We start from the raw sequence: 72,089 nt of genomic DNA on the forward strand, positions 1-72,089 counted from the left end.
CTATTTTTTGGAGGCTGGTTAAATGCCTGTTTATGACGACTCCATCTGCTGTTAAAATTATTCGATCAGATCAGTTCTCCAAAAGACAATCTCAATTGATCCAAGATGAGTTTATCAGGCCAGACAATGTGTTTTCACTTTCTGAGATTTGAACCTTTCTATCCTCACGTTTACTACAGAGGATCTTGCTGTTAAATGGAGATGATACAGTCATGGGCTGCAGCTCTAAACAAACCTTCCTGTGCAACCCCCCTGCAACCAACAGCTATCAGAGATGGTCCCATTGCCCAAACTCCCTTTACAAAGCAAACCTGCTCACATGTCTAGCGCAGCCACAGTCATTCCTCGATAAATTGAATAGCAGTTGGTCGAGCTGCTTTCCTGCATCTAAACTAGTTATCCAGCGCCTTGCCACAAAGTTACTCAGATGACCAACCTGTTGTGGCATCTGATCGAATTGTGATGCACTGTGTGACTGTGAGGCTTCCCCTGTGATGTTATGGTTTGACCTGTCCAATCAAAGGGTCATAACTGGATGTAACCGTGTTTGGTAAAAAAAATTGACTTCATTCAGGTAACCATCACACGATGTGTAGAATGACAGGTTTCCATGTGATAAAGGCTCAGGGAACATGGCCTCATGGCGATGAGATTGTTTGCCTTTCAATTATGCCAAGCATTTGAATACATTTACAGCCAGGTCAATGGGCCAGTCAGCCCTTGACACAATCCAACACTACATCAGACCAATAACAATATCATAATGAGAAGATCTGTTTTTGGTGTTCGGACTCAGTGTTCAATATTGTCCAAGACATTGGGAAAACTAAAAATGGGACACCTACAAGAACAGTACCATCTGTGTAAAGAAGTGACGTTTTAATCTGGTTTAAGGGTATTGTTTGAGATGAACACCTTGAAAGTGGCCATAATAATACATTGAGTGGTCAAGAAGGCATATGGCATGTTTGTCTTTATTGGTCAGGGCATTGCATACAAGAGTCAGGGTGTCATGTTGTATTTTTATAAGATTTTGGTGAGGCCACACTTAGAATATTGAATTCCATTCTGATCAGCACTTAACAGGAAGGATGTGGAGGCTTAGGAGAGGGTGCAGAAGAGGTTTACCAGGATACTGTCTGGGTTCGAGGGTATGAGCTATAAGGGGAAACTAGAAAAGCTTGGGTTGTTTTCTCTGGAGCAGCAGAGGCTGAGGGGAGATTTGGCCTAAGTCTATAAAATTGTGGGCTGTACAGTTAGAGTTGACAGAATTTTTTTCCCAGACTTGAAATGTCTAATACTGGGGGGGGGGGGTGGGGGGGGGGGGGGGGCATGTATTTAAGGTGAGAGAGGGAAAGTTCAAAAGAGATGTGAGGAGCAGGTGTTTTGCCCAGAGAGTGGGAGGAGTGTGGAACGCACTGCTGGGAGTAGTGTAGGCAGATGTGGTGGGGGGGTTTAAAGGGTTTTTACATAAACACATGAATCTGCAAAGAATAGAGGAATATGGATAAAGAGCAGGCAGTAGGGATTAGTTCAATTTGACATTATGTTTGGCACAACACCGTTCCTGTGCTATACTATTCTATGTTCCGACATTGAACGAGACACGGGCCAGATCTTCTGTTTTTCTTGAAACAATCCCATGGGATCTTTCTGTGTTTATCAGAGCAGGAAGACAAAGGACTGGTGCGATGATACTTGTGTCTGTTTCAGCTGAACTGAAACTTACAAAGTCAGCCAACTCAGAAAGAAAATTTCTGAATTTACCAGCAGTCTGAGGGTTAACTCAGTTTGAGTTTACTTATCATATACTCATTGCCGACTGTCCAATGCTAATTGGTGATGGAGCACAAAGAGCAAGTTGTTGTTAAAACTATTTTTCTGTTCTCACTGGAGAGTGCAGCTATAAAAACATGGTGGTGGGAAATTGTCAATTTAATGAGATAGCAGCCAATTACATGAGCTGAAAATGCTCATTAAATTCATTCAATTATTCATATTGATAAGTTGACAAGCTGGCAGTCTAAGCCGTTGGACTATTGTCTCCTGCCTCGTTACTAAGTATGTATCTTGTGAAAATAGAATGTTTAAACACAAAACAAATATGTACTGAGAACTAACACGGGACTCTGGTTCTTTAACTATATTTTCCGACATGTTCCCTCTTATGTTTCCCGTTTCTCCCTCTGTCCCACATGAAAGGGTCTGATGGTGGGGAGAGGGGAGTGTCATAGTGATCGCACTTCCATTGATAAACCCACCCTTTAACGTGGACAGTGTTATTGTAAACTCGGAATCCTTCCATCTGAACCAATCTTTATTCTTGCTTCACAATGTGAACCCCTCAGATGCTCCTTTGGAAGGGGATTGGTGATTGTGATGGAAGGATCTGGCAGGGTGGGGACAGCAATGGTTAAGGTGAGACAGAGGTAGCAGTCCTTATTCTCTTGGTCCTGAGCTCTCAGCCCAGATCTGGAATCTGACAATTTGTTACGTTTAACGTCTGCCCATTGCCAGGTATGCCCACTTTGAAATAGTTCTGCTCTTCTCTCCAATGGGATTCTGGCTTGTTCACATTTATTACTATCTATCTCTCTCCTAACTTTGGATAAATTTCCAAAATTCATTGTCACAGCTAAACCACCCTCTTCAGTGACTATCTCAGGCTCTGCCCTACTCCACAACTGAAATGTCATCCTTTCTATTTTGAGCCTATCCAGAATTATCGGTATTCTGCAGAGATACAACACTCCTCAGACAGCTGCTCTTGTTACACCCTGGGATCTACACTCAGTGCCATGCACCATCACCTGCAACACTCTCAATGTCTCTCTCTATGTGTGCACTGCCTCAAGCTGTTTCAAAACAGACCCAGTCACCAATTCCATTTCATTTTTTATCCCATTTGATGCTTTAACTTTTTTTCTTCCTTTCAGGTGTTAAGGAATACAAGCTCCAAAAACAGCAACTTCTCAAGAAGAGTCAAACCAGACTGGAAATGTTAACTCTGTTTCTCTCTCCACAGATATTGCCAGACCTATTGTATTTCTCCAACACTCTCTGTGTGTTAGTTTCAGATTCCTGGCATTTGCAGGAGTTTGCTTTGATTTGTTTGTTATCAGTTGAATTTAATGAATTGTTCCTACATGCCAGATTTAAAGTTGAGAGTGTGGTGCTGGAAAAGTGCGGTAGGTCAAGCAGCATCCGAGGAGTAGGAGAATTGACGTGAGCCCTTCATCAGGAATGAGGCTTGTGGGCCGGGGGGGGGACTGAGAGATAAATTGAAGGCCGGTGGGGTTGGGGGTGGGCGAAGGTAGCTAGGAATGCAATAGGTAGATGAAGGTATGGGAGAAGATGATTGGTCGGAGAAGAAGGTGGAGTGGACAGATGAGAAAGATGATGGACAGGTCAAGAGGGCAGTGCCAAGATGGAGGCTTGGGACTGGGATAATGTGGGGGGAGGGGAAATGAAGAAACTGGTGACATTGACATAGATCCCATTGGGTTGGAGGGTCCCAAGGCAGAAGATGAGGTGTTCTTCCTCCAGGTGTCGGGTGGTTAGGGTTTGGCAATGGAGGAGGCCCAGGACTTGTATGTCCTTGGTGGAGTGGGAGGGGGGAGTTAAAGTGTTCACACCTATTGCTTTTGCATGAACTGGTCAGAGTGTGTAACACACAAGGAAGCCATGAAGAAGGGTCACCAGGGATCAGGAACCTGCAGATGTGTATCTGTCCTAAACAGTAAATGGGTCAACGTGTCATCTTGTCTCCCCTTAAAAGCCTTGACATTGCTGGGGCTTTGCAGTCCCCACCCTCACAGTTTGAGACATTGCCCCCTTCCAGATCCTGCTCTGGGTCACTGTCATTGTCCTCCCCACGGTGCAGTTGCAAATTTCAAAGTTCCACCTTTATATGTCAGCGAGGCCCCTGTAAATCCAAATCCAAGTCTGGTCATACACTGTTCCCAGAAGCCAGTGTGATGCTGTCATTTTCGAACCCCTCCTGCATGACCCCATTCCCATCCAGGCTTTACCATATTCACCCCACCCCCCTCATATGTACAGCTGCCCTCCTCCTTTACATCCATCAGTCCCTCATCCCCTCAAGATGGCCTCCTTCTGTGCTGTGTCATTTCTACAGTTAGATGGACCCCTGAACTAAGTGCCGTCCAACCAAATGCCTGATTGTAGTCAAATCCCCTGAACTGATACTGGAGGCTGCCAGAACTTCCTGACTGATGGGTATCTCCATGGACCTCACTGGGGACCACTGCCCTTAGACTTCTGAGTTCTAGCGGTTTGCTTGAAGCATGTGCAGTGTGCTTCCCCCATTCGCTGCTGGCTTACAGTGCAGGTGTCAGGCTGATGCTCCAATGCACCAGGGTGGGAATTCGGGCACCTGGAATGAAGACTGCTGACCAGCTCCTTGCTCAGTGACTGGGCTCAAAGGCAAGACAGGGATGTTGTGAGCAAGCAGCTAGACATTAAGTGAGTGAGCACGAAGAGAGCCAGCGAGCAACCCTGAGCTGTAGCCTGGTCCAATCTGACACCTGGATCTCCCTGTGTGCAAGGTGCCCTTGTAGTGGCAGTTCAATGCCAACTGCTGGTGTGTCCCAAAGTGCAGCTTTAAAGTACAGAAGGTTCCTGTAAGTGGATAGGAAAGGTGCCATGAGGGTTCTCTAAGACTGATGGGGTCAGATACTGGCTTCATGAGCATGGATTGCTGACATGGTTGGTGCCCTGGAATGTGTTCTGAGACGTTGTTGATGAGTGTCCAAGACTGATGCTCAGAGGAGCACGGGGTGAGCTGGTGTCTCCAGGTGCCCGCTCCGACTTCCATGTCGGGAACATTCACTCCCTAGTTTCCTCACGCTGGTGAAACTCAGCAGGTTAAGCAGCAGTTGTGGAGAGCGAAAGGGTGTTAATCTTTTGAGTTCAGTGATCCTTCTTCAGAACTGTAGAATAACTCTGAACTTGTTTTAATAGATGCATTTAAAGCTGATTCATTGCCTTTTAATTTCAAGTTCCCAAAGAAACTTTCAGTTTAATTACAGGATAAGCAATTCACCGTTGGGACTGATCCTCAAGCCAAACATCCAGAGACTGCTTCACTCACTCCATATGTGTGTACAGGTGTTATGACCTTGTACCAGTTGAAGGAGTTACACTCTGACCTCCGATTCCATTGTCTTCCTTTATTCTAACAGCAAGAGCAGTATCACCAGCCGAGTTTGTGGAATTAGCAGCATCAATCATAAAACCACCTTGCTCAAGACTCCTGAGCACATTAAGCTTATCTTTTCAATTAATGACCTTCTTCTTAGCAGTTGGGGGAGTTGGAGTGAGCCATTGCTTAGATATGACAAGCATTAATTTTATCCAGGTCACTTACACTTAGCATAGCAGCATTTTCAATGGTTGTTAAATGAAATTCAAAGAGATTGAAAGTAATGCACATTTTCCCCCTTGAATATGTTTGAACAACATTGTCACTGAATACAATACAGTTGGCGCACACATGATAATCACTTACCAATGCCGTTTTTGACTCATATAGAGACTGAATACAGATTACTGGTAATTGATTAACTGACTGATTTATTATTGGCACCTGTACTTCGATACAGTGAAAAGTGTTGTTTTGTGTGCTGTACAGGCAGATCATACCATACAAAGTGCATCAGAGTAAAAGACCAGAGTGCAGAATGCAGTGTGACAACCACAGAGAGGTCTGTTCAAAGTCTGATAACAACTGGGAAGGAGCTTCTCTTGAATCTGTTCATATGTGTATGCAGACTTTTATATCTTCTGCCCAATGAAAGAGGGTGGAAAAGAGTATAACTGGGGTGGGAGGGGTGCTAATTATGTTTGCTTTCTCAAGACAGTGGGAAGTGTAGATGGAGTCAATGGATGGAAAGCTGGTTGGTGTAGTGGACTCGACATGTTCACATCCCTTTGTGGTTTCTTACAGACTTGGGAAGAGCAGTTGCCAAACCACGCTGTGAATCGGCCAGATGGAATGCTTGCTCTGGTGTATCTAGAAACATTGGTGGCACCTGGGTCTCCGGCGCTGTGAGGCAGCAGTGCTAACCACTGTGCCACCGTGCTGCCTCACAGCGCCGGAGACCCAGGTTCAATTCCCACCTCGGGCGACTGACTGTGTGGAGTTTGCACGTTCTCCCCGTGTCTGCGTGGGTTTCCTCCGGGTGCTCCGGTTTCCTCCCACAGTCACAAAGATGTGCGGGTCAGGTGAATTGGCCATGCTAAATTGCCCGTAGTGTTAGGTAAGGGGTAAATGTAGGGGTATGGGTGGGTTGCGCTTCGGCGGGTCGGTGTGGACTTGTTGGGCCGAAGGGCCTGTTTCCACACTGTAAAGTAATCTAATCTAATCTAATCTAAGCCCTTGTGGATATGCTGAATTGCTTTAGCCTCCTGAGGAAGTAGCGATGTTGTTGCACTTTCTTGATCATCGTGTTGACATGGACGAACCAAGACAGATTGTTGGTGATCATCACTCCCAGGAACTTGACTCTCTCAACCATCTCCACCTCAGCACCATTCATACAGACAGGGACATGGCCTCCACTCTGCTTCCTGAAGTCAATGACCAGCTCCTTCATTTTGGTGACATTGGTGGAGAGATTGTTGTCTTTACACAATGCTGCTAAGCATGGTGGCTCAGTGGTTAGCACTGCTGCCTCACTGTGCCAGGGACCAGGGTTCAGTTCCAGCCTCGGGTGACTGTCTGTGTCGAGTTTACACATTGTCCATGTCTGTGCAGGTTTCCTCCAAGTGGTCTGGTTTTCTCCCACAATCCAAAGATGTGCAGGTTAGGTGAATTGGCCATGGAAAATTTCCCATAGTGTTCAGGGCTGTGCAGGTTAGGTCCATTGGTCAGGGGGAAATGTAGAGTAATAGGGTAGGGGAATGGATCTGGGTGGGATACTCTTTGGAGGGTCGGTGCGGACTTGTTGGGCAGAAGGGCCTGTTTCCACACTGTACAGATTCTATTCTATTCCAGCTGTTTCCTATATTCTGTCTGGTCATTGTTTGAGATCCAAGTTACAACAGTGGTGTCATCAGCAAACTTGTCAATGGAGTTGGGATGGAATTTGGCCACATAGTCGTGAGTGTATAAGGAGTGCAGGAGGGGGCTGAGTACTCAGCCTTGTCAGGCACCGGTGTGGAGGATTATGGTGGAGGAGGTGATGTCACCTATCCTTATTGATTACGGTCTAAGGGTCAGAAAGTCAAGGATCCTGTGACAGAGGGCACAGTTGAGACCTAGGTCTTGCAGTTTAGTGATGGGTTTGCATGGAGTTATGGTGCTGATGGCTGAACTGTAGTCAAAAGGAGGAGTCTGTCGTAAGTGTCCTTGTGGTCCAGATTTTTCAGGGATGAGTGTAGGGACAGGAAGACGGTCTGTGCTGTGGACCTGTTGCTCTGGGAGGTGAATCACAAAGAATCATGGCAGGCTGGGAGACTGATATTGATATGAGCCCTGACTAACCTCACAAAGCATTTGATCATTATGGTGGTCAGAGCCACAGGGCAGTAGTCATTGAGGCAGGCTGCATGGCTTTGCTTTGGTACCAGGATGCCGGTGATCTTCTTGAAGCAGGTGGGGACTTCAGGTCATAGTAAGGAGAGGTTAAAGATGTCAGTGAATACTCCCAGCTGGTCTGCACAGGATCTGTGTGTATGGCTGGGGCCAGACGCTTTCCATGGATTCATTATCAAGAAGGTCGAGCTAACGCCTGCAGTGGTGACCTTGGGTACAGGTGCAGCTGAGGCTGTTGGGATAGGTGACATCATTTCACTACCTCTTCAGAGCAAGTGTATGATGCTCATCAGGTAAAGGTGTACTGCTGCCTGAAATTCTGTTCGACTTTGCTGTGTATCCTGCTTTGTGGTGGTAAGCCTTGCTACAAACGATAGATGTCCGTGTGGTTGGATTGGGTCTCAAGTTTAGTTTGGTGTTGTCTCTCAGTATCTCTGAAGGCCTTACGGAAGTCATAACTGGAGGTCCTGGACAGGTCAGAGTCACCTGACTTGTACGCCTCAGACCTGGACTTCAGTAAGGAGTGAATCTCTCTGTTCATTCATAGTTTCTGGTTCAGAAACATTCAAATTAACTTCTTCGGCAAATAATCTGTGACGATAGTGACATACACATTTTGGTTGGCTGCTGAGCTCTTAATTCTGGAGCAGTCCGCTGACTCTAAGTCGTCCTGCAGAAGCCCTTCTGCTGCCTCAGACCAACATGGCACTACTTCCTGTACAGGGTCCTCATGCTTCAATTTCTATGTATAGGCCAAGAGGAGGAGCACAGCGCTGTGATCTGATTTCCAAAATATGGATGGGGGATGGAGCAGTTGTATAGCAATGGTCAAGGATGTTCGGACCTCCCGTGGGACAGGAGATGCATTGATGCACTTTGGTAGCGCGTTGTTGAAGTTGGTCGGATTGAAGTCACTGGCTACGATGAACAAGGCCTCAGGGTATTCTATCTCAAGGCCAGTTGCAGCATTGTATACATCATCAAGTGTATTCTTCACTTCCGCATGGGGTGGGATGTAGACTGCTGTCAGGATAGTGAAGGTGAACTTGTGCAGTAGATAGTAGGGATGGCACATTACTGTAAGATACTCAAGGTCTGGGGAGCAGTAAGTCACCAGGATCGCCATGCCTGAGAGCCAGGGGCTGTGATTAGGAGATAGATCCCACCACCCCATGCCTTACCTGAGGTCACCGAGCAGCCCATTGGGTGAACTGAGAAACCCTCAGGTTGTAAAAGGCACAGTCAGAAAGGAGCCCTGTCTCTATAAAACAGAGCATACAGCAGTCTCTCACTTCCCTTAGGAAGGAGAATCTAGCTTTAAGTCCATCCATTTTATTCTCAATGTCTTGGACATTTGCCCGGAGTGTGCTGGGGAAGGGGGCTTGAAACCCTGACATTTTAGTCTCACCTGACACCTGGCATTTTTCCCTTGTTTTTTGGGTAGGTGACTGCTCATTGTCAATCCCAGGTGCTGGTGAGGAAAGTCTGCTGCTCCTGAAGTTACATGTGTGTGTACGATGGATCCTGATCAGGGCCTCAAGCCTCCTGATGAAGGACTTATGCCCGAAACGTCAATTCTCCTGCTCCTTGGACGCTGCCTGACTGGCTGTGCTTTTCAAGCACCACATTCTATGGACTCTGATCTCCAGCATCTGCAGTCCTCACTTTCTCCTGGAGGATTTTGTGGTTGGCTCAGTGGAGCCTCCTCGATGTCGGGTCACCGTGGGTTCAGGCCTTGTTCCTGCGCTGGTTGGGCCTCGGTTCTGGGTTTCCACGATGTAAGAGAAGTGGGGCCTGTGAGAGGCCAGAAGCCCTTTGGGCCTGCAGTTTCAGTGTGGCAAGGTAAGCACGTGCATCTGATGGGGTGCTGGACGCTAGAGGCATTCACGAGTGCAGTAATAGAGAGGGGGGAGCATTGTAGTCGATCTGGTTGGGCCTTCTCGATGTCAGGTCACCGTGGGGTCAGGTGTTGTTCCTGTGCTGGTCGGGCCTTGATTCCAGGGTTCCATGAGGAGGTCAGGCCTACGCTTCCAGTGTCAGTAGTCGAGCCTCATTGGTTGTAGAATCTTTGAAACTGAGAACATTTAAGAGGACATTGTTGTTAATCTGATGGATGTAGAATTGAGGTTTCAAAGAACAAAATGACTCAAAGACATGTGAGAGTAAGATCTACCACAATCAGTTCACAAAACGTCACCACGCTCCGGCACCATCTTGAATCCATCTTGGCCGTGTTATTTACCTAAGTTCCCTAGTTTTAACCTTGTTTTAAAATGAAAGCTGATTGGAATGCGGTCTAACTGGGGATATTTTATTGATATACTCATCCACTTCACTTGTGCGCCACTTGCGTACACGAGAGAGAGAGAGAAGTGTGTTCGCAAGAGTCATGTAAGCTGAGTAGCCGGCATGTTCACATTAGGGGACGTGGATCTGAGGCTTAAGGCCAGAAGACATAGGGGCAGAAGAAAGCATTCAGATCATGATAACCCTCAACTCCTCTTTGTGCCTTTTCCCCACAGCCCTTGATGCCCTTACTGTTTATAAATCTCTCTATCCTTGCCTTGAATATACTTAAACGGCCAGCGTTGACAATCTCCAATGGTGCTAAGTAAGTGAGGTGAAATGAAACATTTGAATATTTGCTTTCATTCCTGATTAGTAGAGACCATTGTTGTGTGAATGATGGGTTAGTGGTGAATTGTCAGTCGCTGAAACTAGAAGTGCAGTTGATGGGAAATGGCATTTGAAGGTCCATACACTGATCTTAATCGTTTGTGTGAGACCATTGAAGATATTGCACAACTGCGTTGAGGCCCTTGAGGCTGGACAGATGATACTACTTCTGGCTTGTTCCTGCTGACTTTTCACTATATCTTTGAAGTGCCTCCTGCCCCCCTGAAGATTTTGCGTACCTCTCCCTCCATGCCCCTTCTCTGCCAGGTTTTGAATATCTGTAAACACACAAGGTTTAGGATTTCTTATGCTCTATCTACGGTGAGTCATCAGTGATATCATAGAATTGTTGAATCCCTACAATGTGGAAGCAGGCCATTCAGCCCATTGGGTCAACACCAACCCTTCGGAGAACCGTCCCAGCCTCACCCCATCCCCTGTATTGGCTAATCCATCTAACCTACACATCCCTGGACGCTGTGGGCAATTTAACATGACCAGTCCAACTAACTTGCACATCTTTAGACTGTGGGAGGAAACGACAGCACCTGGAGGAAACCCACACAGACATACCATTTACAAAGATTCCCAGTCACTGCTCATTAAAATAGGAAAATGTCAAGTCTAGTAGAATGCAGTTGAGAAAGTTACCACAGCAATAACTGGAGTGCTTGTTCATTGCCAGAGAGCAGCTGACCAGAAGTAAATAGCGTTAGAGTAAACATTTTCCCTCCACTTAAGTTGCTCAACCTCACTTAACCAAGCTGGGATACTGGACAAACTTGGACTGCCAATTCTAGGGATGCCAGACCAGCTCTGGATTTACTCAGGAGCTGGATGAAATTTGCCGTTCTGCCCTGAGTAAGCCAATGACATTTTAAGAATACAAGGTATGTGTTCAAACTGTCAACCTTTCTGAACATTACGCAGGAGAAAGTGAGGACTGCAGATGCTGGAGGTCAGAGCTTAAAAATGTGTTGCTGGAAAAGCGCAGCAGGTCAGGCAGCATCAAAGGAGAAGGAGAATCGACGTTTTGGGCATAAGCCCTCCTTCAGGATTTCCTGAAGAAGGGCTTATGCCCGAAACGTCAATTCTCCTTCTCCTTGAACATTACGCAGTCCTATTATATAAGGCTTAGCTCATTAGAAAGAAGTAATGTATATTATTCAGAGATTGATTAGATTAGATTCCCTACAGTGCGGAAACAGGCCCTTCGGCCCAACCAGTCCACACTGACCCTCCAAAGAGTAACCCACCCAGATCCATTTCCCTCTGAATGATGCACCTAACACTATGGGCAATTTAGCATGGCCAGTTCACCTGGCCTGCATACCTTTGGACCGTGGGAGGAAATGGTCAAAAAGCAATTGTTTTTCATTCAATCTATTTAGAATTTGGGATTTAGAGGTTTCAATTATTTTCAATTAACTGAGGGAAATGGTCAATGTACAGCAGCAAGATGAGGATATATACTCTTCAGTGTTGTTCCTACTGTTAAACTTGGAGGGTAGGTCTTACTACTTTGAAATTTTAAGCTGCTCTGCCACAAGTTAGGATGGTTCAGTGGTTAGGACTTCTGCCTCACAGAGCTAGGACCTGATACAATTCCACTCATGGGTAATGTCTGTGTGGAGTTTGTACATTCTTTCTGCATCTGTGTGGGTTCCCTCCACAGTTAAAAGATGTCGCAGTGAGGTGGATTAGTCACGCTAGATTGTCCCACAGTGTATTGGGATATGTAAGCTCAGTGGACTAGCCATGGGAAATGCAGGGTTATGGGGATAGGGTAAGGGGCTGTGTCTGGGTGGGTTGCTGTTTGGAGGGTCGGTGCACGGCTGAATGACCTCATTCTGCACTATAAGGTTCACAGTGAATAGAGCTTAAGGCAATCCTTCGTATGCTGACATAGCATCTTATAAGCCAACATAGCATCTCGTTGGTTTTCACACTATTATGATTCTTATTATTGTACATTTGTGCGTTTAATCACATTCACTTCTACATCATCTCCCTCCAAGTCTCTGACTTCAGAAGTTCAAGTGATCAGAAGTTCACTATTCTGCCAGAACATGTTCCCTTTGCACCTGGACGATTAGCAGTTCTGTGAGTTGAAGACTGTTGACCCTGATTCTTCTAAAAATATGAGATCTGAAACTCCCTGTAAACTGGAGGAGCTTCATCCTTCTGGAGCAAATTACTGCTCCTTAGTAATGTCTGGAGGAACTTTAATCTCATGGTTTTCCTTCACAGTGGGATTGATGTGATGAGACAGGCAATGTCTCCCCTGCTGTATCCTGAATCATTGAACATTGATCATCCCTTCTCTATAGTGGATTCCATAGAGTTATATGTGCCACATCTTTAATCTTTGTCAACTAATTTTATTCTAACCTGCCCATCGATCAGTGCTGTATCCTGTCAACTCTTTACTTCAACCTGATTGGACATCGATATTTACCCTCAGCAATGGTACCATTGGAGTAGACAATGAGAATTGACTTCAGTTCTGTATTTAAGGATTGCTTCTTGCTTGATATCATCTCTGTCAGTGTTAGTGAGGATTCTACTCGTGAAGATGAGGAAAGTACATTCCCTGTTTGAACTTGTCACATCTGAACCACCTCAGCATTTAACAGCACACTTTTCCATCCTATTTGTTCACTAAGCTGTGTTACACTCCGAGTTACATGAGTTAAAAGTGTGTTTTTCTGTTTCAAAAATATACTTTATTCATAAAAAAACTTTTTTTGTGTACACAAAATCAAAAGTGCACTTTGGTTTTGTACATTAACACTACAAGGAAACAAACATTGGAGTTTGACTCTGTCCAAACACCCAAAGGCATTTCTTACTGTATAAGACAAAAAAAATGTTAATTCACTCAAACCAGGTTTACTACACACTGGCTATTTTGTGTTTCCTCACAAGCTTTGTTGATTCTTTCAGGCTGTACACTTGTCAGCGTTGATACCAGTGAAGAACATTTCTGCCAATCAGCATCGTCAGTGTTGATAACAGTGAAAAACATTTCTGCCAATCAGCATTCTCAGACGCTTCCATCTTGCCTATTGTATGAAACAAATTTCTTATGACAACATATCCAATCACAATGAACTCTGTAGTCTGTTTTGGTTTTGCCTGGAGTCTAGGGAGATTTATAAAATCTCCTGGTCCTTCCTTGACTAGTTGTCACGCATTTGGTTATTCCTTTAGTCACTGTTCCATGACTGACTGCTCCGAAAGCAATTGTTTCTTGTCTTTGACTAGTTAAAGGTAGAACTGGACCAGCCGTTTCCTGTGGGAATAACTTAAGTCTCTCTTCTTCTGTGGACTGTGTACTTTTAACCTCTTTATATGAATAACTCTCTAGTTACTTATTTTTCTGTGACAATACCCTATTTAAGTACAATTTCTGAAACGACTAACCGGATTATGGGTTAAGCATTCTCCTTTCATCGTTGGGAATTGTCTCTACCTATGAAGCTCTTTGCTCAAAAGCACTGACAAGGACCTTCACTGCCAGGCTCCTGTCCTACTCGTTATTTCTTTCTCACATCTGCCTTTTTTTTTTGCATCTTGAGCTAAGCAGAATCCTTTCAGTTTGTCGGTCCCAGGATTGATCTTCCCCTGTTACAATTGAACTGTGCTGCTTCCAGACATGTTGTGCATGTTGTATGAACGGCTTTCTCTGGAATCAAACCTTTTTTTAATAAACTGTAATGAATTTGACAAAAAAATCATCAATAATTCTGACAACTTTGCCTCTTATCATTCTGACCTTAAACCACTAAATTATTTATGGATTAAAATTATTTATGGATTTTCTTGGATGTGGGCCTCTTCTATTAAGTATTGCTCCATAAAGAATTTTATTTGTTCTGATGTTAAAGTAATTGTCAAAGGCTTTCTGTTCTTTTTCAAAACTTTTGATTCTCTTGCTTTTTCTATGCCTTCGAGAGCTATAATATCATATCTACATTTACAATTTATGCAAAAGTGCATTTACTTGTTCAGCTTTTGATGTAGCGTTAATTTGGAAGATATTCTATGTTTTAGGAATTTTTTTCTCCAAGATGTTTAATTTCTCTTTCTTTTGGCCCATCTCCAAAATTGAATATTCCTTGTAATATTATCTTTAATGATGTGACTTTCTATTATGATTAATTTATTTGCTTAGAGAGGTTTTATTTTACAGTAATAGTAGTGGTGCTGGTCTTTATTGCTATGCTGTTGTGGTTTTCCACAGTTTACAGACAAAATGGAAGGTTCCTGCCCCCTTGCAGCTAAAATGGAAGATTCCCACCATTTGTTCACAACTTCCATGAGTATATCTCACTCCTTCAAGTTTTAACCAAATGATTTTTGCTTCATTAACAATTTTATTGGATGAATCCCCTGCCTGAAGCTGTACTGAATGATTTCTATTTTAATCACAGTCTCACCGAGTGACTCCCACTGCTTGTAACTTTAATAAATAAATCCTGCTACTTTCACTTCTTTTTACCATATTATTTACACTGACTGAGGCTTTAGTGGATGACTCCATTTCATTTACAATTTTTGCTGGACAATTTGCAGTCTCCATGAATTAAATAAATGCTACCTGCCTTTTTGTGTGGATTTCCTTGAAGGATTGCCCACCTTCACTTCTGTTTTATTAGAGTCTCATAATTTTCTTTCTTCATTGAGCCAAGCCTAGTTAGGTTTCTAATCTGCCTATTATCACTTTGATACTGACTTTTCCACATCTGTGACTTCAGTCTGAGTGACATCTCGATTTCCCCCACTGTAGCCATGCGTTGTAATGCAATAGCAGCAATCCTTGATTTGGGGCTGTAGTATTTTCCTTATATTTCACTTTACAACTGTGTGATGCTGTGCTTTTAAAAAAAAAAGTAGCTTTCCCTTGATCATCAAGGATTTTAGCTTTACTCATGGGTCTCTAGTTATGCATTCACTCTGAATTTGAACCTCAAATTGCAATATGACTTACAGACCTCTACCACATGTTGCAATCTGTATTGGTTTTGGAGTTAATAATAATCTTTCTCTAGAGAGTAAATAGATCTCATAAAATACAGGGAGAACTAACCATTTTGATACAGAACTGGCTTGAATTTTGAAGACAGAGGGTGGTGATGGAGGGTTACTTTTCAGACTGGAGGCCTGTGACCAGTGGAGTGCCACAAGGATCAATTCTGGGTCCACTAGTTTGCATTATTTACATAAATGATTCGGATGTAAAGATAGGAGGTATAGTTAGTAAGTTTGCAGATGATATCAAAATTGGAGGTGTAGTGGACAGCGAAGAAGGTTACCTCAGAGTACAATGGGATCTTGATCAGAAGGGCCAACGGGCTGAGGAGTGGCAGAAGGAGTTTAATTTAGATAAATGTGAGGTGCTGCATTTTGGGAAAGCAAATCTTAGCAGGACTTATACATTTAATGGTAAGGTCCTAGACAGTTATGCTGAACAAAGAGACCTTGGAGTGCAGGTTCATAGCTCCTTGAAAGTAGAGTCACAGGTAGATAGGATAGTGAAGAAGGTGTTTGGTATGCTTCCTTTTATTGGTCAGAGTATTGAGTACAGGAGGTAAAAATAATGACTGCCGATGCTGGAAACCAGATTCTGGATTAGTGGTGCTGGAAGAGCACAGCAGTTCAGGCAGCATCCAAGGAGCAGTGAAATCGACGTTTTGGGTAAAAGCCCTCCATCAGGAATAAAGGCAGTGAGCCTGAAACGTGGAGAGATAAGCTAGAGGAGGGTGGGGGTGGGGAGAAAGTAGCATCTTGTAGAGAGAGGAGGAAAACTTCTTAAAGGCAGGCAACCTGAGTTTGGGGGTCATGTTGTAGCTGTACAGGACATTGGTCCGGCCACTTTTGGAGTAATGTGTGCAATTCTGGTCTCCTTCCTATTGGAAGGATGTTGTGAAACTTAAAAGTGTTCAGAAAACAGTTACAAGGTTGGAGAGTGGGCAAAGAAATGGCAGGTGGAATATAATGTGGGAAAATTTGAGGTTATGCACTTTGGTAGACTACTTTCCAAACAGGACAAGGTTTCTGAAATCTGAAGCACAAGAGAACTTACGAGTCCTAGTTCAGAATTCTCTTCAGGTTAACATGCAAGTTCAGTTGGCAGTTAGGAAGGCAAATGCAATGTCAGTGTTCATTTCTGGAGGGCTGGAATAAAAAAACAGGGATGTACTGGTTAAGGGGTGAATATTGATCAGGACACTATACGTAACTCACATGATCTCTTTCAAAATAGCATCATGGGATCTTTGACCTCAGTTAATCCTTATCTCTACAGGGAATTGAACCACTCCTGAAAGACCCTAAAAGGGTCAATGTGGAGAGATGTTCCCTTTTATGGGAGAATCTAGAACTAGGAACCATTGTTTCAAAATCAAGGCTTTCCCATTCAAAACCGAGAGTAGGTGAAATGATTTCTTTCAGGGGATCATGAGTCTTTCAAATTTTTTTCCCTGAAAAGTCAGAGTGGAAAGAAAGTCCTTGAATATTTTTCAGACAAAGGTAGGTGTACTCGTGTTAAGGAAGGGGATGGAAGTTATCAAGGGTAGGCAGGAATGTCATTTTTCAAGTTATAATTAGATTAACCATGAAAGGAGAAGGAAGTTAAGTGCTTTACACACACTCCTGATTTGGAAGCTCATATCAGTTTCAACAATTGTCTCTGTACCATTCTGCTCAATGAATAAACATTCATACATTATATTAAAGTGTAAATATTTACAAATTTCATCCCTCAGCTATCAATTTTGCAATTGATTAAGACAAAGTTACTTTCCCTGCACACCCACTCTCTTCAAGATGGCTCCCCCTTTCCACAAGTGTTCGGTGCTTTGGTGTAAATTAAAGGAATGAAGATGGGGAGAAGAGAATGACTGAACAGCTGTAACTGTATGACCAGCAGGAGAGTAAACTCACCATATTCAGGAAAGGAAGCACGATCTGGACCTTTGGGAATGAAATGGGCACTCTTTCAACTGGCGTATTAAATTGGGAATGTACAGCAATGGTAACAATTTGAGATATTGTCAGTGGCAGGTGCTAAAAGCAACTACCACACTAACTGCAGACAACAAACAGAAATGACTGAATCATTACTGTGTATTGTAACAATATAAAGGAAGGAAAAGCCCATTTTCTAACCCCTTTGAGATTTCTGATGCTGTAATTTAAAATATTGAGCTGCCTCAACCATGGGACAATTACACATAAGGAGGCCAGTTGGTCCATTGTGCCTGTGTTAGCTCTCTCTGGTCTCACTATTACCATTGTGTCCTTGTAGCTCTTTCTCTTCCTGTGATCATCCAACTCTCTTTGTAAAGCCTGATTGAATCTGTATCCACATACACTCAAGTTGGGTATTCTACAGGCTAACCACTCTTTGTGCAAAAAAGTGTTCTTCCTTAAATTACCATTGCTTCTTTTTCCAGTCACCTTTATTTGGTGTCGCCTGATACTCAACCTTTTCTCTCTATCTTGCTCCCTCAAGGCTTTGAACACTTCTAAAAAGTCTTTCCATCTGGCCTACTTGAATAAGATTCTCATGAATCTTTGTTTGTCTCTCTTCACAGTCTTACACTTTTCCTACAGTAAAGAACCTTGAATTGGACACAATGCTTCATTTAAGACTAAACATGTGTTTTGAAGTTCATCACAATGTCCTAGCTTTTTTACTCTGTGCTTTCAGAAAAAAACACTAAGATTCAGCTTAATCACTTTTTGTGCACATTTAATGACAACTGCTCATAAACCCCTCAATCTCTGTTCCCATATCCACCCTAGAATTGCACCCTTTATTTCCCACTTGGTTCCTTCACCACCTGCCACAGATTCAGTCAGGCAGCTATATCCTCTCGGACTCGATCAGTTCAGTCAGGTTTCTCTGTCCTTTAGGATTCTATTAGTTCAGTCAGTTACGGTTCAGTCAGTTGAACCATTCGTCATGATACACATTGACATTCATCACCTATAGTACATTACTCACCACCACTCTCAATCCTTCCTCCGAGTGGAGTTCAACTTGGATCATCAGCCAAAGGCTTCATGACAATCAGCAGGAGATTTTCTTACCTGTGTTTGACCTGATGCTATGAGGCTTCATGATTGTCAGACAGGGATGGTGAGGTGGTTGCATGGGATGTGATTGGTAAAATACCAGCATAACTATATCAGGCTGTTGCTTAACATCAATCGAAAGTTGCCACAAATTCCTACTGGGATCGTTTTTGTTTGCAATGAGCCTGCAGAGAAACCTTGAAAAGTCCACAATGGAGACTTGCATTTATCCTTGGAGTTATGGAATAAACTTACAGAAGCTCTGGTCTTCGAGCCCGGAGCTGTGAAATAGACTAAGATGGACTTTGTCTTAAATGCTGTTTTTAAATTTTTTTAAAATTATATTATTATGGAAGAACTGTTATTCTGAACTATTTTGTCTCTTTTTCTAATTTATTACTGTGATTTTGTACTTTTGAAGATCTGTAATCCTGGACTTTTTATTTCTTTATTTTCCTTTTTTTTCCAAAGTATTTGTACTCAAGAATCTGTACCTAAGTAATCTGGTACCTGAGATGTTGGCGTAAGTGGCAACTTGTAAACTTTTCACTGTGCTCGTGTGAGTACATGTGACAATAAACCTGATTATAATTCTAATTCTAATTTAGCTAATGTGCTTCTTATAATTACAACAGGTACTATTGAAGAGAAAGTTTGCCAAGAAAGTTTCTCCATATTTACTCAATGGAGACCTCTTACAATTTTCAACAAAGCTGTTAAATCACCTGTTGCTTTAAAGAGGGTGTTCCTACCTCCTCTTGTGTCTCTTTGTAACTGAAGTCCGAACTCCTGGTGCCATTCTCATTAATCTCCTCTTTGACTACTCCATAATTAAAGAATCCCTACAGTGTGGAAACAGGCCTGTTGGCCCAAAAGGTCCACACCAACCCTCCAAAGAGTAACCCACACAGACCCATTCCCCCTGACTAATGCACCTCACCTATACATTCCTGGACAATGTGGTAATTTAGTATGGCCAATTCACCTAACCTGCACATCTTTGGACTGTGGGATGAAACTGGAGTACCCATTGGAAACCCATGCAGACACAGGGAGAACAGGCAAACTCCATGCAAACAGTTGTCTGAGGCTGGAATCAAACCTGGGCCCCTGGTGCTGTGAGGCAGCAGTGCTAACCATTGAGCCACTGTGTTACCTCCTCGATATAACCTTGATATCTTCCTTTAGAAAGGTGCCTGAAGAAAATAGTGTGTCAGTGTTCAGTCAGTGACGGTCCATCATTGTTTGTAGTACCATTAGATAAGGTATATGGAAAGGTCCACCCTTTGAAATAATGAATCTTGGAGAACAATAAGCTAATAAGACTATTGGAGTGGATTTGCATGCAATTAGAGAAGACTTAAATAACCACAATAGTAATTACGTAATCACTAGATAATAAAGGACACAATTATGCCAGGACTGGCAAACATTTTTTCCTGAAGAAGGGCCATGTAGGGTCACTAAAACAGAGTAGAGCAGGTTGACATTGATTAGATTAGATTACTTACAGTAGTGGAAACAGGCCCTTCGGCCCAACAAGTCCACACCGCCCCGCCGAAGTGCAACCCACATCATACCCCTACATTTACCCCTTACCTAACACTATGGGCAATTTAGCATGGCCAATTCACCTGACCTGCACATCTTTGGACTGTGGGAGGAAACCTGAGCATCCGGAGGAAACCCACGCAGACACGGGGAGAACGTGCAAACTCCACACAGTCTGAGGCGGGAATTGAACCCGGGTCTCTGGCGCTGTGAGGCAGCAGTGCTAACCACTGTGCCACCGTGCCGCCCACAAATGATGGCAGAGTTGCTAGCTGTTTTGTATCAGTCTCTGTTCCATATCCGGGTAATCGTATTGAATAGCGTTTTCAATATTCAAACAGACAATAATAGAGTCATCGAGTCATACAGCACGTAAAAAAGACACTTCGTCTAACCAGTCTATGCTAACCATTTTCCTTAAGTAAACTAGTCCCACCTGCCTGCACTTGGCCCATATCCCTCCAAACCTTTCCTATTCATGATTTGGAGATGCCGGTGTTGGACTGGGGTGTACAAAGTTAAAAATTACATAACACCAGGTTATAGTCCAACAGGTTAAATTGGAAGCACTAGTTTTCAGAGCGCTGCTCCTTCATCAGGTGGTTATGTCCGTGCTCCGAAAGCTAGTGCTTCCAATTAAACCTGTTGGACTATAACCTGGTGTTGTGTGATTTTTTAACTTTCCTATTCATGAATTTATCCAAATGTCTTATAAATGTTGTAACTGTATCTGCATCTATCACTTTCTCTGGCAGTTCATTCCACACATGAACAATTCTCTGTGTAAAAAGGTTGCCCTCATATCCTTCTTAAATTTCTCTCCTCTCATCTTAAAAATCTGCCTCCTAGTTTTGAACTGCTCCACCATAGGGAAAAGACTTTTGTCATTCATCTTATCTTAGACTGTCAAGGTTTGATAAGTCTCAATAGGTCACCCTTCACCATCATCCTATGCTCCAATGAAAGACGTCCGAGTCTTTCCAGTCTATTTTTATATCTCAACAATGAGAGTTGGATGTGACACAAAGAAGGAAATGCGACGTCGTAATGTGTTGAAGGACATGGAACGGATACATAAAACTTGGACTTAAGAATTAGGGGTGGAAATCTCCTCAGAGATGTGGGAGGACATCTGGGAAAATGTTAGGAAGATCGTGATTTGTAACAGGACTCAGGCTATTCAGTTGAAGGTCCTCCATAGGGCCCACCTGGCAAGTTCAAGACAGGGGTGTCCCCAATGTGCCCCAAGTGCAAAATAGAGGTTGGTACTCTTACCCACTGCTTGTGGTCATGCCACAGAATTCGCAGGTATTGGGCTGACATAGTGAATGCTTTGACAAAGGTTTGGGAACTGAGCTTGGGTTGGATCCAATATCCCTCCTTCTGGGTCTTCCAAATCTTCCCTCCCTGGATGCACATGGGAAGAAATTGTTTAATATTCTTTCTGCGTGAGGAAGAACATTCGAGTGAGCTGGATGAAAGGAAAATCCCTCAGGACTCTCGAGTTGGCATAGGATAGTCATGGAACACATCCCCCTGGATTTCCTTTCGGGAATAGTATACCAGAAAATGGAATTGTTTTACAGAATATTGCGGCCCTTCTTGAATTGTGTTGATGTAGAAGTACTGACTATATTATCCAGGCCCTTTGTCTGGCTGTGAGGATTGTGTCTGTCGGTTTGGGGACCCCTGGGAGGAAGAATCACATACAAATACGGATCTACTCACTCCTGTTCCCAGTGGTGGGAAGCTGTGATGAGATTGCGCTGAGTGTAGTAATTTAATTGAATGTAACTTTAGCTACCTTGTTTTAACTTGGTATAATTTTATTTTGTCTGTTTATTTATTTTTCTTCTTTTTCCTTGGTTATTTATTAAACTGTAGTTTTTATAGAGTTTTTTGGTTCTTTTCTATGTTTCGGTAGTCTGTGGAGTAGATAGTAGTTTGTTTTTTATTGTTGCTATTATATTATAACATAATAATAATAATAATAGTTGTCATACTATTTTGTACTAGTTTTGTAATTTTGTAAAAAACCCTAAAATCCTTTTCTTCAATAAAAATAAAAGTACAAAGATCTATGCTGATGCTTCAGTTAAGATACTGAGGGAGTACTGCGCTGCCATCTTTTGGATGAGGCATTAAACTGAAACTCCACCTGTCAGGCTGCTGCATCAGAAAGATCCCTTGGTACAGTTTTATATTGGAAAGTTATCCCCAGTGTACTGGTCCGTCATAACTGTAAATTAATCCCACAAAAACAAATTACCTGATCATCATCATATTGCTGTTTGTGGGAGTTAGCTAAATTGGCTACTATATTTCTTGTGATTTAACAGCAGCTGTACTTCAGAAAATATTCAGTAAAGTATCTTGAGACATTCACTGTTTGTGAAAGGCACTACATGAGTGTAAATCTTTCTTATATTTTCATTCTAGCCTGCTGATTGTTTCCAATAATTTCTCTTTTAATTTTTTATTATATATGATAAAGTTCAACTGTTGCTTCTTGTGCATTTGAAAGCAGTAAGTTCCAATATAACCTTAGTGCTCATACCAACATAATTACAAACTTACCAGACTTACCAGACTCTGCAGCTTTAAATCCCATCTCAAGGGCCTGAACAATATGAACCTCCATGTGTAAAATGCTTCAGTTAATGATTCATTACATTAAAATGTAATATAAACGTAACTTGTTGTTGCTGAATGGTTTCAGAGAGGGAAAAAAACACTCAATGCTCTCATACTAAACAATTGTGTGATTTATTATTTGGTGCTTGTGTATGTACAGAAAGTAAACTGGTCAGAAAATATTCCACTCAGGTAACTCAAAGGGTTTAATTTATTAGAGCACCCAATAATTATGTTATGAGCTGTTATGAATTGTCTGATAGTTTAACTTAGCTAACCCCTCTGGAAATGAACATTTGCATCATTTACTTTGCTGTTCACATTATGTTTGAGATTCAACATTGAACACAACATTGTTTATTATTCGTTTGAAAGGTCACTGATGTATTGAATGTTATGCCCTCTGGGGAGCAGGCTGGAAGGGGGCATGTGTAAAGAGGACAATATTGTGGGGCACTGCATCCATTGACGACACAACATTACTGCGTCAGGACTGAGGTCCTTGTGTAGCAGGTTACTATCTACTTAAGGGTCTCCTTATGCCACTACATGTAGTAGTGATGAAGGGAGACACTCCATATGATGACATCCAGGAACTCTGTAGAAGCTAAAGAGCTGGAGATGGAGAGGCAATTGGGAAAAATGAAGCTTTTAAATTTGAAGGTGAAGGATTGGATGCAAACACTGATCAGTTAGAATTGAGAGGAGATCGAATGTGAGATATGGTAGGATACAGATAGGCCTGGTTTTGGTTGATTTCATCAAAAAGCATGCCAGACATTATCAACATCCTGGGTTTACCATTGACCAGAAACTGAATTTGATTAACCATATAAAAACAGAGGCTGCAAAAGCAGGTCAGAGGCTGGTAATCCTGCTGGGAGGGGATACTCACCTCCTCTGCTACAAGGCACAACTCAGGAGTAGGGTGGAAAGCTCCTGACTTCCCTGAATGGCTGCAGCTGCCACTACACTCAGGAAAATCAAGATAAAGTAGCTCTCTTGACTGGCACCACATCCACAAAGATCCCCCTTCCCCATCACTGATGCTCAGTGGCAGTAGTACGTACCATCTGCTACACGCACCACACTTAAATTTGAGATAAACATGTACTGCAAGAACAGATGTACTAAATCATGTCCTTGAAAAACATTTATTTCCAACAGAAATTACCATTATTACAAAATATTTGATGCAGCAGGGCAAGATTTAAGCAAGTGATTCAGAAAATCTAGGAGCATTCCTCGTGTGACCACGATGACTTAACAAGCTGTTCTTAACCATTCTTGTGAACACCAGATCTGAATGAGGCCTTTATATGTATTTTATTTAGATTAGATTAGATTACTCACAGTGTGGAAACAGGCTCTTTGGCCCAACAAGTCCACACCGCCCCGCCAAAGCGCAATCCACAACATACCCCTACATTTACCCCTTACCTAACACTCTGGGCAATTTAGCATGGCCAGTTCACCTGACCTGCACATCTTTGGACTGTGGGAGGAAACCGGAGCACCCGGAGGAAACCCACGCAGACACGGGGAGAACGTGCAAATTCCACACAGTCGCCTAAGGCGAGAATTGAACCCGGGTCTCTGGTGCTGTGGGGCAGCAGTGTTAACCACTGTGCCACCGTGCTGCCCACACATTTGTCAGTCACTGCTTGTGCTGTACGTTCTGCCATAGTTTCCAGGGACTTTGAAGCCACTTTTCATGAATAGTAACAAGAGCAATTTAACTGTTTGCTTTAATGAGTACAATGTCAAGGGTTGTTACTACTGTTAGTAAAATCTTGCCTCAGGTTATGAACTTGTTCTGGAATTTGTTATTGCTATAAGACCTTGTATTTTTAGTTGAATTTATTCACGTTTCTGGATGCACCTGAATTTAAAAAGAAATTGTGATGACAATTTTTCTTTCCATTAGACGCCACAGAATGTTGGTACAATCCCTGTAATTTGTTACTTCTTATTTGGTGTCTTTTCTTTTAAGTGCTTGTTTGCTAGGACCCCAATATGACTGTCTGGCTGAGGTTTGGAAGTAAATAGTAACTTCCTTTGTTCACACATGGGAAGTAGGATAAAAGGTCAGCACAACATCGAGGGCCAAAGGACCTGTACTGTGTCATGCTCTATGTTCTTTGGTTGGGCCAGTGTTTGTTGCTCATTCAGATATACCCTTCATAATGTGGTAGTGAGCTATCTTTTTGAATTGCTGCAATTCATTTGGCATAGCTAAATCCACAATGTTATTATGGAGGGTGTTCGAGAATTTTGAAGTGACATTGAAGGAAAAGTGATATATTCCTAAATCAGAATGGTGAATGGTTTGGAGGGGAACTTCCAGGTGATGGTGTTCCAATTTTCTGTTGCCCTTGACCTTCTAGATAGTAATGGTCATGGGTTTAGAAGGTGTAACCTAATGAGCTTTGGTGAAAGTCTGCAGTGCACCTTGTAGATTGTCCACACTAAGAGTCATCAGTGGAGGGAGTGAATGTTTTTGGATGAGGTGCCAATCAAATGGACTATTGTGTCCTGGTGACATCAAGCTTCTTGAGTGTTGTCGGAGCTGCACCCATCAAGGCAAATGGGAAATATTCCATCATACACCTGACTTGTGCCTTGAGCAGACATGAGGGCTTTGTTGTATTATTCCATGACTTTAAGGGTAAGTGGTTCAGGTACATATTTCATTTGTATTTAGGATCTGTCCATTATTGATAGTTCTACCATTAAGTGACACCATCTCCTGCAGTTTTGTATCCAGTTCTGATTCCCTTTATGGGTAATTGCATGGTATTTACAGACTAGACTCAGAGATTAAGAGATGGAACAGAGTTGTGTCTGACTCAGCACCTTCAGAAGGTGGAATTGCAGTTGTACTGAGAGTTCAGGAGAACTGCACATTTGATTAAACATTAATTCAATCATAGCTACACTCACTTATTGAATTATGGAGGAAATATTTCATGAGGCTATGGGAGGATTCAAAGCAGCCTGTTGTGATAGGAGGTGTGACGGTGTGAAGGTTTTGGCAGGAGTTGCAGAGCCTCCTCCAAGACTGTCCTCTGATATCAGGGCTATGTTGAAACATTGCACTTTCTTCTGTTGTTTCATTTTACTTAAGTTGATAATGACTCAAATGGGGGAACTGTAGAGCTTGTAACAAAACAAGGTCTCAATGTCCTGTTTTAATTGAGAACACAATGAGATCTTAGCCAAGGCGCTATCCTAAAGGCAGCTACATTCAGGCAGAAATTCGATACTTCTTTAACAAGAGCCAATACTCAATAGGAGCTCGTCTTTTAATCAGCTTCACAGAGGGAAGGATTTGGTGGTGGGTTTGCTGGTTCTATTTAAGCCAAGTCCCAAAATAGTGACGATTACAAACACAGAGGACAGAACAAGCAGGGTAGCTCTGACAAGTTGCGTGTTTTTATGAGTACATTTAACAAGTATTTAATTTGAGTGTTGCTAATTTGTCATTCTACTTGTGCATTCCATGTGTTGAATGAGCATCCTCTGACCTGTGATAGAGGATGATATCCTCTGAGGAGGTCAGGGCAAGGCCTATCTCCGAGAGAACTGTGGAAATTCAAATCGAGAACAACAGCAAAAGTAAAACTCTCACTGATGCTGCGTAAGTATTTGAAGACAATATCCTTCTTTCTGCTTTGTCAATTGTACTTTAGTATTTAAATATCAATGTGTTTTGCATTTACCTTATATAAAAGTGACTAGGTGTTTTCTGTATGACTTAATGTGAAAGAACTGCGTCATTATATTCATGACTTAGACAAATCACCAAATAAATCATGCGCAGCTCAACAAGGTAACTTCAATGTAAAGGCAGTAGATTGCCTTCTCCTATCTCTGTAACATCTCTCACCTCTGTTCCTCTCTGCCATTATTGAAATCTTCATCCACACTCTTGTCACTTCAGATTGAATTCCTCCTGTACTCTCCTTACTTTTCCTCGACATAACAACCTCCATGAACTTGAGTTAGTCCAAAATTTTGCTGCCTGTATCTTAACTTGCTCCAAATCCTGTTCACCCAGTGCTCACAGATCTACATTGTTTGCTATTCTTGCAATGTGGAGAAAGTGAGGACCACAGATGATAGAGATCAAAGTTGAGAGTGTGGTGCTCAAAAAGCATAGCGGGTCAGGCAGCATCCGAGGAGCAGGAAAACCAACGTTTCAGGCATCAGCATGAGTCCTGATGAAGGGCTCACGCTCGAAACATCGATTCTCCTGCTCCTCGGATGCTGCCTGACCTGCTGTGCTACTCTGGCAATGTGTCACTTTCAAAACTTTCTCTTTGTTTCCATAAGACCAAAAGACATAGGAACAGAAATTAGGCCATTCAGCCCGTCGAATCTGCTCTGCCATTCAACCATGGCTGGTAAGTTTCTCAACTCCATTCTCCCACTTTCTCCCTGTAACCAATGATCCCTTGATAATCCAGAACCTATCTCAGTCTTAAATATACTCAATGGCCTGGCCTCCACAGCCTTCTGAGGCAATCAATTCCATAGATTCACCACTCTCGGGCTGAAGAGGTTTCTCCTTATCTCCATTCTAAAAGGTCTCCCTTTTACTCTAAGGCTGTGCCCGCGGGTCCTTGCCTCTCCTACCAAGGAGAAACATCTTCTCAATATCCACGCTGTCCAGGCCACTCAATATTCCGTACATTTCAATTACATCCCCCCACCCCCACCCCCATCCTTCTAAACTCCATCATGTATAGATGCAGGGTCCTCAAACATTCATCATATGTTAAGCTTTGCATCCCTGAGACCATTCTCATGAACGTCCTCTGAACATGCTCCAGGGCCAGTACACTCTTCATGAGATATGGTGTCCAAAACTACAAATGTGCTATGACCAGAGCCTTACAGAAGCTTGGAAGTACATCCCTGCTTTTATTTTCAAGTCCTCTCAAAATAAATGCCATCATTGCATTTGCTGCCCAATTACTGACTCAACCTACAGGTTTACCTCAAGAGAATCCTGGACTAGAACTCCCAAGTCCCTTTGAACTTCAGGCTTCTGAATTTTCTCCTTATTTAGAAAATAGTCCATGTCTCTATTCTTCCAACCAAAGTGCATGACCTCACACTTTCCCATGTTGTATTTCATCAGCTACTTCTTTGCCCACTCTCCTAACCTGTCCAAATCCTTCTGCAGCCTCCCTGCCTCCTCAATGCTACCTGTCCCTCTAACTATCTTTGTATCATCTGCAAACTTATCCAGAATACCTTCAGTTCCTTCATGTAGATCGTGTGTGTATAAAGTGAAACGTTGTGGTCCCAACACTGAGCCTTGTGGAACATTGCTTGTCACCAGTTGCCATCCTGAGGAAGACCCTTATATCTCCACTCTCTGCTTTCTGCCAGACAGACAAGCTTCTATCTATGCCAGCATCTTGTCTCTGACATCATGGGCTCTTACCTTACTCAGTAGACTCCTGTGCGGCACCTTGTCAAAGGCCTTCTTGAAGTCCAGGCATACATCGGCTCTTCTTGGTCTAACCTGCTCAGTACTTCCTCAAAGAATTCTCACAATTTTGTCAGGTATGAGCTCCCCCTGATGAAACCATGCTGACTTTGTCCTATTTCACTGTATTCAGAGATCTTATCCTTCACAGTGGATTCCTGGGTCTTACTCACGACCGAGGTTAGGCTAATTGGTCTGTAATTTTCTGTCTTTTGCCTTATAAGGGTGTTCACTTTAGCAAACACATTTTCAAATACTTGCAGCATCTCACTTCTTCCCAACTCTGTCTTCCATAACCAGAACCCTTTTTAACATCTGCATTTTTCTCATTTGACCTTGCAAACATCCCTAACTTTTCAACAGTTTAAATTTGGAAACTGTACTTCCAGTTACCTGTACACTTAGCTCTGCAACTCCTGCCAAAACCTTCACACCGTCGCACCTCCTAGCACAAGAAGTTGCTTTGAACCCTCCCGTAGCCTCATGAACTATTTCCTTCATAATTCATTAAGGGAGTGTAGCTATGATTGAATTAATGATTAAACAAATGTGCAGTTCTCCTGAACTCTCAATTCAGCTGCAATTCCAATCTGAAGGTGCCAAGTCAAACAAAACTCTACTTCATCTCTTAATCTCTGCGTCTAGTCTGTAAATACCAAGAGATTATCCATAAAGGGATTCAGAACTGGATATGAAACTACCCCCAACACCCAGAAGCTTTTTGCTAGCTATTGAACGGGCTTTTGTCAGCCTGTCCTTATCTTTGTTGTCAGACCAGATCATAATCCAAATACTGGATTAGTGGTGCTGGAAGAGCATAGCAGTTCAGGCAGCATCCAACGAGCAGCAAAATCGGCGTTTCGGGCAAAAGCCCTTCATCATTCCTGATGAAGGGCTTTTGCCCGAAACGTCGATTTCGCTGCTCGTTGGATGCTGCCTGAACTGCTATGCTCTTCCAGCACCACTAATCCAGTATTTGGTTTTCAGCATCTGCAGTCATTGTTTTTACCCAGATCATAATCCAGTCTGTTTGAACTTCCCACTTCTCCCTTTAAAGGGTTGTTGTTTGAAGTTCTCTTGACTTTGTTTAGGTTTGATATTCCACAGCCACTCTCCAATTTACATGCGCAGCTATTACAGGACCAAACTGCACTCCCATCTCATTTTCACCCAATAAGCATACGCACATTAATTTCATCCCAATGCAGTGCTACAGAATATCCATGCCCCCTGCTGGGGCATTGCCAATTGTTTGCAGTATATTGCATTTTCTGTGCTGTCTTGGGAAAAGTGCTCATCTGGACATCTCCAATATGTGTTGGTCTCTGGAGGACTGATGTCAAGCTCTCACACATCCTGGCAGTGTAATTTGAACCAAGCAGGTCCCAGCCATGGCTCTGTGTGCCAATATGCAACAGGATAGACTTGACTGTACTTTTATTTGAGGGCTAACACACTTCAATTGCAGTATATTTCATTGTTTTGCAGTACCTAGAAGTAATCTGACATACTTTTGGAGATGTAGTGGTGAGTTCATGAATTTATCAATGTCAGTCACTTTATCCTTATAGGGTCAGGAGTCGGCGATGGGTCTGCAAAAAGTCTGCAACCAGTGTGGGAGCAGGATAGGTGGTGCCCCTGGGTCTGCAGCATGATGGCGGTGTGCTGGGGACTGGGTGGAGTGCTGGAAATCTGAAAGAAAATCTATAAACTCAGTAACTCTGGCAGCATTTGGGACTCGAGATGTTAACTTTGTTTCTTTCTCTACAAATACTCCCTGACCTGCTGATTTTCTCCAGCACGTTCTGTTCTTATTTATTATTGTATCAACTTGTTATTGTTAGTGCCATCATAATCGCAGAGGTTCAGAGTTTTGGGTGCATTTGGAGCACAATGTTAGCCTCTCAGCCTGCATCACTCCCTATGGCACATACAGGCGATAGCGAGTGTGTTTATTGTGCTCTAAGTCCTCACATAAGCCTTCAGAGGGCAATTGTTTTCATTCATTCTATAACCCATAGCCCAAAGGTTACCTGATTCACCTCAGTAGAGCACACTTATTGTACAGATGTCTCAAATCACTTAAATAATATGTTCGAAAATGCTTTTTCTGCAAGGAATCTATGGAATGTGCATTTGAATAAATAAATAACAACTTTTATTATCTAATATGTTCTGAAGAAATACCTTAAACCTATTAGAATAAGGGAAGAGATTATGGATGCATTAGTTAATTGGGTGTGAATTGATTGTATGATTCTGGGGAGCTATTAATCAGTGAAGTGTCAGTTTTATGAAATGTGGTGTATTGAAATAAAGACTTCATAAAAGTAAAAACTAAAAGATGCGGATGCTGTAAATCAAAAACAAAAACAGAAGTTGCTGGAAAAGCTCAGTAGGTCTGGCAGCATCTGTGGAGAGAAATCAGAGCTTTTGGGTCTGGTGACCCTTCCTCAGATCTGCTTCCACCATCTCCCAACAGCATTAAGCCTGTTGCACAGCTTGACCACTCGCTCTCCAGATATTGTTTCCACAAATTACTTTTAGATTTACACCCCCAGCTTCAAATGCACGCCATTTTACCTGTCCTGGACAAGGTGAAACAACGCCTCATTGTATTCAGTATCCATTGAATTTGAAATTCTAGATGAAGCAATCAAACATTGTCCCAACCATCTCTTGTCCGGTGAGAACATGAGTTATTTACACATTGCCCCCCCCCCCCCCCCCATAATCTAATCCCTGCATTCTCTTAGTTCTTAGGCTGGTTATAAGACCATAAGAAAAAGGAACAGGAATAGGCCATTCAGCCCTTCAAGCCTACTCTGCCATTCAGTAGGATCACAGCTGATTCAACATTCTCTAGTTCACTTTCCTGCCTTTGCCTGTAAACTTTGATTCCCTTATGATCAAGAATCATCTATCTCAGCCTTATGGCAACCTCTGTTCTACAGCTCACCATTCAACATAGTTGAGACTGCATGAAGGAGGCTGGCATTTCCTAGGGGGACTTTGAGAAGGGCAATAATAATTTTGATGCACAGCCTCAGCGAAAAAGGCTGCATAAATGACGCAATAAACGAAAACAATTTTGAAAAGAAATGGTTCAAATGGGACCTATATTGGTTTTTAAGGTAATCCTAAAGTGTTACTCTTGGAACAGCAGGAGGGAGGAAATATGAGCACGGGTGTGGTGCTGTGAAAGATAAAATTTAGGAGAGTTTCACAACAGGGTTATCCACACCAGATGAAGGTAGTTTGCAGAAGGCTTGGGGAAAAGTACTGAGGTTTATTTGAAAAATAACTCACTGACTTTAGTGGCAAAGCAAAGAGTTTGATATTCTGAGAAGGGGGGGAAGTCAAAATTGAGAACTCATGATGTATAGTTGGGCTCACAGGAAATTGTTGTGGGCTTCGGATTTTCCAATGGATGCTCCCGCTGTGTGTGTGGGGGTGGTGCCCGCACAGTAGGTCTTTGGCACTGAACTGGCCTGACAGGCATTCTTTATCCAATATCATCACTGATAGAGGGCAAAGAAGGCTAAGGAATGTAAAATAAACAGATTTGTATCAGTTGTTGAGAAAAAATAGAGCCTTTGGAGTGCCTGACAAAGAACCCTGAAGGTAGCAAGGCAAGTAAAGAAGGTGTTGAAGAGTGTGGTGCCGGAAAAACACAGCAGGTCAGGCAGCACCCGAGGAGCAGGAGAATAAGACTCATTCCTGATGAAGGGCCTCTGCCTGAAGTGTCGATTCTCCTGCTCCTCGGATGCTGCCCGACCTACTGTGCTTTTCCAGCATCACACTTTCGACTCTGCTTCATAAAGTCTGGTCACTGCATCACAGGAAGAATCTGATCACACTGGAGAGGGTCCAGGTAGAGATTTACAAGGATGCTGCATAAAATAGAGGAGTGCAGCTATAATGAGAGGTTGGATCATCTGGGGCTGCATTCTCTTAGAAAGAGGATACTGAGGAAAGATTTGTTTGCAACGCTTAAAGTTATTATGGGGCTACAAAGAGTGGATTTGAAGGGCCTATTTTCCTTAATAAGCATGCAGAGTATTAAAGCAATTGGTAAAAGGATAAGAAGAAATTAGGGAGATTTTCTTTTCACGCAGAAGGTAGTGGGGGCCAAAACTCACTAGTGGAAAGTGGTGGTTGTGTCAGAAATCTTCATCACATTTGAAAGTATATAGACCTGCACTTGAGATGCTGTAATTGACAGGGATACGGACTAAGAGTTGGAAAGTAGCAATAATCTGAATAGCTCTTTCTGATGAGCAGAGACATTGTGATTGTAAGGAATAGGAGCAGGATTGGGCCATTTGGCCCTTGGCTGATCTGATTATAACTATGAATATAGTTTCTTGTCTATCCTCCGTAACCCTGAACTCCCTTGTATAATCAGATTATAATCAGATTCAATATAATCAGATTAACTGCCTCTATTGCTTTCTGGGCAAGAGAATTCTGAAGCTTTATGATTCTCCATGAGAAAAAGTTCTTTTTCATCTCTGATTTAAATGGATGATCCCATACTTTAAAACTCTGCCACATTGAGGGAAAACATTCTCCCAGCATCTACACTATCAATCAAACTTGGGACATTTCAATAAGTTTATTTCTCATTCTTTGAAACACCAACATGTACAGGCCCAATCTACCCTCATAAGACAACATGTCCATCCCAGGAATTAATCCAGAGAAGATTCTCTGGACAGTCACTTTGACAGCTCCTGTCAAACAACAGGCATGTATTGGTAGGTGTGAGGCTAGGATGCTGTTGGGCAGGCTACCACGTGAATGATAGTGCCCAGGATAAGTTGGATTGGGCAGAGGATGTCATGGAATTGGGGTGTCATGTCCAGTAAGGCGAGGTACCATCCTAGGCTGGGGAGAGAGAATTAGGGGCACTTGGACGGGGTTGAAGGGGGAGGTGGATGATACATTGGGTCCTGGGAGGGGATGGTGCCATCTCATGGCAGGAAAGGGGGTTGTTGGATTATTGAAGGGAGGGTAGGTGTTGGGTTCACTGCCAGGGAAAGGGGAGTCAGGTCTAAGGAGATTTAAATGGTCTGGGGGAGTACAGTGAGTAGAACGTTGGACTGCACTTACTCCATTCCCCGTCCCACTGACCTAAACCCCACCTCCAAATGCAACAAAGACAGAGCCCCCCCCTTGTCCTCACCTACTACCCCAACAATCTCTGGATCCAATGCATCATCCTTTAACACTTCTGACAACTCCAACTAGACTCAACCACCAAGAACATCATCCCCTCCCCACCTCTCTCTGCCTTCCACAAGGACCATTTCCTTTGACAGTCCTTGGTTTGCGCCAGGACAAAAGTGTGGACTGCAGATGCTGGAGGTCAAAGTCTAGATTAGAGTGGTGCTGGGAAAGCACAGCAGGTCAGGCAGCATTTGAGGAGCAGGATAGTCGATGTTACGGGCAAAAGCCCTTCATCGGGAATGAAGCAGGGAGCCTCCGGGGTGGAGAGATAAATGGGAGGGGGGTAGGGCTGGGCAGAAGGTAGGTAAGAGTACAATAGGTGTATGGAGGTGGGAGTGAAGGTGATAGGACAGAGAGGAAGGTGGAGCAGATAGGTGGGAAGGAAATTTGGCAGGTAGGACAGGTCATGGGGATGGTGCTTGAGCTGGCAGGTTGGAACTGGGATAAGGTGTAGGGAGGGGAAATGAGGAAACTGGTGAAGTCCACATTGATGCCCTGGGGTTGAAGTGTTCCAAGGCGGAAGATGAGGCGTTCTCCCTCCAGGCATCGGGTGGTGAGGGAGTGGCGGTGGAGGAGGCCCAGGACCTCCATGTCCTCGGCAGAGTAGGAGGGGGAGTTGAAATGTTGGGCCACGGGGCGGTGAGGTTGATTGGTGCAGGTGTCCTGGAGATGTTCCCTAAAGCGCTCTGCTAGGAGGCGTCCAGTCTCCCCAATGTAGAGGAGACCGCATCGGGAGCAACGGATACAATAAATGACATTGGTGGATGTGCAGGTGAAACTTTGATGGATGTGGAAGGCTCCTTTAGGGCCTTGGATGGAGGTGAGGGAGGAGGTGTGGGTGGGTGCAGGTTTTGCAATTCCTGCGGTGGCATGGGACGGTGCCAGGAGGGGAGGGTGGGTTGTAGGGGGAGTGGACCTGAACAGGTAGTCACGGAGGGAACGGTCTTTGTGGATAACGGAAAGGGGTGGGGAGGGTAATATACCCCTGGTAGTGGGGTCCGTTTGGAGGTAGTGGAAATGTCGGCGGGTGATGCTGTTTATGCGGAGGTTAGTAGAGTGGAAGGTGAGGACCAGGGGTGTTCTGTCCTTGCTATGGTTGGAGGGCCAGGGTTTGAGGGCGGAGGTGCGGGATGTGGATGAGAGGGCATCTTCAATCACATGGGAAGGGAAATTACTATCTTTAAAGAAGGAGGCCATCTGGTGTGTTCTGTGTTGGAACTGGTCCTCCTAGGAGCAGATACGGTGGAGGCGGAGGAATTGAGAATACGGGATAGAATTTTTGCAGGAGATAGAATGGGAAGAGGTGTAATCCAGGTAGCTGTGGGAGTTGGTGGGTTTGTAAAAAATGTCAGTGTTAAGTTGGTCGTCATTGATGGAAATGGAAAGGTCCAGAAAGGGGTGTGTCAGAGATGGTCCAGGTGATTTTAAGGTCGGGGTGGAATGTGTTGGTGAAGTTGATGAGCTGTTCAACCTCCTCGCAGGAACACGAGGTGGCGCCAATGCCGTCATTAATGTAGTGGAGGAAAAGGTAGGGAATGGTGCCGGTGTAACTATGGAATATGGACTGTTCTACGCAGCCAACAAAGAGACAGGCATAGCTGGGGCCCATAGGGTGCCCATGGCGACCCATTTCATCTAGAGGAAGTGAGAGGATTCGAAGGAGAAATTGTTAAAGGTGAGGACCAGTTCAGCCAAATGAATGAGTTTTAGTGGAAGGGTACTGTTGGGGACATCGGGAGAGGAAGAAATGGAGGCCTTGGAGGCCCTAGTTATGGCGGATGGAGGTGTGGAGGGTTCGACCATGACCCCATTCCCCATCACCAAACCATCATCTCCCAGACCATACACAACCTCGTCACCTCAGGAGTTCTCCCACCCACAGCTTCCAACCTTGTAGTCTGGGAACCGCCCGATTCAACCTCCTTCCCAAGGTCCACAAGCCTGACGATCCCCTGGTCCTCACCTTCCACCCTACCAACCTTTGCATAAACCGCCTCATCCGCTGACATTTCCGCCACCTCCAAACGGACCCCACTGCCAGGTATATATTTCCCTCCCCACTCTTTCTGCAAAGACCGTTCCCTCCATGACTACCTGGTCAGGTCCATGCCCCCAACAAACCACCCTCTCCACCTGGAATCTTCCCTTGCCACCGCAGGAATTGCAAAACCTGTGCCCACACCTTCTCCCTCACCTCCATCCAAGGCCACAAAGGAGCCTTCCACATCCATCAAAGTTTTACCTGCACATCCACCAATATCATTTATTGTATCTGTTGCTCCTGATGTGGTCTCCTCTACATTGGGGAGACTGGACGCCTCCTAGCAGAGCACTTTAGGGAACATCTCCGGGACACCGCACCAATCAACCCCACCGCCCCGTGGCCCAACATTTCAACTCCCCCTCCCACTCTGCCGAGGACATGGAGGTCCTGGGCCTCCTCCACCATCGTTCCCTCAGCACCCAACGCCTGGAGGAAGAACGCCTCATCTTCCACGTTGGAACACTTCAACCCCAGGGCATCAACGTGGACTTCACCAGTTTCCTCATTTCCCCTCCCCCACCTTACCCCAGTTCAACCTGCCAGCTCAGCACTATCCTCATGACCTATCCTACCTACCAATCTTCCTTCCTACCTATCCGCTCCACCCTCCTGTCTGACCTATCACCTTCATCTCCACCTCCATTCACCTATTGTACTCTGTGCTACCTTCTGCCCAGCCCCACCTTCTCTCATGTACCTCTCCACCCCCTACCCTCCCTGCCTCATTCCTGATGAAGGGCTTTTGCCCGAAACATCGATTTTCCTGCTCCTCGGATACTGCCTGACCTGCTGCAGTGGTTTTCTAGCACCACTCTAATCTTGACTTGGTTTGCGCAACTCTCCCCACCAACCTCCCCAAACCCCCAGGTATCTTCCCCTGCAACCGGAAAAGATAAAAACCTGCTGGTACACCATTCCCTCACTTCCAGTGCTCCAAATAGTCCTTCCAGGTGAGACAGAGGTTCACCTGCCTCTCTTCCAACCTAGTTTACTGTATCAGGTGCTCCTGATGTGGTCTTCTCTACATCAGGGAGACCAAACGTAAAATGTAGGGAATAGTTCACTGAGCATCTCAGCCACGCCCGCAGGAACCAACCCAACCTCCCAGTCACTGCCCATTTTAATTCCCCTTCCCACTCCCTTTCCAGCATGACCTGCCTTGTCCTCCTCCATTGCCACAAAGAAACAAACCACAAATTGGAGGAACAACACCTCATCTTCCACCTGGGCAGCTGACAGTCCAGAGGACTCAACCTTTAGCTTCAAACAACCTCCCTTCCCCTCCCCTGACTCCCTTCCCAGCCAGGAGAAAGTGAGGACTGCAGATGCTGGAGATCAGAGCTGAAAATGTGTTGCTGGAAAAGCGCAGCAGGTCAGGCAGCATCCAAGGAGCAGGAGAATCGACGTTTCGGGCGTGAGCCCTTCATCGGGAATGAGGAAAGTGGGCCAAGCAGGCTAAGATAAAAGGTAGGGAGGAGGGACTTGGGGGAGGGGAGTTGGAAACGCGATAGGTGGAAGGAGGTTAAGGTGAGGGTGATAGGCCGGAGTGGGGGTGGGGGCGGAGAGGTCAGGAAGAAGATTGCAGGTTAGGAAGGCAGTGCTGAGTTTGAGGGATTTGACTGAGACAAGGTGGGGGGAGGGGAAATGAGGAAACTGGAGAAATCTGAGTTCATCCCTTGTGGTTGGAGGGTTCCCAGGCGGAAGATGAGGCGCTCTTCCTCCAACCGTCGTGTTGCTATGGTCTGGCGATGGAGGAGTCCAAGGACCTGCATGTCCTTGGTGGAGTGGGAGGGGGAGTTGAAGTGTTCAGCCACGGGGTGGTTGGGTTGGTTGGTCCGGGTGTCCCAGAGGTGTTCTCTGAAACGTTCCGCAAGTAGGCGGCTTGTCTCCCCAATATAGAGGAGGCCACATTGGTTGCAGCGGATGCAGTAAATGATGTGTGTGGAGATGCAGGTGAATTTGTGATGGATATAGAAGGATCCCTTGGGGCCTTGGAGGGAAGTAAGGGGGGAGGTGTGGGCGCAAGTTTTGCATTTCTTGTGGTTGCAGGGGAAGGTGCCGGGAGTGGAGGTTGGGTTGGTGGGGGGTGTGGACCTGACGAGGAAGTCACGGAGGGAGTGGTCTTTTCGGAACGCTGGTAGGGGAGGGGAGGGAAATATATCCCTGGTGGTGGGGTCTGTTTGGAGGTGGCGGAAATGACGACGGATTATACGATGTATATGGAGGTTGGTAGGGTGGTAGGTGAGGACCAGTGGGGTTCTGTCCTGGTGGCGATTGGAGGGGCGGGGCTCAAGGGCGGAGGAGTGGGACATGGATGAGATGCGGTGGAGAGCATCATCAAACACGTCTGGGGGAAATTGCAGTCTTTGAAGAAGGAGGCCATCTGGGTTGTACGGTTATGGAACTGGTCCTCCTGGGAGCAGATGCGGCGGAAACGAAGGAATTGGGAATATGGGATGGCGTTTTTACAGGGGGCAGGGTAGGAAGAGCTGTAGTCTCGGTAGCTGTGGGAGTCAGTCGATTTATAGTAAATGTCCATGTTGATTTGGTTGTCCGAGATAGAAATGGAGAGGTCTAGGAAGGGGACGGAGGAGTCTGAGACAGTCTAGATAAATTTGAGGTTAGGGTGGAAGGTGTTGGTAAAGTGGATGAACTGTTCAACGTCCTCGTGGGAGCACGAGGCAGCGCCGATACAGTCATTGATATAGCGGAGGAAAAGGTGGGGGGTGGTGCCAGTGTAGCTGCGAAAGATGGACTGTTCCACATATGCTACGAAGAGGCAGCATAGCTGGGGCCCATGCAGGTGCCCATGGCTACTCCTTTGGTTTGGAGGAAGTAGGAGGATTGGAAAGAGAAGTTGTTCAGAGTGAGGACCAGTTCAGTTAGTCGAAGGAGAGTGTCAGTGGAAGGGTACTGGTTGGTACGGCGGGAAAGGAAGAAGCGGAGGGCTTTGAGGCCTTCGTGATGGGGGATGGAGGTGTATAGGGACTGGATGTCCATGGTGAAGATAAGGTGTTGGGGGCCAGGGAAGCTAAAATCATGGAGGAGGTGGAGGGCGTTGGTGGTGTCCTAAACGTAGGTGGGGAGTTCTTGGACTAAGGGGGACAGGACCGTGTCGAGATATGCAGAGATAAGTTCAGTGGGGCAGGAGCAGGCTCAGACAATGGGTCGGCCGGGGCAGTCAGGTTTGTGGATTTTGGGCAGGAGGTAGAAACGGGCGGTGTGGGGTTGTGGGACTGAGGTTGGAGGCGGTGGATGGGAGATCCCCTGAGGTGATGAGGTTATGGATGGTCTGGGAGATGATGGTTTGGTGGTGGGAGGTGGGGTCATGGTCAAGGGGGGCAGTAAGAGGAGGTGTCTGCGAGCTGGCGTTTAGCCTTAGCGGTGTAAAGGTCCCTTCCCAGCCACTCCCCCTCGCTTCCACTTCTCCCAGCCACCTACCAAATTCATTCCTCCCATTGACCAACCAGGTGTACCCTCTACCTGTCTTCACCCAGCCCCACTTCACCACTCTGCCCTCACCACCCCCTTTATCTCCAGCTCCCTTACACCTACCCCCAGTCCTGAGGAAGGGTTACACCCAAAACATTGACTTCTCTACCTCCTGATGTTGCCTGGCTTGCAGTATTCTTTCTGCCTCCTCCTTGTCTACCTTAGATTCCAAACATCTGCAGTTTTTTTTTGTCTGCAATCATATTTATAACTTCAGGCACACATTTATCCACCCAGTTCCCTTGCTTTCAATGTTGGCACATCTATCTCTTTCCCTGTGATTTGTGGATGATCTATTTTAAATGAACCAGCTCTTTGTTTAAGGAGAGGTTTGGTCGATTAAAAATTATGAAATTTGTTTATTTTCAACACTGCTGTGGAAGAAGTATTATTGTTAAGAATGTGGGGCAGCAAAGTGGCTCAGTGCTGCCTCACAGCGCCAGGGACCTGGGTTTGATTCCAACCTCGGGCGACTGTCTGTGTGGAGTTTGCACATTCTCTCCATGTCTGTGTGGGTTCCCTCTGGGTGCTCCAGTTTCCTCCCACAATCCAAAGATGTGCAGGTTAGCTGGATTGGTCATGCTAAACTGCCCCATAGTGTTCAGTGACCTGATGAAGGGCTTTTGCCCGAAACATCAATTTCGAAGCTACTTGGATGCTGCCTGAACTGCTGTGCTCTTCCAGCACCACTAATCCAGAATCTGGTTTCCAGCATCTGCAGTCATTGTTTTTACCTAGTTGCATTAGTCAGGGGTAAATACAGGGTAAAGGAATGCATCTAGTTGGGCTACTCTTCGGAGGGTTGATGTGGCCTTGTTGGGCACATGTAGGGATTCTGGAAGTTACACATACTTGTCTTTGCTAATCTTTTCCTTTTTACAAATAAATCAAAGTCTTCACATTCCTTTTTTTATTTTTCACTAGTTTACTTTCTTTATATTTTTCCATGAGTCAGAGGCAAGTATTTATTGCTAATTCATATAACTCACAGGAGATGGTGTCTGCAGAGGTAATAATCATCTTCCATCAACCATGCAACTACAAGTGATCATGGGTCAGTTTTTTGAATTGCAACACTTCTTTTACAGTTTCTGCTTGAAGTTCTTTGACACCCTCCAGGTGTGATATTCTGCAGTTTCTCTGGACTGAGTGAAATTCATATAGGAATTTTGTAGACAGTCAGTGAATTACAATCTTGGAATTTAGATTCCCAGCTAACATTGGCTTTCATGTCCTTCTCTCTACTTTAAAACAATAAATTTTGCTTAAATGTTTAATATGATCCATTGTCACAGAATATTAATGTGTGAATAGCAGACTTTGTTGTAAAACTTTGAACACTTTGGAACCTAGGCACTTTTGAAATAAGAAGTAGTGTCTATCTTTCCAATACTGAACTTAGTATTCATACTGAAACTGACTCCTGACTTATACCGCGATTGAGTTCAATTGACTTTGATTTGATTTGATTTATTACTGTCACATATACTGAGGTACAGTGAAAAATCTTGTCTTACATGCTTTACAGGGAGATCATAATTATACAAGTGCATCAAGTAACAGAACTGAGTGCAGGATAAAATATTACTGCTGCTGTGAAGGTGCAGAGAGACACACATTGGAGTAGGGAGTGGTCCTCATTGCAGAAAGTGCAGGCAAATGTGATCTGTTTTTCAGGCTAGCTGTTTGCATCAAGACTGGTTTCAGTAGGGCCCTATACCTTGCTACTGCTGAGGAAGACACATTCCTTGTGGCTTCTTTGCAGTTAGTCACCTGGACAATCTCAATCATCTGTCCACCCACCCTGTTTCCAATAGGTAATAGTGTTAAAACCACTCACAATTATAAACTTAAAAACTTCAGGTACTCAATTAGCTTGAGCTTTAACTAAAATCGACACTCGGTGCCTTATCTTGCACTCAATACCATTTACCATCATCTCTGGGTTCATTGGTCCACAGCGGCTTCAGCGTAAACAAACCTCAATTTTGAAATTCCATTCTTGTTTTCAAATCACTTCATGCAGCCCAGTCCAGTCGTTTGCCAGCTCTTCAAGATATCTGGGATCCTTTAATTTCGGTTTGTATGCACCATACATGTTAATTAGGGTTGTCTTAGGGCCAAAGTTCTGGAATATTCTCTCTAAATCTGTCCAATTCTCTATCCTCCTTTAAGAAACCCCTCAGTATCTATCCCTTTGGGCAAAAGTGAGGACTGCAGATGCTGGAAACCAGAGCAGAGATCAGAGTGGTGCTGGAAAAGCACAGCAGGTCAGGCAGCATCTGAGGAGTTAGAAAATCAACATTTCGGACAAAAGCCCTTCATCTGGAATCTGACCAAACCTTTGGCTCTTGAATCATCTGATGTGAATTAGTATCATAACGTTTTATAATGCCTATTTGAGGGTGCCTTGTGGTGTTTTGTTACACTAAAGGTGCAATATAATTACAAGTTGCTAACATGTAAGGACGCAATTGTAGGATCTAGGTCAAGTTATAATCACCAGGATTCAAATCAAGGATTGCAATAGCTCAGTGGTTAGCACTGCTACCTCACAGCACTGGGTACCTGTGTTCAATTCCAACCTTGGGTGACTGTCTGTGTGGAGTTTGCACATTATCCCTGTGTCTGTCAGGTGCTCTGGTTTCCTTCCACAGTCCAAAGATGTGCAGATTAGGTGGACTGGTCATGCTAAAATTGTCCAGGTAAGTGTGGTCTAGGTAATTGTGGGGTAACAGGGATATGGTCAGGGCTGGATCCAGATGGGATGCTCTTTGGAGGCTCAGTGCAAAACTTATGGACCGAATGGCCTCTTTGTGCACTGTAGAGATGCTATTCTATGATTTAGAAATCTGAGGGTGCTTGATGGAAAAGGTTGATATTGTGCAAATTTTAGTGAAGGGAACAAACTATTTTGATGTGTTGATTGAAATGTGAACATTTGACCTCTTATTTAACACACTGTTATCCTTTTCATAGGACTTTTAACTACAGTGGTCATGTATACATTCCACCACCTCCTGTTATCAGACCCAGGGGCAAAGGTGATGCCATGTTTGTCAAGACCAAGTCTGCAGCGCGAGGCAGTGTTGGGATACTGTCCTATAAGTTTGGTTCAAGCCAGTTTACAATATTGTTTTCCAATCCCTTTGACTATAATCTATTCTCCATTGAGTTTGCTTTGTATATCACTAATACACCAGAAATAACCGACAAACATCTGTACAGGAAGATGTATTCACAGCTGGTGCCAAAAAGCAACTATGCTAAGGAATCACTGAGTGCAAAATCTACAGCACTTTCTGTAACTGGAGGAGATCTGACTGTTTCAGCCACAATGTCGAATGAGGCTCACTCCATTATTAAAATAGATATTCAAGATGCCTAGCACACCGGTAAAACCAAGCTAAAGTCTGAATTTGATTCATAACCAATTCAGTGCAATTGTCCTTATAAACTAGATTTATATTCTGGTCAATGTTAAGGAGGCATCAAGTCACCCTTTAACACCTGATGGCCTTCTTATTGTGCTCAAAAATATTGTATCACATTAGCATGTATTCTGTCGAAAACATGAAATCAGTTCATCTTTATCCATTTGTTAATGTTAAAATGTAGGCACAAAACTAGTTGATGACTGTTGGATCTGAATGTTATAGATAATGAAATCTTTTGGGTCATTGAAATAATTTATCGATGGTACCATTCCAATGAAAGACCTGTAATTATTTACAAGGAAAGAAATCTAATTGACTAGTTTAGACTTTCTGCTCTGTGTGCCATTGGGAAATTGCATCTACGTTGTGTTTGAAATTGTGCTTGTTCAGTTCAGGTTTCCACTAAACTAATTTGAATGATCTCACACATAAACAACTGGATTTTGCTAGAAGCCTCAGAACCCAAGTATCAAGACCAAAATGGAATCCCATACTCAGCTGCAAAATGACTGCATCCAAATTTACCAGCTTATTCAAGCCATTGGGCTGGTTCTTGGTGCTGAAAACCCATCAGGAGGGATGGTCAATCTACAGCTCTCTCCTGACCCAGGTGAGGAGGGCACTGCTGACATCAGCTGAGAAGCTCAACCTGGGCCTTCTCAGAGATATGGATCCAGATTTACCAACCGATGGAAGCCAAAGCCAGCACATCCCTCAGAAGGGATTATTGTGCCTATAGGTGTGACCACTGCCATAGGGGAGGTGGCAACACTACCTCCCATCTCAAGTCTCTCCCAGATAGTCTGCCTCCATTAAACCCTACCCACCACACAGTGTGAAGCCACTATCCTGGTAGCAAGTATCTGGTGAAACTACAAAATATCCCCTCACTGAGATCTGACCCATCATAATTGTCTGCCTCCTTCATGCAATGGGCAGTCAATTCTATTCCCAGCATATACTGGCAAAGCTTCCTTTCAAGAGAGTTCCTGGTTACCCCACTCTTCCCCACATTCACTTCAAATCTGCCAATGGAAAATTCCATTCAAGATATTCAATGAAGCAGAACAGCATAACTGAGAGATTAAAAAAAAATCTTTTTCTTCCTTCTCTTCATCAAAATATTTTCCTTGATGCATTTAAGAGCGGGTCTCTCCTGCAATTCATTAATTGAACTGAAAATGTGTTTAGCCCTTGAAGAAAATGTGCCTAAAATTGATTATTTTAATGTTAAATCCTCTACCAGAAAAGAAAACGATTTAAATCACAGATGTTCACTTAAAAAATATACTGAATAAATTTAATAGCTTCACTGGGGTTTCTTGAAAATAAAATACATTCAAAATTATTAAGATGTTCCTAATAGTGCTCTGTCCTGAGAAAATAACTAATTTGAAAAATCTTACTGTAACAATGGGAATTATAACCTGGTGGTGAGGTGAGATTACTGTTGGGGCCTGACATGTTGAATCGTGTGCTGATGTTGCTTGTGTAAATGGACAAAAATGCTATCTTACTGTTTTTTAAATCAGAATATATTTCTAAGTATCGGCATCTGTTGATATTATCTTTGCAGTGCATGTACGTACTGTCCATAACAATAAAAAACAATCAATAAATGTTTGCATTCAGTATATATTTCAGAGAGTCTGTCAGTGGTTTGTTTTGAGTGGGGAGTAGGGTGCAATAATGGAAAAGAAAAATGAACTGTGAATTAAATTGTCACAGTTAGACAAACACAAGCAAAATTACAAAACACAAAAGTAAAGCAATGAAGAGGAACATCACTCTTTGAACACCAGGGAAAATATTATAGGAACAATTAACTGCTAACCAAATTCGTAAATCAGACTAGGCCAAAAATAAGCCAGTAGCAATAAAGTTTTACTATCTTAATCCATCACTCTCTGAGCTGGCAAAACGAAGGTGTGGCATCTGCAATACGTTCAGTTTTCTGAAGATGACATATTTTACAGTGTAGCTATACAGTGCAGTGATTTCCTGTCAGCACCTTGGAGTAAGTATTAGAGGTGCCAATGATAGCCATGATGCGAAGGTGCTCGTGTTGGACTAAGTGGACCAAGTCAGAAGTCACACAACATCTGGTTATACTCCAACAGGTTTATTTGAAATCACAAGCTTTTGCAACGCTGCCCCTTAGTCAGGTGAAGACTTTGAAAACTTCTGATTTCAAATAAACCTCTTGGACTATAACTTGGTATCATGCAAATTCCAACTCAGTAAAACAAAGTTAAAAATCACACAACCCAAGTTATAGTCCAACAGGTTTATTTGGAAGTTCAAGTTTTCGAAGTGCTGCTCCATTGTCAGGTAGCCAGTAGAATAGGATCACAGGACACAGAATTTATAGCAAAACATCTTGTGTCCTATGATCCTACTCCTCTAGCTACCTGATGAAGGAGTAGGACTCCAAAAGCTTGTACTTCCAGATAAACCTGTTGGATTATAACCTGGGTTGCGTGATTTTTAACTTTGTCCACCTCAGTCCAATATCAGCACCTCCACATAAGTAAAACCAGGATAGGAGAAGAGAAAGGAATGATTTAAAACCTAATGACCCTGACACGTCTTAGGTCTGGCAAAATTGCTCTGAGGCTGGCTTAACCTGTAATATGGAAATATAACAAGAAATTGTACAGTGAGAATCCTAACATTGATCACACGAAGGAGTCTACACATCAATGGACTTGATGAAAATTCATTGACCAAACAAATTATTTCACTTCATGAGGTCATCCTCCAATACACGTAATTGATATTATATAAGTGGAAACAAACAATCTGCATACCAAGCGAGGAAGTGTATGGTTGTCGGATCTTGCTATATATATATGGGCTGCTGCATTTTCCACATGTCCGCAGTACAGGAGAAAAACAACTTCATCTGCTCCAACTTGGGTTAGAACATAGAACATAGAACAATACAGCACAGAACAGAGCCTTCAGCCCACAATGTTGTGCTGACCACTGATCCTCATGTATGCACTCTCAAATTTCTGTGACCATATGTATGTCTCTTAAATGTTCCCAATGACCTTGCTTCCACAACTGCTGCTGGCAACGCATTCCATGCTCTCACAACTCTCTGTGTAAAAAACCCGCCTCTGACATCCCCTCTATACTTTCCTCCAACCAGCTTAAAACTATGACCCCTCGTGTTAGTCATTTCTGCCCTGGGAAATAGTCTCTGGCTATCGACTCTATCTATGCCTCTCATTATCTTGTATACCTCAATTACGTCCCCTCTCCTCCTCCTTTTCTCCAATGAAAAGAGTCCGAGCTCAGTCAATTCTCTTCATAAAATAAGCCCTCCAGTCCAGGCAGCATCCTGGTAAACCTCCTCTGAACCCTCTCCAAAGCATCCACATCTTTTCTATAATTGGGTGACCAGAACTGGACGCAGTATTCCAAGTGCAGTCTAACCAAGGTTTTATAGAGCTGCAACAAGATCTCACGACTCTTAAACTCAATACCCCTGTTAATGAAAGCCAAAACACCATATGCTTTCTGAACAACCCTGTCCACTTGGGTGGCAATTTTAAGGGATCTATGTATCTGCACACCAAGATCCCTCTGTTCCTCCACACTGCCAAGAATTCTATCCTTAGTCCTGTACTCAGCTTTCAAATTCAACCTTCCAAAATGCATCACCTCGCATTTATCCAGGTTGAACTCCATCTGCCACCTCTCAGCCCATCTCTGCATCCTGTCAATGTCCCGCTGCAGCCTACAACAGCCCTCTATACTGTCAATGACACCTCCAACCTTTGTGTTGTCTGCAAACTTGCTGACCCATCCTTCAATCCCCTCATCCAAGTCATTAATAAAAATTACAAACAGTAGAGGCCCAAGGACAGAGCCCTGTGGAACACCACTCACCACAGACTTCCAGGCAGAATATTTTCCTTCTACTACCACCTGCTGTCTTCTGTTGGCCAGCCAATTCTGTATCCAGACATCTAAGTTCCCCTGTATCCCATTCCTCTTGACCTTCTGAATGAGCCTACCATGGGGAACCCTATCAAATGCCTTGAAGTCCATATACACCACATCCACAGCTCGACCCTAATCAACGTTTTAGTCACATCCTCAAAGAATTCGATAGGTTTGTGAGACATGACCTGCCCCTCACAAAGCCGTGTTGACTGCATTTAATCAAGCCATGCTCTTCCAGATGGTCATAAATCCTATCCCTCAGAATCCTTTCTAACACCTTGCAGATGACAGACGTGAGACTTACTGGTCTGTAATTGCCGGGGATTTCCCTATTTCCTTTCTTGAAGAGAGGAATTACATTTGCCTCTCTCCAATCCTCAGGTACGACTCCAGTGGAGAGCGAGGATGCAAAGATCTTCGCAAGTGGCGAAGCAATTGCATTTCTCGTTTCCCAAAGCAGCCAAGGACAAATCTGGTCCGGGCCTGGTGACTTGTCAATCTTAATGTTTTACAAACGTTTCAGCACATCAGTTTCCTTTATCTCTATCCATTTCAGCATGCACACCTGCTCTTCAAAGATTTCATTCACTACAAAGTTCGTTTCTTTGGTAAAGACAGAAGCAAAAAACTCATTTAGGGCTTCCCCTACCTCCTCAGACTCCACACACAAATTCCCTATGCTATCCCTGATCGGCCCTACTCTTTCTTTGACCATTCTCTTATTCCTCACATAAGTGTAAAATGCCTTTGTGTTCTCCCTAATCCGTTCTGCCAAGCCTTTCTCGTGCCCCCTCCTGGCTCTCCTCAGACCATTTTTGAGCTCCTTCCTCACCTGCCTGTAATCCTGTAGAGCTGACCTTGACCCTAGCTTCCTCCACCTTATGTAAGCTACCTTTTTCCTTTTGACGAGAAGCTCAACCGCTCTCGTCATCCAAGGTTCCTTTATCTTACTGCTTCTTGCCTGTCTCAGAGGGACATATTTATTCATCACTTGCAACAACCGCTCCTTAAACAGTCTCCAGGTTTTTGAGACATTTTAAATCCCAGAGTATCCAGCATCATAGTTTTCCATCACAGCCTGAGCGACAAAGGTAGATGTCTTCGGGCAAGATGAGGTGGGGCCAAGGGATCTCTGATCTGAGGAGAAAGCTGAAGCTGAGGACGCTGTGATTGCACAGGAGTGCCCTGAAGATACATTTCAACTGGTTGATTAAAAGTAGCTCAGAGCGGTAATCTTCCTCAGTGGAGACTGGTTTCTGAACAGGGAAAGGTGAAAAGGTGATGCAGTGGCAGTATCCCGATCACTGAGTCAATGGGTCCATGTTCAAGTCCATTCTGCCCCAGATATGTCACAATATGTCCAAACAGGTTAATTAAAACTATTTAGAAATATAGAAGTTAGAACCAAATTATGCAAAGCTGTATGTTCAAAATCAGATTAAGGAAATGGAATTGAACAGATGATTCTTCTAATATCAAGATTCATCATGCACCAAAGTAAAGACCAATTAAGTTAAATTAAGGAATATGTCAACACATCAAAGGATAACATACCCCCCACGCTCCATTACCAGTGAAGAGAGAAGCTATTGAACATTTGATGGAGAATAAAAATCCATATCCCAAGACCCCAAAACTAGCAATATCCAGAAGGGGATGCATATTGGTCAAACTGAAATCTGTTGAATTTAATAAGTACATTTCTGTCTGCTGTTATAATCAATTCAGTGTAAGAAAAAGTCATTGACTTATAGATACATGTTCTGTGTATTAAATCTACGGTGGTTTAAATGTATAAATGAATGACTCTTAAACATTTGGACTTAAGTAACTCTACTATAACAAACATTGTATATTACATCTCTGAATTTCTTAAACTAAAATCTCTTTGAATTTACTGTCTGAATATCCTCATCTACCTTTTAGTTTAGATATCTTTAAGAATTTAAGAATTAAAAGTAATTTCTGGTCTGATAGATGAATTCTGATTTGGCATTGATATAATTAGGACCAACAGTTGGTGTTCACAAAAACAGGGATGAGACAAAATGATTCATTTTCAGATAAGTACATGACTTTGAAACAAAAACTACTATTTATTACAAATACTAGTTTGCCTCTGGCTATCGGCAAACTAATGAACAGTGAGTATACAATTCTATGAATAAAATCTCCAACTCTCTTATAAACTCATCCTTACATATACACATGCACACACAGACAAGACAGGCAAAAACATTGATGACATGAAAGTGAGGAAAATATTGAGACAGGAGGTTCAGTGGTTCCTATTTAGAGGGTAGATGAGATCATTCTTATAATTCTAGTACTGGTCAGAATGCTGATTCTTGGTCTTCCTTCTCCAGAAGCTTTCATTGGTTAATAGGAGGCACAAGGTGGCTGGTTCACACTTATAAAAGGTCTCCAAACTATTAAGTAAATGACAAGGATTACAGGAACTGCTAAAGGAAAAATAAATTGGTTTTCTTCAAGCTTAAAGTAGCTTTTCCTACAAAGAACAGTAAATACTCTTGAGCTGATGGAGATCTGAGGCAAAGTTGCCTTTAACCTGTGCAGCTGCGTGTACACACAACTGGTACAAGGTTCCACTAATAGTGATTGTATTCACAAGTGATCATGACATTGACTTCAGTTTCCAGAGACAGGTGTCGTCCCCTAGCCTCAGAGGCCCACACATCCAGAAAGTAACATAGAGGGAACGATGGTCTGAAAGCTTTTCCCTATCTTGTTCACAGGCCCAAGCTGTTGAGCTACCTGAGACCCAAACAGATAATTACTGGCAGGCAGAAAGTCTTTATTGCTGAAACCTGGTCACTAGTCCACAGACCAGACCAATCAGTTGCTTGTTGTTCCTGAGTCTCCATTTGTATATACCCCAAAGGTCCAGCTGGTCTACAAACTACACTTCAAATACTGCTTGAACAAGCAGCTGTGGAAACATGGCTTATAACTATTGGGATTTTCCTTCCTTTCAAAATATGCCTCAATCCTCCAGTAACCCTTGGTTTTAAAGATATTTTCACATTTCAGGCCACAATTAAAAATACAAAAAAAAGACACATCTCTACAAATACTATTTTCAGAAAAATCCAGAGAAACAGAATTTTGTTAGGATGAAACCTTTTCAACCCAGTACAATGAGAAGCTTAATTATATATCTCGCAAGAACTTGAAACACTCTTAGCATCAGACAACTGAAATTCAGTTCAAATATATACAGGCTTTCCTGAACAAAGACATTGACTCATCTTGGAGAACATTAAATGATAGAGAATACTTGAAACACAATGCATTGTCATGAGCTAAAGGAAAATGACACCATCTAATTTTGAAATTACAGTTGATATAGACAAGGGAGCTGCGAGACAGAGATAGAAGAGATCATTAAAGAAAAGGAACAATAAGTTTGTAGGAACAACAAGTTAATTTTTTATAATTTCCACTTCATGATTTAGAGGTTACAGTTAACGCGTACAATATAATTGTTGCATTATCAGAGCTACAGCAGTCTCAAACCACAAAAGCTCAGATGAGGGATTATAAACCAGAGAAGAAACTTTCCAAGCAGCAACTAAAGGATGGTCAAATTATCCTCAGGGAATAGTTTAATGAGATAAAACCAAAGGAAGATCATACCTGTGAAGAACTGAAAATATTTGAGTTGGAAGGAACAGTCAGTTTTCATTGCACTCACTTGACTAAATTCAGTCCCAGTACAAGATCCAATTCCAGAATCAATCTCAAACTCACCATGTGACCAGGATACTTGTGCACCTGATTGGGAATGGCAAAATCTATCATCCCTTATTGAAGACGTTGAAAGTAGAGATTTCCTGATTGAACCAGTCTACACTGCTATTTCTGTAGGAGAAAGTGAGGACTGCAGATGCTGGAGATCAGAGGTGAAAAACGTGTTGCTGGAAAAGCGCAGTAGGTCAGGCAGCATCCAAGGAGCAGGAGAATCGACATTTCGGGCATAAGCCCTTCTTCAGGAATGAGGAGGGTGTGCCAAGCAGGCTAAGATAAAAGGTAGGGAGGAGGGACTTGGGGCAGGGGCGTTGGGAATACGATAGGTGGAAGGAGGTTAAGGTGATGGTGTAGGCCGGAGAGGGGGTGGGGGTGGAGAGGTCGGGAAGAAGATTGCAGGTCAAGAAGGTGGTGCTGAGTCCGAGGGTTGGGACTGAGATAAGGTGGGGGGAGGGGAAATGAGAAAGCTGGAGAAATCTGCATTCATCCCTTGTGGTTGGAGGGTTCCTAGGCGGAAGATGAGGCGCTCTTCCTCCAGGCGTCATGTTGTCATGGTCTAGCGATGGAGGAGGCCAAGGACCTGCATGTCCTTGGCGGAGTGGGAGGGGGAGTTAAAGTGCTCAGCCACGGGGTGGTTGGGTTGGTTGGTTCGGGTGTCCCAGAGGTGTTCTCTGAAACGTTCCGCAAGTAGGCGGCCTGTCTCCCCAATGTAGAGGAGTTATTCTGTTATTTCTATATCACTGTAATGTCAGTCCAAACGAATAACTAATTCTCATTGCCATAATAACAAAAACAAGTTTCAGAAACAATCATAGACGTTTGTTAAGACAAGGGGAAGGATGTTTTCCTTTCTCCTACACGGGGACAGCATCTTGTGTCTATAAACTGGGAATGGTAAACAATACATAAGACACTTCAGAAGTGGACAAACTTCAGAACTGGTCACTCAGAGTGAGAAGACATTAATTTGAAATGAATTCTTTTAATTGCTTGCATGAGCAGTTGATTTAATTTATTTTCTTAAATCATTTAAGAAAAATGAATCAATGCAAAACACTAGATCTTCCAAGTGATGTTTTTTTCCCTAGGGAGTAACAAAAGACAGAACTTGAAGAAGAAATACCTGCTGCAGCATTATGAGACTTTGGTCCAGTTAACAACAAACTATTGGAATGCCATCAAAGGATGAGGTGATTCGATACAGCTCAGTTGTTGGCTTGCTATTTGTACTAATCATAGCAATTATAACTTAGATTAGTGCAAAAAGAAAGTTGAACAAATTAGAACAATGGACTGAATTTTACCAGATATCAGCTCTGTCACACTTGGGGTGAGTTTCATGAAGGGTGTCTCTCTGCCAGCCCTCGCGGGATTTTTCACATTATTCTGCACGACTCTCTTCATTAGCTACCCATCATGCCCCTATGGCATCCCTCCTCTCTGTTCCTCACTCTTGACAGAGGCGGAAGTACCTGCCTTGACTGGGACCATCTGGGATTCTTAATGCCAGTGCTTTATTTAAAGCCCAGCTGAACACCCAGTCAAGCACTGCCAGCCAGGAGTTACCCTTCACTGTGCATGTAGAGAAGGGGAAACTTTTACTGGTCTATTCAAAATACATGTTGACACAATGCATGAAAGGAAAATTTTGAAGATGTCTGAGAGTTTTACTAAATATGCTGCAGAATTACTGAGATGGAGAATTAAACTGTTGGTGTATCTCAATTTGAATGTTATGACAGAATCCTCTAAGCATGGATATCGCCAGCTGCAGGCATGTGCGATGTCTACCTCCACACTGTAGAAGCTTCAATGGTACATTGTAGGAGCAAATGGAGGCCATTTGATCCATTGAGTCTGCACTGTTATTCAATGAGATTATGATTGATCTGATAATCCTGAACTCCACCAACCTGCCTTTCCTCTATTACCCTTGATTCCCTTACTGATTAAAAACCTGTCTATCTCAGTAATGATCTTACTTAATGGCCCCACCTCAACAACCCTCTGTGGTAAATAATTCTATTGATTTCATCACACAAAGAGAAGAAATTATTTATACTCTGTGCCTTAGTCCCTTCCTCAGAGATTGTACCCTCTGGTCCTTGACTCTGCCGCTAGGGCAAACACTGTCTACATATCCACCAAGTCAAGATCTTCAAGAATCTTATATGTTTCAATAAGGTGTCCCCTCATTCTTCGAAATGCCAATGAATAGAAACCCAACCAACTCAACTTCTCCTCTTCTGAAAATCCCTCCACTCTCAGAATCAACCCAGTAAACCCTCTTTGGATTGCCTCCAGTAACAATACACCTTTCCTTAGATAAAGAGACCAATCCTGTTTACAGTGTTCCACCTGTGGTCTGACTAGTGCATTGCTCACTCTAACAGGATTCCCTACACATACACTCTATTCCTTTCAAAACAAATGTCAACATTCCATTTGTCTTCCTTCTTAAACACTGAGCATGTATGCCAGATTTTTGTGATTCCTGCATGAGGATCCTCAAATCCCTGTGCTGGAAGCTTCTGCAAGCTTTCCCCATTTAAATAATATTCAACTCTTCTATTCTTCCCAACAAAATGCAGAAACTTACATTTTCCTACAGTATATTCCATCTGCCAAGTCTCTTAACCTGTCTATTCTCTCTATACACACATCTTATCATCTTTACGACATGTCAAAGAGTCATAGTCATAGAGATGTACAGCATGGAAACAGACCCTTCGGTCCAACCTGTCCATGCCGACCAGATATCCCAATCCAATCTCATCCCACCTGCCAGCACCGAGCCCATATCCCTCCAAACCCTTCCTATTCATATACCCATCCAAATGCCTCTTCGATGTTGCAATTGTACCAGCCTCCACCACATCCTCTGACAGCTCATTCCATACACGCACCACCCTCTGCATGAAAAAGTTGCCCCTTAGGTCTCTTTTATATCTTTCCCCTCTCACCCTAAACCTATGCCCTCTAGTTCTGGACTCCCCGACCCCAGGGAAAAGACTTTGCCTATTTATCCTATTCATGCCCCTCATAATTTTGTAAAACTCTATAAGGTCACCCCTCAGCCTCCAACGCTCCAGAGAAAACAGCCCCAGTCTGTTCAGCCTCTCCCTATAGCTCAAATCCTCCAACCCTAGCAACATCCTTGTAAATCTTTTCTGAACCCTTTCAAGTTTCACAACATCTTTCTGATAGGAAGGAGACCAGAATTGCACGCAGTATTCCAACAGTGGCCTAACCAATGTCCACAACATGACCTTCCAACTTCTGTACTCAATACTCTGACCAATAAAGAAAAGCATACCAAACGCCTTCTACACTATCCTATCTACCTGCGACTCCACTTTCAAGGAGCTATGAACCTGCACTCCAAGGTCTCTTTGTCCAGCAACACTCCCTTGGACCTGACCATTAAGGGTATAAGTCCTGCTAAGATTTGCTTTCCCAAAGTGCAGCACCTCGCATTTATCTGAATTAAACTCCATCTGCCACTTCTCAGCCCATTGGCCCATCTGGTCCAGATCCTGTTGTAATCTAAGGTAACCCTCTTTGCTGTCCACTATACCTCCAATTTTGGTGTCATCTGCAAACTTACTAACTGTATCCGTTATATTCGCATCCAAATCATTTATGTAAATGACAAAAAGTAGACGACCCAGCACCGATCCTTGTGGCACTCCACTGGTCACAGGCCTCCAGTCTGAAAAACAACCCTCCACCACCACCCTCTGTCTTCTACCTTTTGAGCCAGTTCTGTATCCAAATGGCTAGTTCTCCCTGTATTCCGTGAGATCTAACCTCGCTAATCAGTCTCCCATGGGGAACCTTGTCGAATGCCTTACTGAAGTCCATACAAATCACATCTACTGCTCTGCCCTCACATTCCATCTGCTTTTCTGTCATCTGCAACCTTGGTCAAGCCACATTCACCACTCATCCAAGACATTAATATGTATTGAAAATAATCACTACCCCAATACTGATTACTGCGGATTTCCGTACCGCCATTATCCTAACCGTCTATCCTCTATTAGTTCACCAATGCTATGTCTACATTAATATACTACCTTCAATGCCATTGGATCGTGTTTAATTAAGTAGCTGTATGGGTGTTATCGAATCAAATGCCATTATGGAAATCCAAATATATTACAATTACTGGCGCCCCTCTATCTGTCCTGTTTGTTACCTCCTCAAAGAACTGCAATAAGTTTGTCAGGTATGATTTTGACTTTATGCCTCATTAAATATGATAAATTTCAAAACGCTCTGCTATTCCAACCATTATAATAGACTCGAACATTTTCCAAATGGCAGGCAATAAACGTACCGACTTACAGTTATGTTTTTCTCTGCCTCCTTGATTTTTGAATAAGGATGTTACATTTTACAGATTTTAAATTTTCTGACACTTTTCCAGAATTGAAGGATTCTTGGAAGATTGCTATCAGTGCATCCATTATCTCTGTCGTGATTCTCTTTCATATCAGAGGGTGCATCCCTTCAGCTCCAGAGACTTATTAGCCTTTGGCCTTATTAGTTTCCTTCGTATTTTTTTTCCTGTAATAGCTACTGTAAATATCTTCCACTCTTTTAGCCCCTTAATGATTTAGCATTTTTTAGAATACTATTAATGTCCTCTACCATGAAGACTGATGCAAAGTATATATTCAACTCCTCAAATTCTATTTCCTCATTCTTCATTCTTCATTCTCACGTCAGATTCTCTAAGAGGCTTTGATTCATTCTGCCCTATCTCTTCCTTTTCACATATTTAAAGAAGCTCTACTGTCCATTTTTAGCTGACTTGCTAGTTTGTCCTTACACTTTCTTTCCTCAATCTATTATTGTTTGGGTCATATTTTGATGGCTTTTAAAACTATCCTAAACCTTTGGTTTACCTATCAACTGTATATTTTGTTCAATCAAATTCAGAATACCCCATATTCCCACGGTGAACAATGGTTGATTTATCTCGTGCTTATTGCCCCTCTTGAGATAACTCCACAGTTATATCACCAAGTCTCCCTTTATTTACACATACCTTTAGCGCTGCCTCATTCACAGTCAAACACCATAGTTTCTGCAGCACTCACACTCACTCTTTCAAATGTCAGTCACAGCTCCCTGATTGGACCAGATTAACAGACCCAATCAGGGATTTGGCTTTTTATGAAGCCCAGCTGGGTGACCTCATTGCAATCATTACACTTCTGTTTCACTGTGATATATATTTATTGTGAGCCACACATTATTTTCTTAAATGTTGACCATTGTTCCTCAACCTTCTTTGCTGCTAAACTCCTCTCCCAGTCCACTCCAGTCAACCCAGTCCTCATTTGTAAGTAATCTCTCTAATTTAGGCTTAGCACAGTGGTTTCTGACACAAGTGGTGGCATGGTGGCTCAGTGGTGAGCCCTGCAGCCTCACAGCACCAGGGTCCCAGGTTCAATTCTAGCCTTGGGTGACTGTCTGTGTGGAGTTTGCACATTCTCCCCATGCCTGCGTGGGTTTCCTCCCACAGTCCAAAGATGTGCAGGTCATTGCTAACTTGCCCGTAGTGTCAGGTGCATTAGTCAGAGGGAAATGGGTCTGGGTGGATTACTCTTCAGAGGGTCGGTGTGGACTGGTTGGGCCTGTTTCCACACTGTAAGGAATCTAATCTAAAAAACCTCAAACTGAAATGTTAGATTTTACCATGTTGTGGTCATTATTCTCCAGGGATATTTGACTCTGGGATCATTTATAAAATTAGATTCATTATGCATTGCCAGATCCAAAATAGCTTTATCCCTTGTTCAATCCATGGCATATTATTCTTTCCCCAAAACACTCTATTAATTGTTCCTCAGAGCTGCATTTGCCAATTTGTTTTTCCCAGTCTACATGAAGATTCAAATCATATCTGCTTAATGTACTCCCATTTTTACTTGCCCTCATTATCTCCTGATTTATTCTCTTTCCAACAGAAAAGCTTGTATTCAGGGCCAATAAACTGCTCCCATCAATATTCCCTTTGTTATTTCTTACCTCCATCCAAATGGATTCTACATCATCCAATTCAAGGTTATTTCCTGCTGTTCCATTTATTCCATCCTGTACTGGCAGTGCTACTCCACTGTCTCTCCCTTCATGCCTGTTCTCTTGAAACTTTCCCAGTTTTGATCTCTTTGCGAGCATATACCCATAATTGCTGTGAAATGAGACCCATGAACTTCTTTTTATATTGTTAACTTATATAATTTCAAATACTATGCATATTCGAGAATAGAACCATTAATTTTGCCTTTTTACTATTACTTCCCCCTTTGACCATATCTGCTCCTGTTTCTCTGTGTTTGTAAACTTTGGCTGTTCTTGTCCCACTCTGTGTAATGGCATTGTCTTACCTGCCCTGAAATTCTACCATATGCTCTCTCCCAAACCATCCAAACAGCCCCCACCTCTCTGTCTACAACTCTAGTTAGCAGTTTCACCAGACTCTGGCCCCAGTACAGGTCATGTGATGTCCATGTGACTGGAACAGCTGACTTCTAGCCCAGTGCAGTGTCTCATAAACTGAAACCCATTCCACTCATACCACTCTTTGAGCTGTGTATGTAATTCCTTGACTTTGATTTACCCCGTGCCAGTTTGCTCCTGGCTCATTATTGGAGACTTTAATGTTTTAGTTTAACTCGGAACTACTCAATTGCTCAGGCTTGGGCAATTTGTGGGATTTCTTGCATTATTTGTTCATTATTTACCATTTAAATGAAAACCCAAGCCTCTTATGGCTTCATAGGATCTGTAGTACTCCCTGCTAATTCTCAATAAAATGCCAACAAATTGCAACACAAGTCTGGACATGTGTGTGGCATCACACTGGTTGTTCCCAACATGTTTTCTTCATGTGTCAAGCATTGTACCTCAGTCTGCTGCAAGGTCTTGGTGAAGTCTATATTCCTCTTTCTGCACAGAGGGCAGCTGAGACAGATCCTACATATCATTACTACCATGTGTACCACCACCAAACATGGCAGGTTGCTCTGATCCAAGAAAGAATTTGTTAATTAAGTTCCGAGTCCACAAGTCCTCCCACTTAGTGACATAGCTCTCATCTGCATATGTATTTTCACTTTTCTGTCAGACAGCATAACAATCTTGTCTACTTCATCCTTAATTTCATTGAAGTATTCTGAAAATGAAGCTAACAGAACAGGTGAACTGGTTAATACTCTATTTGAGCTCTAATGTCCTCCTTGTCTTATTGTTTTTTATTCATTCATTAAGTGTGGGCACCTCTGGCTGATCAGCATTTCATTGTGCATTCCAAGTTGCCCTTGAAAAGGTGGTGGTCAGCTGTCTTCCTTAACTGTTGCAGTCCACATTCTGTACTTTGACCCACAATGCCCTTAGGGAGGGAATCCCAGGATTTTGACCCTGAGACTGTGATATATATCCAAGTTATGATGGTGAGTGGCTTGGAGGGGAACTTGGTGGTGTTCCCTTGTAAGTGCTGCCCTTGTCCTAGATGGAAGCGGTCATGGATTTGGAAGGTGCAATCTGAGGATCTTTGGTGAATTTTTGCAGAGCGTCTTGTAGATAGTACACACTGCTGCTACTGAATTTCGATAGTAGAGGGAGTGGATGTTTGTGAATGTCATGTCAATTGAGCAAGCTGCATTGTCCTGGATGGTGTCAAGCTTCTTGAGTCTTGTTGGGGCTGCATTCATACAGGCAGGTGTGGAATATTCCATCACACACCTGACTTGGGCCTTGTAGATGGTGGACAGCCTTTGGGGAATCAGGTGGTCAGTTACTTGCCCCAGTATTCCTAATATCTAACCTGCTCTTCCGACCACTGTGTTTATGTGATGAGTCCAGTTGAGTTTCAGGTCAATGGTATCTCAAAGGATGTTGATAGTGAGGGATTCAGTGATAGTAACACCACTGAATGTCATTAAATGGTGGTGGCTTAATTGTCTCTTATTGGAGATGGTCATAGTCTGACATTTGTGAGGTTTCAATGTTACTTGCCACTTGTCAACCAAAGTCTAAATATTGTCCCGATATTTGAATATGGATTGATTCTGAATCAGAGGAATTGTGAGAGGTGCTGAACATTGTGCAGTTATCAGCGAACATCCCCAGTTCTGATCTTGTGACAGAATAGAAGCCATTGATGAAGCAGCTGTAGAGTGTTGGGCAGAGGACACCACTCTGAGGAACTCCTGCAGAGGTGTGATGGAGCTGAGATGACTGACCTCCAACAAACATCTTCCGATGTGCCAGGTATGAATCCAACCAGTAGACAATTTGCCCCCTGGTACCCATTGATTCCATGTTTGCTCTGGTTCCTTGATGCCATACTTGGTGGAATGTCACCTTGATGTCAGAGCTGTCAATCTCACCTCTCCTCTGGAATTTAGCTCTTTTGCCCATGTTTGAACCAAGGCTGTGATGAGGTCAGGAGCTGAGTGGCCCTGGCGGAATTGAAACTGGGCATCACTGAGCAGGTTATTACTGAGTGGGTGCTGCTTGATAGCACTGTTGATGACATCTTCCATCACTTTACTGATGGTCGAGAGTAGACTGCTGAGGTGGCAATTGGCTGGGGAGGATTTGTCTTGCTTTTTGTTTGCAGGACATGCCTAGAAAAGTTTCCAAATTGTCGGGTAGATCGTCACTGCACTAGTAGAGTTTGGCGAGGGGAGCAGCAAGTTCTTGAACACAAGTTTTCAGTACTATTGCTGGAATGATGTCAGGACCCACAGCCTTTGCAGTATCCAGTGGCTCTAAGTATTTCTTGATATCACGCAGAGTGAAGCGAATTGGCTGAATACTGGTATCTGCAATGCTGGCAACCACCAGAGGAGGCCAAGATGGATCATTTACTCAGTATTTCTGGCTGAAGATTGCTACAAAAGCTTCAGCCTTGTCTTTTGCAATGATGTGCTGGGCTCTTCCATCGTTGAGGCTGGAGATACTTGTGGAAGCTCCTTCTACAGTGACTTGTTTAATCGTCCACCACCATTCACAAATAGATGTGGCAGAAGAGCTATTTGATAAGGCATTTAGTCCTGCTCAGTAGCTACACCAGGTTCACACCTCACTTTTAGGAATGCTGGTGCTTCTCCTGACATGTCCTCCTGAACTCTCTGTTGGACCAGGCTTGATCTCCTGGCTGAAAACGTGTTGCTGGAAAAGCGCAGCAGGTCAGGCAGCATCCAAGGAGCAGGAGAATCGACGTTTCGGGCATGAGCCCTTCTTCAGGCCTTGATCTCCTGGCTTAATGGTAATGATGATCGGGAGGTATGCCGGGCGATGAGGTTGCAGATTGTGCTGCAATACAATTCTGCTGCTCTTGATAGCCCACAGCACCTCATGAATGCCCGGGCTTGAGTTACTAGATCTGTTTGATGTCTGTTCCATTTAGCATGGTAATAGTGCCTCACAACACGATGGAGGGATTCTCAATATGATGGCAGGAAATTGTCTCCACACGGACTGTGCAGTGGTCACTCTTACCGATACTGGAATAACAACTGATACTGAATTGAAAAGCAGCTGCACAGATGAGTTGAAATGAACAACATGCCTCTGTGATCTCACCTCTTTGTAATGTTGTGTATGAGTAGTATTCTACTGGAAATTAATTGAAATAACAATTTATCCTGCTCCAGGGGAGGACAGGTTTCCTGCTGCTCATATAAAAAGTTCAAAAACTAACAAGTTAACATTGTTTCAACTGATTACAACATTTCTTTTGAAAAAGGGAGCAATGAAACATCAGCAAAGGTCATTTCATTTCACTTCTCAGAACACCAAACCCTTTCCTCAGAATCACATTTGCATGACTTTCTAGATTGAAATCAGGTATTACCTTTCAGTTTTTGGACTAGTCACACTACAATGCACAATTATAATGATAGGATCTTATTCAAAGAATAACACTGCTGTAACTAGGGTGAATTGCAGGCTGATGAACATTCAAAACTTAAAATACATGTTCATGTTTGAAGTTAGGAATCTGGACAGGTGTTGATCAGGATAAGGCACGCAGGAACAAAACTAAGCAAAAGAATTCAGCTGGTATCATGTTGCTGATATTCTTAAAATGTTCAAACATGGATGGGCAATATATACCAAGACATTGACAACTACACCCTGTGAACAATTTTTTTAAAATGCCTTTATTGAGATTTTCTTAGCAGCCACTGAGTGGCTTTGTTGCTTATTTCTCTAATTTTAAGTCACCAACCCCATTTCGGCCTCCTTTAATTCTTTCTCTTTCAGTGTATACTAGATGACCGTTTCTAATTCTGTCACACAGTTGTGCTCTTCTCCCTTTGTTAGTGTATCTTCCTCCAGTTTTACTCCCCTGTCTTTTCACTGGCAAGGTGAATTTCTCTCCAGATAACAAATAGCTACCGGAAATGAGTGTGTTTCCCAGTGTTCAATAATGCCACCCTGCTGTGTCTGGTGTGCAATACAATTTCTCCAATCATTATACTTGTTTCTCCCAAAACTGCCCAAGTGGCACAGTCTGTAGCAGCTAAACGCCAGGACAGTGCAGTCACCACTGGTAGTTCTTGGGTGGAAAAGGTCCTCCAGCTCCCATCCTTTTCTCACACTGCTGAGCTGATATTGTCCTGTCGTAGCATTCCTCTCCAAGGGAATGCTAATGCAGAGTGTGTACTCTGACAATCGTTAAAACAGTGGCCTATCTTCCCAGTTAAGTAAACACCTTTGTTGCTCATCTTGGTTGATGCTCCTGCACCCACCTTGGAGGGTCCTGTTTTAACTGAATCATCGAATCGAGTCATTGTGTTTTACGGCACGAAAGAGTCCCTTTGCCCCACCGTTTAGGCACTGCTCATCAAACATCCATCTATTCCAATCCCATGTTACAGCATTTTGCCAATTACCTCACATGCTGTAGCATTTCAAGTTTTCATCGGAATTGTTTTGAAAAGTCTTGAGGGTTAGCATCTCTACCACCCAGTTCCTTGATACCCATAACTCTCCGACTAAAAATAATTTCCTCAAATCCCTTCTATAGGCCCTGCTCCAATTTATCCTGTAATTACCTCAGACCTTTGCACAACTCAATCACATACCATCTCAACCTTGGCTATTCTAAGGAAAACTATCCCAGCCTAACTGGTCTCTCTTCATAGCTGAATCACTCCAGATCTGGCAACATCCTGATAAATCTTTCTCAATCTTGGCAGCATCTATGGAAAGAAATCCGAAATTAATGCTTAGGGTTCAGTGACCCTTTGTCAGAACAACATGATGGGATCAGACAGGCGAGATGAGGGAAGAATGTTCCTGATGTTGGGGAAGTCCCAGAGTTAGGGTTACAGCCTAAGAAGAAGGGGTGAGCCATTCAGGGCTGGATCAGGAAGAATTTCCTCACATAGAGAGTTGCAAACCTGTGATAGTCTCTCCCACAGGATGCTGTTGGGGCCAGTTCCATAGCATCCCTACAGTGTGGAAACAGGCAATTCAGTCCAACAGGTCCACACCGACCCTACCCCCTACCGTGTATTTCCCATGGCTAACACATCTAACCTTCACATCCCAGGACACTATGGGACAATATTTAGCAAAGCCAATACACTTAACATGCATATCTTTGAATTATGGGAGCAAACCGCAGAAAGTCACACAGACACGGGGAGAATGTGCAAACGCCACACAGGCTGTTAACCGAGTGTGGAATCGAAAAGGGGCTGTGGTACAGTGAGGTAGCAGTGCTAATCACTGAGCCATCATGTTGCCTCAGTTCATTAGATATATTCAAGACGGAGCTAGACGTGTCACTGACAGTTAAAGGAATCAAGGGGTACGGGGAAAGGCCAGGAATGGGGGACTGAGCTTGTATGATCAGCCATGATCGTATTGAATGGTGGTGCAGGCTCAAAGGGCCGAAGGGCCTCCTCTTGCACCTATTTTCTATGTTTCTTCAGAACTGTTCCAAAGAAGGGTCACTGGAACTGAAATGTTAATTTGGATTTCTCTTCACAGATACTGTACACAGCACTCCAGCTGTGGCCTGAATGATATTATAAACTCCTTTTTCTTGTATTCAATGTCTTCACCCATAAAGACAAGAATTCTGAGATGTGACATTCCCTGCTCTTCAAACAGAACTTCGTCAGACTGTCGCAACTTAAATTTGCAGATTTTCTGCAGCATTTCTCCTTTGAAAAATCACACAGTTTTGGCACAGCTGGAACATTTGTTTGGGCCCCATGGCCTTTGCTATATCGAGTATCAAAGAACAAAGCACAGTACAGCACAGGAACCTGCCTCTTATCTCCTTTCGATTTACCCCCTTTTACCTTAAACCCATGTCCCCTCGAAACTGACATTTCTATCTTTGGAAAAAGACTCCAATTATCCATTCCATCTATGCCTCGCATAACTTTGTAAACTTCGACCAAGTTGCTCCTCATCTTTCAAGTGTCCAATCTTTTCTCATAAGTAACACCCTCTAAACCAGACCACAATTGATCAACTGTTTCTGCGGCCTGTCCAAAGCCTCCATATCCTTCAGGTAGAGTGACAAACAGAGCTGGACACAATATTCCAAATGTGGCCTAATTGAAGTGCTCGACAGCATTAACCTGACACCTCAATTTTTATACTCTCTGCCCTGACCGATGAAGGCAAACATGCCATACATTCTTTGACCATCGTATCCACTTACATTGCAACTTTCAGGGAACTGCAGGCTTGTATGCCTAGATCCCTCGGTGTGTTGGTGCTACTAAAAGGTCTGGAATCTAGCGCATATTTCACTCCTGCATTAGATCTTCCAAAGTGCATCACCAAACTTTTCTCAAAATTAAGCTCCACCTGCCATTTCTCCACCCAAGTCCCCAGCCTATCCTATATCCTGCTATGTCCTCTGGCAATCCTCCACACTCGCCACAGATTCTCCAATCTTTGTGTCATTCGCAAACTTACTAATTAGGCCACTAACATTCTCCTCCAGATCATTTTTGTCTATCACAAACACCAGTGGTCACAGATTTCAAGTCAAAACAACACCTCTGTCTTCTCTCTGTCTTCTATCACTTCCCCAGTTCTGTATCCTTCTTACCAGCTCACCGCAGATCCCATGTGACTTCACCTTTTGCATCAGAATGGCATAACAGATCATGTCAAAGACCTTACTAAAGTCCATATAAACAACATGCATCACTTTGCCCTCAATCAATCATCTTTGTCACTTTCTCAACAAATTCTATCAAGTTTGTGAGATACAACCCTCTCCACACGAATCCAAACTGCCTTTGACTAGCAAATCCATATTTTTCCAAATGAGAATAAATGCTATGCCTAAGATTCTTCTCCAATCAATTCCCAGCTACTGACACAAGGCACACCGACCTGTAATTTCCCAGATTGGCAAAGGCACAAAATGTACACTGGGTGGGGGATTTCAAGGTCCACCACCAAGACTGGCTCGGCAGCAATATTACTGATCGGGCTGGTTGGGTCCTAAAGGAATTAGCTGCTAGGCTGCGTCTGTGGCAAGTGGTGGGGGAACCAACAAGAGGGAAAAACATACTTGACTCATCTTCAACAATCTTTCAGCTACAAATTCATCTGTCTATGACAATATCGCTAAGGGTGACCATTGCACAGAAGTCACAGCTCCACATTCAGAATAAGCTCCATTTGTGGAGCTTTGCTGGAATATTGTTATGGCCCCATGGCCTTTGCAATATCAATTATCAAAGAACCATGAGACAGACTAAGACCAACCAGGACAAAGCAGTCTACTTGATTGGCATTACATTCACAAGCAGCCACTCCCTCCCCCAGTGACATTCAGCAGCTGTGTACTGCCTACAAAATGCATTGCAGAAATTCACCAAAGGGCCTCAGACAACACCTTCCAAAGCCATGGCCACTCCATCTAGAAGGACAAGGACAACAGATACGTGGGAACACCATCAGCTTCAAGTTCCCCTTCAAACCAGTCACCATCCTGACTTGGAAATATATTGCCATCCCTTCACTGGCGCTGGGACAAAATCCTTGAATTCCCTCCGTAATGTGGACCAAACCACAGCAGATGGACTGCAGTGGCTGAAGACAGTAGCTCACCATCACCTTCTTAAGGGTAATGAAGGATGGGCAATAAGTGCTGGCCAGGTACCGATGTCCATATCCATCAAATGAACACATTTTAAAAAAAATTCATTAAGGACCTGACCCACTTCCTTCGGCTCCAGGAATAAATTCTCTCCCTTTGTCCAAATGGTTCCCTAGCTACCCTCTTGCTCCTTATAAATGTATAAAACACCTCGGGAAACCCTGTTTACCTTTTTAGCCCTCCTACATTCTTGCTTGAGTTCTTTCCTGCTGTCTTTGTATTCTTCCATGTCTCTCTTCAGTTTCCTAAACCTGATACATGCCTCCTTTCTCTTTCTGACTAAACTCTCAATTTCTCTTGTCAGCCAACGTTCCCAAATCTTGCCATCCTTATCCATCATTTTCACAGGAACATGCTGGTCCTGAGCTCTGAGCGACTGGCCTTTAAAGGTATCTAACAGGTCAGATGTGAATTTACTCTCAAACAGCATCCCCCAAATCCACATTCGCAGGTTGCTGCCTGATGCTGTAATGGTGAGCCTTCGTCCAATTTAATATTTTCACCTGAGTACTACTCATGACCTTATCCATATGTGAGTTTGAATTTACACATTTATAGCCTTTGAAACTTCAACTAGCTGATTGGACTCATTCCCCAACACCAAGTCTAATGTAGTCCTTTCCATAGCTTGACTATTTACATATTGCTTCAAAAAATGTCCTGGACAGACTGACAAATTCACCCATCATCCATGCCCCCTACACAAAACAAGTCGCAGTTAATATGAGCCGGGGTGGGGGGGGGGAGGTGGGAGGTAAGACAACTGCTTGACTGGGTGTGATTATAGCGTCAGTAGTGATGTCACTAACGGAAGTGATGCTAGCTTAACACAGCCATAAGCAGTCAGCAGCCGAGTACCCAACAGTATCGTTACCCTTACCGCCCATGACCTCACTTCCACCCCCATTAACACAGCCTTTAAGCATCTATCTCGAACTCCAGCCCCACTCCAGGTCTTAGCTCCCATCCCTGACGTATCTTCACCATTCCCCTAGACCTCCCCTTCACTGAGGAAGAACATTTTGTCCTCAGTAACGGCCTCACCTTTATCCTGATGCTCCCAGATTAATGAGTTCGACACATTCTGTAACCTTGAACGCTTCTTCCAGCGCCTCCACCTCATGCCTACATTTTTAACAAGACACCTGCCCACCCACCGAGAACCCCTTCCCCCGCCTCCAACACACCCCATCCACCTGGACATCCCGTGCTGGCCTTTTGTCTGCCCTTGAATTCTTCATTTCAAACTGCCGCCGTGACATCAACTGCCTCAACCTGTCCAACCACCTCACCCAGTCCAACCTCTCGCCCTCACAGTGCTCAGCCCTCCACTCCCTCCGCTCCAACCCCAACCTCACCATCAAACCCGCAAACAAGGGGAGTGCAGTAATGGTGTGGAGCACTGACCTCTACACTGCTGAAGCCAGCTGACAACTCGCAGACACCTCCTCCTACTGTCCCTTTGATCACAACCTCACCTCCCATCACCAAACCATCATCTCCTTGACCATCCACAACCTCATAACCTCTGGGGATCTCCCATGCACAGCCTCCAACCTCATTGTCTGTGAACCCTGCATTGCCCAATTCTACTTCCTTCCTAAGATTCACAAACCTGACTGCCCTGGTCGACCCATTGTCTCAGCCTGCGCCTGTCCACCGAACTCATCTCTTGCTACCTCAACACTGTCCTAATCCCCTTAGTCCAGGAACTCCCCACCTACATTTGTGACACTACCCATTCCCTTCACCTCCTCCAAGATTTTCATTTCCCTGGCCCCCAATGCCTAATCTTCACCATAGACATCCAGTTCCTGTACACATCGATCCACCATGATGAAGGTCTCCAATCCCTCTGTTCTACCTCTCACAGTGCCCCAACCAGTACCCTTCCACCGACACCCTCATCCGCCTGGCTGAACCCTGGTCCTCACCCTCAACAACTTCTCTTTCCAATCCTCCCACTTCCTCCAAACCAAAGGGGTAGCCATCGGCACCCGCATGGGACCCAACTATGCCTGCCTATTAGTCAGATTTGTGGAACACTCCATCTTCCGCAGTTACACTGGCACTAACCCCCACCTGTTCCTTCACTACATCGATGACCGTATCTGCGCTGCCTCATGCTCCCACGAGGCGGTTGAACAGTTCATCAATTTGACCAACACGTTCGACCTCACGTTCACCTGGACCATCTCGGCAACCTCCCTCCCCTTCCTAGACCTCTCCATCACCAGCTCTGGTGACTGACTAACCACAGACATATACTACAAGCTCACCGACTCCCACAGCTACCTAGATTACACTTCCTCCTACCTATTCCTTATTCCCAATTCCTGCATCGCCTCCACATCTGTTCCCAGGATGACCAATTCCCCTCAGAAAGTCCCAGATGGCCTCCTTCTTCCACGATCGCAACTTCCCTTCCCATGTGGTTGTCGATGCCCTCCAGTGCATCTCCTCCACTTCATGCACCACCATCCTTGAACCCCACCCTTCCAAATGCAACAAGGACAGAACCCCCCAGGTCCTCACCTCCCACCCCACCAACCTCTGCATATAACAAATCATCGTCTGCCATTTCTGCCACCTCCAAACGGACCCCATCTCCAGAAATATATTTCCCTCCCCATCCCAATCACTGTTCTGAAAAGACATTTCCCTCCGTGACTCCCACATCAGGTTCACACCCCCCACCAGGTCACACCCCACTCCTGGCACCTTTCCCTGCCATTGCAGGAAGTGCAAAACCTGCGCCCACATCACTCCCCTCACGTCTGTCCAGGGCCCCAAGGGATCCTTACACATTCATCAGAAATTTACCTGTACCTCCACCAATGTCATCTACTGCATCTGTTGCACCCGGTGTGGTCTCCTCTACATCGGGGAGACAGGATGCCTTGCAGTAGATCATTTCAGAGAATATCTCTGGGACACCTGCACTCACCAACCCCACTGCCCCGTGGCTGAACACTTCAACTCCTCCTGCACCTCTGTCAAGGACATGCAGGTCCTAGGCCACCTCCACTGCCAAACCATTACCACCCGATGCCTGGAGGGGGAATTCCTCATATTCTGCCTTGGGACCCTGCAACTACACAGGATAAATGTGGATTTCAACAGCTTCCTCATTCTTCCTCCCCCCACATTGTCCTAGTCCCAAGCCTCCAACTCGACCGGTCCATCACTGCCCTCTCCGACCTACTACCTTCTCCCTGACCTTCATCCACCTACTTTCCCAGTTACCTCCCCCACCAACCCCATGCTCCTCCCATTTATTCCTCATCCTCGACCCACAAGCCTCATTCCTGATGAAGGGCTTGTGCCCGAAACATCACTTCTAATCCTCGGATGCTGCCTAACCTGCTGCGTTCTTCCAGCACCACACTCTTGACTCTCATCTCCAGCACCTGCAGTCCTCACTTTCACAAAGTAAATGAGTGCTTGGAGATGAGTGAGGAGCCCTGCAATGCATCCTGGTCCAAACAATGAGGTGGGTACATGCTCCCTGTGCACAAAGTGTCCTGGCAGCAACATTACAATGAAAAGTGCTGGAGCCCTCCAAAGTGCATCATTGGAATGCAGAATAACATTGACAGTGTTTGGAAATATTAGCTGAGGATGTCATGATGCTGGGACATCACATCTATGGACAGAGATGTGTTTGTTGAGATGATGAAGATTATGTCCAGGATAGAGGCTTGGAGAAGGAACTAGCAAGCTGGACATTTCTTTTATTCACTTGTGGGATGTGGGCAACACTGGCACACCCAGCATTTGTTGTCTGTCCCTACTTGCCCTTGAAAATGTGGTGGTGAACTTCCTCTTGACCTGCTGCAGTCCACGTTTCTCCAGCATGTTCTAATTTTCAGCAAGGTAAACATCTTGACTTCTACAAAAAGGGGCATTCAATGGGAGAGAAAACTATCTTGGGCTGTTCTGCAGGACTAACAATAATAAATAGAAAACCACTTCTCCTTTATAAACAAAAACAGAAGTTGCTGGAAAAACTCAGCAGGTCTAGCAGCATCTGTGAAGAGAAATCAGAGTTAGTGTTTTGGGTCTGGTGACCCTTCCACAGAATCAGTTGATATGCTGAAAATAGGGTGGGGAAGAGCGCAAGGAGTAAATGGTAGGGAGAGTTAGAGCTCCAAGCGAGAGAAGAACAGTTGGACAGACAAAGGATGGGATAATGATCTAGCTAGGAGGGTGAATAACTGTTCATGGAGGCTGTTAATGGAGACTATTAGTGGCTAACAATATGTAGTGCTCAAAGTCTGTGAGAAGATTTGTAGCTCGGGTGCTCGTTGTTGTGGTTCTGTTCGCCGAGCTGGGAATTTCTGTTGCAGACGTTTCGTCCCCTGTCTCGGTGAAATCCTCAGCACTTGGGAGCCTCCTGTGAAGCGCTTCTGTGATGTTTCCTCTGGCATTTGTAGTGGTTTGTCTCTGCCGCTTCCGGTTGTCAGTTCCAGCTGTCCGCTGCAGTGGCCGGTATATTGGGTCCAGGTCGATGTGCTTATTGATTGAATCTGTGGATGAGTACCATGCATCAAAGTTTTACCTGCACATCCACTAAAATCATTTATTGTATCCGTTGCTCCCGATGTAGTCTCCTCTACATTGGGGAGACTGGGCGCCTCTTAGCAGAGCGCTTTAGGGAACATCTCCGAGACACCCGCACCAATCAACCAAACCGCCCCGTGGCCCAACATTTCAACTCCCCCTCCCACTCTGCCGAGGACATGGAGGTCCTGGGCCTCCTTCACTGCCGCTCCCTCACCACCAGACGCCTGGAGGAAGAACGCCTCATCTTCCGCCTCGGAACACTTCAACCCCAGGGCATCAATGTGGACTTCAACAGCTTCCTCATTTCCCCTTCCCCCACCTCATCCTAGTTTCAAACTTCCAGCTCAGCACTGTCTCCTTGACTTATCCGGACTTGTCGGACCTGCCTATCTCCTTTTCCACCTATCCATTCCACCCTCTCCTCCTTGACCTATCACCTTCACCTCCTCCCCCACTCACCCATTGTACTCTATGCTACTCTCTCCCCACCCCCCTCTAGCTTATCTCTCCATGCTTCAGGCTCACTGCCTTTATTCCTGATGAAGGGCTTTTGCCCGAAACGTCGATTTCGCTGCTCGTTGGATGCTGCCTGAACTGCTGTGCTCTTCCAGCACCACTAATCCAGTATCTAGGAATTCCCTGGCTGTTCTCTGTTTGGCTTGTCCTATAATAGTAGTGTTGTTCCAGTCGAATTTATGTTGCTTGTCATCTGTGTGAGTGGCTACTAAGGATAGATGGTTGTGTCGTTTCGTGGCTCGTTGGTGTTCATGGATACGGATCGTTAGCTGTCTTCCTGTTTGTCCTAAGTAGTGTTTTGTCCAGTCCTTGCATGGGATTTTGTATACTACATTGGTTTTGTTCATGCTGGGTATCGGGTCCTTTGTCCTGGTGAGTTGTTGTCTGAGTTGCTGTTAGTTTGTGTGCTGTTATGAGCCCTAGTGGTCGTAGTAGTCTGGCTGTCAGTTCAGAAATGCTCTTGATGTATGGTAGTGTGGCTAGTCCTTTGGGTTGCGGCATGTCCTCATTCCGTTGTCTTTCCCTTAGGCATCTGTTGATGAAATTGCGCGGGTATCCATTTTTGGCGAATACATTGTATAGGTGTTCTTCCTCTTTTTGTAGTTCTGGTGTACTGCAGTGTGTTGTGCTGTGATAAGACTATGTAATAGCAAGGCCTGCTGTGTGGGGTTGGGAGATAGGACATGGGGGAGTTCAGGCCCTAAAATTATTGAACTTGATATTGAGTTTGGAGGATTCCAGGGTCTCCGAGTGGAAAATTACATGTTGTTCTTCCAGCCTGCGCTGAGCTTTACTGGGAACTGCAGTAAGCCTGAGACTCCCACCAAACTTTCCATTCGTAATTTATAGACGTCATGTCCAGTACAAGCATGAACATAACTCAATTTTGTTTTAAAGTTACATTTTAGAAAGAAGGTAACCATACAAGGCAGCAAAAATGGCCATCCTTCTGGCTCATCTCGTGAATCGGAGCAATCACCGGTCTCACTGCAGTCAACCAAGCAACCAAGTAACCATATTATGTTGACATGGTTTTAAAGCATTTTACAAAAGAAAGCAATGCGAGGTGAAAAACTTTTATTTAACATTTATTAGAAAGGTAAATCAGGGCAGGAATTATACACTTAATGGTAAGGTCCCGGGGAGTGCTGCTGAACATAGAGACCTTGGAGTGCAGGTTCATAGTTCTTTGAAAGTGAAGTGATAGGTAGATAGGATAGTGAGAAGGCATTTGGTACGGTTGCCTTTATTGGTCAGAGCATTGCACACAAGGGTTGGGAGGTCATATTACGGCTGTACAGGACATTGTTTAGGCCACTATAGGAATACTGCGTGTAATTCTGGTCTCCGTGCTTTAGGAAGGATGTTGTGAAATTTGAAAGGGCTTAGAAAAGATTTACGATGATGTTGTCAGGGTTGGAAGTTTTGAGCTGTAGAGAGAGGCTGAATAGACTTGGGCCATATTCGCTGAAGTGTCAGAGGCGAAGGGGTGGCTTTGTACAAGTGTATATAATCATGAGGGGTAATGATATGGTAAATGGACAAGATATTTTCCCTGGGGTGGAAGAGTCTAAAACTAGAGGGCATTGGTTTACAGTGGGAGGGGAAAGATTTAAAAGGGACCTAAGGAAGTAGTGTAGGCACAATTACAACATTTAAAAGCATCTGGATGGGTGTATGAATAGGAAGGGTTTAGGGTGATATGTGACAAATGGGTCTAGATTTATTTAGGATATCTGGTCAGCACTGATGAGTTGAACTGAAGGGTCTGTTTCCATGCTGTAAATTTCAATGACTCTATAATACAATGAGTGGTTAATGACTGAATGTGCTGCCGAGAAGCATGATGGAGGCACATTCAACTGAGTTTATCAGGATGATGGGGATGTTAGCGAGGAACTGGGCCAAGGATCAGGGGGAGTCAGAGTGTATCAGTAGTGAGTTGAAGGTTGAGTTTAATCGTTAATGTTTCAGCCCTCTAACATCTCCTGGATAAATATTCATTGCAACAGAACCCTTCAAAGTCTCTAAAGTCTAAATCAGAGGAGAGATCATTTTTGGAAAGTTCCAGAGGCTGGAAAATTTCCTCAAAGAAATCTCAACTTTCTCGGCAAATCCGAGAGAGTTAGCTACATGGTCCTGTTACTCACCCCAAGTCTATATTTACTCTAATAGTATCTCACATTGGAAAATCTGGGCTTCAGAGTTATTGTTGGTAATGTAGAACAAAAAAAGTCTGAAAGCTGTAGGCAGTTCCCAACTACATTGAAAGAAATGCTGCTAGTTAAGGGTCATTTTGAATAAATATGCAGAGGTAGGATGTGTTTTCAGAGAATCCAAAAGCTAAATGCTTGCTTGGACAAAGAAATAAAATTAAAACCTCCACCACTGCAAAAGATACCAGAGGTACTTCAAGTAGAAATTGGTGATTCAGCCTACTCACATTTAACAAAACATACTTATTGCATTGATTTTAAACTTGGTGCAGGTACAAAAGTCTTATCAATCTAAAAGCCATGGCCTGCTTTTGGTTCAGCAGCAATCAGACCTTCTGTTTTGCTTTGGGAATACCCAGAGCTTTGAAAGCTTTTAATTTCAGTTTGTACATGTCCTGTTGGGAGTTAGACACAGAAATAGTTCATCCTGGAGACAGGAATTAGTTCAGAGCAGTTAAGAAATAAGTCATCTCACTGTATGAGTATCAGTCACTCAATCACATCACTTTTGTATGTCTGACATGCACATTGCTTGTTCAAGCACACTTACTGTTTTGAAATTCCACATTGACCATACCGATTGTGGATGAATATTCAAAGGAATGCCAGCCAAATTAACATAAAAACTTAATGTTTAGCTCAATCCTCAAAAGTTAAAAATGTAAACTTTTGATCTTTTAATAGATG

This window comes from Chiloscyllium punctatum, chromosome 45 (genome assembly GCF_047496795.1).
Source record: "Chiloscyllium punctatum isolate Juve2018m chromosome 45, sChiPun1.3, whole genome shotgun sequence".
Classification (NCBI taxonomy): domain Eukaryota; kingdom Metazoa; phylum Chordata; class Chondrichthyes; order Orectolobiformes; family Hemiscylliidae; genus Chiloscyllium; species Chiloscyllium punctatum.